Source organism: Leiobunum rupestre, chromosome 4 (genome assembly GCF_980474605.1).
Source record: "Leiobunum rupestre chromosome 4, qqLeiRupe1.1.hap1, whole genome shotgun sequence".
Taxonomy (NCBI): domain Eukaryota; kingdom Metazoa; phylum Arthropoda; class Arachnida; order Opiliones; family Sclerosomatidae; genus Leiobunum; species Leiobunum rupestre.
In genome coordinates, this window is record NC_143387.1 from 19482432 (window position 1) to 19551594 (window position 69163).

The 69163-nt window shown below is 34.7% G+C and overlaps 3 protein-coding genes across 5 annotated transcripts; 2 read left to right on the forward strand and 1 right to left on the reverse strand.

The window, feature by feature from the left end:
• Positions 1 to 4728: 4728 nt before the first annotated feature.
• LOC149946568 (uncharacterized) lies at positions 4729 to 6069 on the forward strand. The gene has a single exon (XM_090170819.1). It carries the CDS (start codon positions 4729 to 4731, stop codon positions 6067 to 6069), a length of 1341 nt encoding a protein of 446 aa, XP_090026945.1.
• Positions 6070 to 12078: 6009 nt separating this feature from the next.
• On the forward strand, positions 12079 to 15852 carry dlt (codanin-1 like protein dlt). The gene has a single exon (XM_090172338.1). It carries the CDS (start codon positions 12165 to 12167, stop codon positions 15729 to 15731), a length of 3567 nt encoding a protein of 1188 aa, XP_090028464.1. The 5' UTR covers positions 12079 to 12164; the 3' UTR covers positions 15732 to 15852.
• Positions 15853 to 24757: 8905 nt separating this feature from the next.
• Positions 24758 to 47794, reverse strand: LOC149946570 (ras-specific guanine nucleotide-releasing factor RalGPS1-like). Of its 3 annotated transcripts, XR_016480287.1 has the most exons (17): positions 47584 to 47793; positions 44482 to 44625; positions 44218 to 44367; positions 43537 to 43587; positions 40877 to 40960; positions 39881 to 40063; positions 39026 to 39299; positions 34768 to 34858; positions 34264 to 34698; positions 33477 to 33506; positions 32952 to 33070; positions 32825 to 32882; positions 30478 to 30760; positions 29412 to 29504; positions 28938 to 29141; positions 26915 to 27006; positions 24758 to 26805 (listed from the first exon to the last, which is right to left on the reverse strand). XR_016480287.1 is itself a non-coding variant. In XM_090171456.1 (16 exons), exons 2-16 carry the CDS (start codon positions 44536 to 44538, stop codon positions 26977 to 26979), a joined length of 2013 nt encoding a protein of 670 aa, XP_090027582.1. In that variant the 5' UTR covers positions 44539 to 44625; positions 47584 to 47794; the 3' UTR covers positions 24758 to 26976. The 3 variants fall into 3 exon arrangements, 2 of the variants coding, with proteins under 2 accessions (XP_090027582.1, XP_090027581.1); XM_090171456.1 differs by having other exon boundaries at positions 24758 to 27006; positions 30478 to 30631; positions 47584 to 47794; XM_090171455.1 differs by having other exon boundaries at positions 24758 to 27006.
• Between the last annotated feature and the right edge of the window lie 21369 nt (positions 47795 to 69163).

The following is a 69163-nucleotide window of genomic DNA, read 5'->3' on the forward strand; positions in this document are numbered from 1 at the left end:
ATAACGCTTAAAAATAAGCGTAATGTGTAAATGTTGTATAATAAAATAAAATTGATTTTCAAAGCATATTTTTCTCATTGAACATATTGAGGTTTTTCCAATAGTCGCTGAGCTATATCTTCGGAACTAAGCGAGATAGCCTATACCTGTACTAGACATTAGTTATTGGGCTTGAGTCACGCTTTCGAATGCACTATTACACAAGTAACTAGGATGAGCGGTAGCAGAGCTATAAGCTTTCAAAGGTTTGTGAAATTTGAATTTTCCCCCTTTTGGGGGGGAAAGCTGTGCGTCCAAACCGTCCACCAATTTTTCCCATACTCCCCAGTATTTTCGAAATTTTGAAATTGGTTAAAATAGAAAAAATAGATATAAATTGATAAAAAAAACATCAAAACTGATCAACTTTTGATCAATTTGAGGTCAAAATCCCATGTTATTTTCAATGCGAAAATTTAAATTTGTTGTTGTCAAAAACATTTTTCGTTGCCATGGCAAAACGGTTGCCCATTGAATATATTCCCTTTAGGATTTTTCAAGTTACATGAAGGTCTACCAATCCCCCGAGTTTGAACAAAATCGGTGGGTTACACTTCGGGATGTTTCCTTGTAAGTGTAGCTAGACGTGCCCGTTGCCGGAACCGAAGAACAGTGAGCTAAGGTGGAGGTATGAACAAATAAAAGTATTATTAAATCATTATATTGGCGTCTTCCCTCAAAAATAAATATAAGACGTGTAATCTCTCTGTAGTTTCAGTATTTGAAAGGAGTTTATTACACATGTATATATTTATGTATATACATACAAACATACACACACGTGTATGTATAAATGTGTATGTTTACATGAATAAGTGTATATACGTATGAACATATATTCACATTAGCCACGTTCACACATACCCTCGTTTTGATTTATCTGCGGTTAATAGAGTTTGGAAATCTGTTTGTTCACACGTTAATTTCCAGTGAGTTTTGAAGAAAATTGGGCATGTGTAGTATAGCCATGTAATTAGGAGTAGGTATGCTCATGCAGTTCTGTCACGTTTTAAAACCATCTAATTAAAGACGAATGCACAAAGAAAATTTTTTTTAATTTAATTATGCCAAAAGCTGGAAGATTATTTTCTTGTAAAATATTAATATTTTATTAGGCGCAAAAAATCCACGATTGTTGATTTTCTTAAAGATTAAAAAACATGATGTCATGAATCGCTGCCAAACTGGTTGAAGAAGTGGTTCAGCCGAAGCGATCTGAAACATTGGGACGCGCAACAGCATCCAAACATTGCGGGAGCGCTCGCATCTTTTCAGAGGGTAGGTGTGAATGCGGCTTTTCCTATTTTCGACACAAAGGTAAGAATCTGTTTGAAGAAGTCATGCGTCTCCAGCCGATGCATACCAACATGCTCAAACCTTTAAGCCGCATAGATGCGTGTATGTTTGTATAGTAATAATAATAATATTAGTAATAATAGTAATAATAATAAAATAAGCTTTATTGGATATTCCTACTATATGTTTATGTGTGTATAAATAGGATTGAAAATCTATTAACGATTTTCAATCATAAACCTTGTCAGGTAGAGTTCAACAAATAATAGCGGTCTCTATCACATTTGCAAAATTTGAAACCAATATTACGTATATTAAGAATCAAATTCCTATTAACGTGTTAATATGAATTTAGTTATTTAACTAAGTAAGTTTGGCGATGGCCATCATTTTGAGTGAAAATTTATATCTATAGCAAAAAGCATAGGTGACGTTGCATGATGTCCTGCTGCCAAGTACCTATAAATGCATTTACATATATTTGACAGAAATGTCAATGAAAAATTATTTAAAAAGACCCTCTTTAAAACTGCTCACTAAGGCTGCTTCCATGCAAATGAAGGGTTTGGTGTTAACATCGGGCTAGTAAACAAAATTTACCTTTAGAACTCTCCTGAGAAAGGAATACAATACAAATCTGAGCTTAGGAGGTACACGCAGTCAAAAATGATAACCCCAAAAAATACACATACGTGGATAATAGGTGTAACCTAATATTTAACCTACAGGATTTCCCTTGTTTTATGTTTACGCAAACAGAAAATCATGATTAATTTAAAATATGAACAGTGTTTGCAAAAACACCAAAATGGGTCTATAGCCACTGAAAGAAGGGTTGGGTCGGTATTTTCTGGAAGTGTTCTTAAAATATTCAGGTGAGCCATGTTACCTTTTTAGTAAGAAATTATACAATCTAAATTTGTTAATTCAAACTAATATTTAAATAAAACGCTCAAATAATTTATCCAAGATAACAGTAGGCAAATATTATTTTGGGCCTTGGCCTTTTACACATGGCGCTGACTTAAGCGACGAAATATTACCAAAATTAAACGAATTTATCACTTAAATATGGTCAATTATTATAAAAATACATGATTTATAATAACATTCCCTTTCTAAGATTAATTAGATTAAATATTACGCTTGAAAATAGGTTATAAAATCCTACAATGCTAAGAAAACGTCGTAGGCCGCTTTAAAATAAAATAGCAGACGACACTTACGACGAACTCTGCAGACAAACAAAATCCATTCGAAATCCTTTACCCCTCCACAGCTTCCACAATACAAAATTGTAATCATGGTTAGGGTCTGATTTTCGGAACATTTCATTTCTCCAAAAGTGACATAAGACCCAAAAGTGTGTCAACTCTACCTTTGCGTCCGTTAAAATATTTACTGAGAGCTAGTCTCCCAATAGACTACATAACCTACTAGTTGGAATAGTACTAGCAACGTTATATTTAGTCTATGGTCTGGAGTGATTTTATCTCTTCGATTTATTCTCCCGTAGACATACGTTCTAAAACGCCTCACTTGGCGGCGCTGAAGTGGAGGAAATTTCAAATTTTGATGACGTGTTTTCAACCCCCTCTCCCAATCCCTCTCCTTACTTCGCGACAAGCTCTCATTAAACATTATACCGTACTGACACACTTTTGGGTCTTATGTCGCTTTTGTTATAACTTGATAAGTTTATTTAATAAAAAACTTTCTTATGACTTTTTAATTTGGCTGTAGCAGACGTTAGATCATAGGCGCTTCCTCGGATGGCCGTGCTCGGGGTAAGGAAATTTATCCATGCTCAGAAAAGCTAGCGCCGTTATGCCACTATTTTTTGAAATTTCAAGGTGGGCGGAATGTTTAATATCACATTAATATTTCCCTACACAGATGTATCTTTAAATTAAAATTGGAAATAGCGCGGGTGTATTTTAATGAAAATTACCATTAACAGTTAGTTGTTTAACCTATTTTGTGCTCTCCGAAAATTCGTTAGAAATAAAGTATTTTACTGTTTTATACTATCGAATCTTGGTTTTTATTTCGCTGTCACGACGAGGGATGTTTAGCAGGTCAAGAGGACTGAACTGTTCCATCAGTTAAAGGGGATTTCCTTCGAGTTCTTTGGTTCCCCCTTTCCATAAAAACTTGTATAGGTTAACGGTAATAGCATAAGTGTATAATATTTTTAAATAAGTGTGACACTTACTATACTTAAGATGCCAAAGTTTTACTGAGAGCTATTCACAAGACAGAATACATTACGGACGTCGTCGCCGTTTTACATCCGTTAGCTAACGCGTCACATGTAGCCTTTGACAGCACCTCGCTAGGGGGAGATTTTCTTACGGTAACAGGAAACTATATAGGTATACACTTGGAATGTCTAAGGAAGATTTTTACGGCCGTGATGAAGCTCGTGGAAGTGGGGAATCTCACGAGAAAAACCTCGCGCCTCGCTACCCCAATTCGACGAAATTCGCCTACTCATTATTAAGCCTACTCATGGTTATTATATTATTAGCTTACCTGATTATCTCTTTTAAAACCCTAAAAAACCTGAAATTAGGTATCACTACACTTCTTTCGCGAAGAACATTATAATTACTTTAAAATATTAAGTACGATAACAAATGGAGGTTTTAAAATCCATCATTTTATAAGCCTATTTGGCGCGGGAAGATCGCCGATTTGTTACCATGACGACGCATTCTTTTCGCGTCAAACCTCGAGCCAATTAATTAGAAATGTCGTGTTACGTCTTACACTTGACGTAGTTAAGCCCCGCCTTTTTCTCGACACCGTCCCAATGGAACCTTAGACATTCTAAGTGTATCTATATTATATTATATTCTTTCTGGCCTCTGTAATCGAAAACCCTGTTAAGCCGGCCGAGTGGTAAAGTCTGCGCGTATGGGTAGTGGCCCCTCTTTTTCCACGCTATTCTGTGGTCGAGAAAACCTATTAGCTCGGTCTCTCGGAGTCTTTATACTCAGTCGGGGCAGCAGTAGGTAAGATTTTCAAAGCTTTTCAACACTCCCGGCCTTTCCACCGTTTTGCGAGGCGTGGCTGTCTCTCGGTCTAATTCTGGCATGGGGAAAAGGGGGTGGGGTGCCTTACTGGGGGGTTTGGGACGAGGGGTACTACGGAAAATCTGTTATCAATTATGGTTTTTATACATAGATTGTTTTTTATCCATACCTATATAACCTGTTTTTATTATATAAACGAAGCACTCGTTTACTCGCAATCACTGAGTTGTGTTCATTATTTATCTCGGCAATGATACGCTATTCCAGAAGCTGCCTTGGCTAGGCGGAAGACTACGATACCACAAGTGGCGACGGGGACAATTTGGTAAATTCAAGGCGCAGCTCTTCCGTGTCCATGGCATCTTTTCTGGGCAGCGTCGGGGAATTCGTTCCTGCTGAAGAAGATTGGGCTACTTATGTGGAGAGGTTGGAGATTTTCATGGCCATTAACCAGATTGACGACACATTGCGCGCTGGAGTTCTGTTAACATCTGTGGGTAAGAAAATATATTCTCTCATCCAAGATTTATGTTCTCCAGCGGTGCCGAAAACGCTGCCATACAAGGATCTGGTTGCCAAATTAACGGCGCACTTCAACCCGGAACCCAATGTAACAGCAGAATGCCACCGATTCAGTAGACGCCATCAGCAGGCTGGAGAGTCTGTCGCTGATTACGTCGCAGCGTTACGACATCTCGCTCGATTCTGCCTGTTTGGAGCGCAAATCAATGACTATCTACGCGATCAATTCATTGCGGGAATCCGCGAGCAGGCCATTTTGAAGAAATTGCTATCAGTCCAGACCTTGATGTTTGCTGGAGCCATATCCATAGCGCAGTCCACGGAGCTCGCTTGCAAGGATGCTGATGAACTCAAGTCTGGCGGGAGTCCTGTTCCTGTGCAACCGGTGAGGACGAAAGGAGTAGTCCGTCTTGACGAGCGTTCCACCACAACTCGAGATCCATGTTTTCGTTGTGGTCGACAAAATCACCGGTCGGACGATTGCTTCGCTAAAAATAAGGAGTGCAGTAATTGTGGCAAGACCGGACACTATGCAAGTGTGCGCCGATCTGCTACCTCTTCACAAGGGTCTAAGCAACCACGATCCAAGCGTGGTCGCAAATCCAAATCAGTCAGGACGGTGGAGACAACTGATGACAACGGGATACCGATGTTTCGTTTCGGACATGACACCGAGCCGCCTATCCTGTTGCGTATCAAGACCAACAACGTCGAAATGGAGATGGAATTGGATACCGGAGCAGGAGTCTCGGTGATGTCATCAAAAGATTTCCACCAGCACTTCAAATGTCAGTTGCAGCCAACCAGTGTGACCTTACGTCCTTACAAATCTAAGGTCAATATACGTCCACTGGGAACCTTAACCACTCGACTAACGTATTTATCGGTTTCCTGCGATCATGAATTTTTCGTGGTCAAGGGAGACGAGCCATCACTGTTGGGACGTACGTTCTTCCGCCAGTTTAATATCAAATTTGAAGACGTACTTACCATGTCCCAAGTGTTCGGTTCCGATAAACTTACGTTACAGCAAGTACTAGACAAGCATTCAGCGCTATTCGCGGACAAATTGGGATGCGTCAAAGGCAAGATCGATAAATTAACCGTACGTCCGGAGGCAAAACCGGTTTTCAAGAAACCGCGACCAATGGCTTTTGAACGAGAACTTAAGTGACTACAGAATGAAGGTACTTTGGTTCCAGTCACAGTATCCGACTGAGCCACACCTATTGCTCCAGTCCTGAAGCCGAATGGTGAAGTCTGGATCTGTGCGGACTACAGCGTAACACTCAACCCAAATCTGATGGTTGAGCAATATCCATTAGCAACGGGTCCTGAATTATTCAGAAATCTCGCTGGGGGACAATGGTTCACTCAGTTGGATCAACGCTATGCAGGGGCGTAGGAACGTTCTGAAAGTTGGAGGGGGCAAAGAGAAACCAAAAGGGGTCTGGAGAATGGTTTTGAATTTTTAATGGGGCGTAACTTCTCCGAATGCACGTGTACATTTTACTACTATGTAAATTGGCGGTAAAAGACTGAAATTTACACAGTTGAGGTTCTATAAGTTTTTTTATGCTTTTAAAATGAGAATTTGAGCCTTTTGAAGATTTCAACTGACCAAAAAGTTGGAGGGCGCAATAACATTAGTTGCCCCTCCCAGCAAAATTCTAGGGAGGGGCATTCCCCCCCCCCCTGGTTCCTACGCCCCTGACGCTATGCTTATGCCCAAATCAAGCTTGATGAGGAGTCGCAACATATGTGCACCATCAGCACGCACCTGGGACTCTTCAGGGTGACTCGCCTGATGTATGGCGTTGCTTCCGCACCAGCGTTTTTCCAGCGAATTATGGAGGAAGTCCTGGCTGGAATTCCAGGGTGTATTTCATTCCTGGATGATACCTTGCTGACGGCTAAAACCGATGATAATCACCTGAAGACACTGGATAACGTCCTGGGCATCATGGAGGATGCCGGGTTCCGATTAGGCAATAATAAATGTTCGTTCTTACTGCCTGAAGTCCAGTACCTGGGCCATAAGATCTCTAAAGATGGTATCCAGCCGACGGATTAGAAGGTGGAAGGTATTGGCAACGCCAAAGAACAAACGCAGCTTCGAGCGTTCCTGGGTGCTCTGAACTTTTATGGCAAGTTTCTACCGAATCTATCCACAGTTCTAGCTCCAGTTCACAGTCTTCTTCGTGACGAAGTTCCTTGGAAGTGGACCTCAAAGTGCCAAGCAGCGTTTGATGAAGCCAAGAAACTTCTCAGTTCCGCACCAGCTCTTGCACATTGCGATCCGAAGTTACCAATTGAGCTGTACTGCGATGCGTCAAGCTACGGTATCGATGGTGTCCTGGTACAACTGACCGAGGGAAACGTGAAACGGCCGATTGATTTGGCTTCCAAAACGTTGTCTACGGCTGAAGCTAAGTACGCCCAGATCGACAAAGAAGCGCTGGCCATAATTTTTGCGGTGAAGAAATTCCATCAGTATCTCTTTGGCCATCATTTCACGCTCTGGACGGATCACCGACCGTTGGTAACTCTCTTCAAACCAAATGCATCATTACCATCGACTCTATCGCTACGGATGCAGCGTTGGGTATTGTTCCTGACTGGGTATCAATATGCCATCGCATTTGTCAAATCGACGGATAATGTCATTGCGGATATGTTGTCTCGTCTGCCTTGCAGCGACAATAAGCAAACTTCCAATGACGTCGATTTCCACCAGGTAAAGATTTTTAATACCCTGCCAGTAACATCCGAAACCATTGCTCAAAGTACCCGACGAGATCCAATACTATCAAGGGTGCTGAAATGGACTAGCGAGGGTTGGCCTGATGTCAATCCAGATTCCAACCTGCGGCCATACTTTGAGAAGAGGACTGAGCTGACGTTGATATCAGATTGCCTACTTTGGGGTGCTCGAGTCATCATTCCTCAAGCCTTACGTGAGTAGTTGCTGGAAGAGTTAAATTCCGGACATCCTGGTATTAGCCGGATGAAAAACCTAGCACGCCAGAACGTCTGGTGGCCAAGTATGGACCAACTAAAGAGCCGGATATACCAGTTCCGGATCTGGAAAGTTCACCAGAGAGTCCGGACCACGATCCAGAACCACGACGATCCACCAGCAGCGGCGGCGATCATAAAATATTTCTATGGGGGCCCGGGCCATTATTTTTTCATCCAAAAATGCATATACTTAAAACTGAAGCAAGAAAATGTACAGCTCTAAATTTCTATATATTTTTAAAAGTGTTCTTTCTAATATCTCATCCGGCATAAAAGTTAAGTCGATATCTTTAGAAAAATATCTGTGTACATGGCTAGATAATTAAGCCCTTCTTGGCCACATACTTAACGAAGCTATTTTAGGTAACATAGGGTACACGACGGGGCGATTTTCTGTTTGGACAAATCTATCGAAATCAATTTTACGGTTATATCATCTTAATGCTACTCGCATCTGCAATCTCAAAATAACTTCTATCAAAAAAACTGAATTCGGACCCAAATAAAGGCAGTGAGATTATAAATTTTACCCTGGTTGCTATTTTTCCTCAATTTAATTTCTGTGGGGGCTCTGCCCTCGTTTGTTTTTCCCTGTGGGGGCTCGAGCCCCAGAGCCCCCACGGGATCGCCGTCACTGTCCACAAGACTCCGGAAACCACCGAACAGACTTCAGTACTAATTAAATTTAATAAATCAAATAGTCTTCCCCGAGTTCTAATTTCGAGGGGAAGTGATGTAATCTGTTTTCAATTTTGGTTTTTATACATAGATTGTTTTTATCCATACCTATATAACATTTTTTTATTAAATAAACGAAGCACTCAGTGCCCCCGCCAGCAGTAGGCACAAGTAGGCACGTGCCTATGTTCAAAAATTTTAGGCCTATTTTAGGGGCCTCTAAAAGTTTAAAAAAATTGCCTCTGGGGCCTCCAAATGTGATTTTTAAATTTTATTTATTTTTAAAAATTGGTCATCTAGCCCCCTAAAAAAAGAACTCCCTTTCAATTCCAATTTCCAAGAGTCCTAAATGGCCCTAACAAAACGTTCCCTTTTGAACCACCTATACTCGAAATCAATATTACTTGAGTACACAAACAAAGGCAGCGAACTCTGTGGTTTCTGCTTTTGGTAGTGTACTCTGTTAACATTGATATAGAGTATATGAATGGGGAAGTCCGTCGTGCAAAGAAAGCAGCAAAAAAACCACCTGTTCGCCTCAGTGATAACTTAGCTCCAGCCAACACAATAAACATAAGCTTAGTTTCTAGGAATTCTACAAAAGGGGGCATAAAGTGAGAAACTGGATTTCTTTAATACGACTTAAACCGTTGCAACGCTTAAACGAAGGGAAATCCCCGCGGAGCTGAAGTCGAAGCGTAAAGCATCCTACCAGTCACTACTTTGAATAGAGAGCGTCCTGGGGATTAGGGTTTTTTCTTTTTTACACTTTGTCCCTTTTGCGAAATCACGTGATATCAGTGACCACTGATCGTTGAGAAAGGACCTAGACCTTCCGAGGTCGGACTTGTCCCAGATAACGCGCGTTTCTTCATTTCGTTTTCTGCTCCTGAACAAACAGGTAGTTCTCAATTTCGATTCTCTCCCAGTCAAATTTTTTCAAAGTCTCTTCCGAGACTAACTTTGCCAAACAGCCTTTTTAAAGGCTATTTAGCTGTTTTAAAGGAAAAGTCCAGGTTTGGTAAAACTTGGGTCTATTTGAAAGATCATGTTTAAATAAACTCAAAAATATCAGTCGTAAAATTGTATCTTTTTTTAATGACGAGAAATTAATTTTTAAACGAGCGAAATTTACCGCCAAGCGATCTGCCATTTTTTGTTTCGGGGTGACGTTTTAGGACTTTAATCACGCGCTGTTCGCGCTATAACAGGCTTTAACAGCGCTCTGTTCCCCGCGCGCTTGCTCCGCGTGCGGTCTGCGGAGGGAAGGCAAAAGAAAATGGCAGCTCGCTTGGCGGTAAATTTCACTCGTTTAAAAATTAATTTCTCGTCATTAAAAAAAGATACAATTTTACGACTGATATTTGGGTTTATTTAAACATGATCTTTCAAATAGACCCAAGTTTTACCCAACCTGGACTTTTCCTTTAAGCTAATTTTTAAACAGCCTTTTTCAAGGCTATTTAGCTATTCTAGCTAAATTATTCAAAAAGCCTTTTTCAAGGCTAATTAGCTATTCTAGAAAAAATATTCAAACAGATTTTTTCAGGGCTTTGATATAGCTGGTATTATTAAAAAGTCTGTTTGAAGACTACATAGCTTTAACTAAGCTTTATTTTCTTAAACCTTTTTAAGGTTATTTCGCTATTAGTATATAATAGTAGCATTTTGAAATATGATTAATTGGCGGTAAAAATCGAGGTTTCAATTCTTCTTGGTATGACAAATATCAAATGATTGAATATTCAGTTGCAAAGGATGCAGTGTATTGTTTTTGTTGCCGTCATTTTTTAGGCAGTAGAAACACTGCATTTCTAAAGGGATTTTCGGATTGGAAAAACTTGGGGAGACAATTCGAAGAACACTTCACTTCCAAGAAATCTTCTCACCAACTAGCCTACAAAATGTACTTAGACTACATGGAATCCAAATCCCGTGGATCAATAGTTTACCAGGTTAACGACCACCATAGACTAGACGTTATTAGAAACAGAGAGGTCCTATCTACACACGTGGAAGTGATTATTTTATGTGCCCAACAAGATTTAGCACTTCAGGGGAACACTTACACATCTGCCGACAATATTGGGAATAGGGGAAACTTTATTGCAATATTAGATATTTAAAAAAAAATGTCATGATTTAAAAGCAAGTTTAGTGAGAAAAATTATTGTTCAAGAGGTCAACTACTATAGGGTAGTTTGGGCGCTTGCCCAACGTGTTTAGCTCCGGGGGTCCGAATTAAAACGTAATAATTAGATTACTTTGAAATTTAAAATTGTCAAAATTATTTTAAGCACTAAACAAGATTCTGTTTTACACATCAATATTAATTTAATAAATTAAAACACAACAATAAAACAGTTCAGCTTGAAATAGCGCGAAACTAGACAATGGCCACTGTAGTCTTCCCCCTTAACAATGGGTAAGACAAGCCTAAATAAGTAGTTGATGAATTTGGGTAAAGAGGTAATCGTAGGGTGGAATTCTTCGATTAAAAGTAAAGTTGGTAATATTTATTTGTAAATAATATACTTAATAATAAAAAATTATTAATTTAATAATAATAAAACTTTTATTAATTTAATAATAATAACATTTTTATTAATTTAATAATGATAAATTTTTTATTAATTTAATAATAATAACATTTTTGTTAATTTAATAATGATAACATTTTTATTAATTTAATAATAATAAAAATTTTATTGATTGAATAATAATAAAATTTTTAAATAATTATATACAATTTGGCTAGTTAAAGAACAACAAAAATTACAAAGGAGTTTTTTATGGGGGCCTCTTAATCACGCAGTGCCTACTTGCGAAAAAATCCTGGCGGGGCTACTGGAAGCACTCGTTTACTTGCAATCACTGAGTCGTGTTCATTATTTATCTTGGCAATGATACGCTATTCCAGAAGCTGCCTTGGCTAGGGCGGAAGACTACGATACCACAGTGCCTCACTGGGGGGTTTGCGACGAGAGAGAAAGGCGAGTTTTTTTTGTTATATTTGCGGGGGGGAAGGGTACCCCGGTAATTCTGGCATGGGGAAAAGGGGCAAAGGGGTGGGGGGCTAACTGGTATGGAGTGCCTCGAAATACACAGCTAGCTGAGGGCCCGCCCGTAGGGTGGGCTTCTCGGCTAGTACCTCTATAGTTGCCTGATGGTAATAGTTAGTGTAGGGAGCTGTTGGCTCGAGTGGCTAGAAGGGCTTTCCACCACCTTACTAAGCATTGTAACCTGGCCACCTGTTTTAAGGCATCTGTTTAAGGTGGTGCCTTGGGTATTAGGCTATTAGCCTAGCTGATTATTATTATTATTATCTGTTTGAATGTGCAAAATTATGAACGAAATGTTAATAAAAAATTAGGCAACCATCCGGAAGCGCGTTTTATTTCCAGTTTGAATTAATAAACTGGTGTCTAAGGCATAAACGGTGACACCTATTTCTTTTTTTAAACAAAACTTTGGCCTTTGGTTTTTCTTTAGGAACTTCGGCTTAGAACTACAATTTCTTCAAATTTTTATAATGATCATACTAGCATTAACATTTAAGAAATTATCATTATGTCGAGTTCCGAAAAGTTCAGTGCTTTAATAAATGCCGATGAGAGAAAAATTAGGGAAATCATTTGCGAAAGTGTAAAACATAAATATGATGTGCAAGGTGATGACGACTTACAAAATATTATTCCTCAAGTGCTTGATTTCTTACGTAATCAAGTAACAGATCTTTTTAATTTTGTTGAACGTTCCCGTTATGTTGAAAATAAAGATCCAAGTCAGGCAGATTATTTAGAAACTTCAAATCTGTATGGAAATGAATGTTACTCAAGAAATGGGCAAATCGCAAATAATTCTGCTGGTAATATACAGTTTAACAATAAAAGTCAGGCGCTTTATCAGCCACTTGACATTCAGAGTTTGGGTAATGTTTCACAGACATCTTCCACCAATCAGTTTTCAAAAAGTGATGGTACAAAGTATCGTGGTAAAAGTGATATCTCTGCAACCAAAATAAATTATTATAGAAAACCACAGAGCTCCCACAGATTAAAAGTTGATGTAAATGAAAATAAATTGCCACCACCACCACCACCACCTCCTGACCTGCAAGATGAAATTGCATTTCCTTCATTAGGCTCCTGTTATGCTGTTGAAGGAAAGAAACGTGTTAAACCAAGCCCAACATCAAAATATGCATCACCTTCTCAATTAGCCTTCCAAGCTTCATCAGGTCTAGACCATTCTACTTGTAGACCTAACAATACCGTGTTTACTTTGGCTCCACTTAATGAGAGTAGCACAAAAGAACTGAGTTTAAAGAAAGAGCGTGAACAGCTTAAAGCATTTCAAGAACAATCAAAACATCACTCTCAAGATTATAGCTCTGTCCCTTCCAAAGTAGAGGGCCAAAATTATAAATCTGTGATAAACGCATCACCCTTTAAAGTACTGACCGAAGATTATATTCTTCCAGATTATCGTAAAGTCACAAAATCTGATAAATTGAATTTTTTAGCAAATTTTTATGCGTCATGCATAAACTCAAATTGTGTTCCTAACTTAGCAACTGAATTTTACTTCATTTGCCAACTTTTAACTCTAAAAATACCTAAAAGTGTGGCTGGAGAACTAGAAAATCAAGATGATAAAGAAAACTCTCTCTTTCTATCCATTCATAACTGTGTTTACTTTGCAATCTTAGCTTTAGAATTATGTCCCATGTTACTGACTTTACCGAAACCTTCAGGATTAAGGATGATTTTAGAAATGCCCTACATTTCTAACTTTTCCTCTCATTTAAAAGATATGATACAAGTTGTCTATGAAGATAAATCTAAAACCAGCATTTCAAACCCATTTAATTGTGAAGAGAATGTGGAAGACAGTGCCTACCAGGAAGAAATTGATAGCAGAGACAATTTCACTTCTGAGAAGGCATTTTCTGCTTACCGTAAACAAAGAGACATGTTTAAAAAGCTGCTCAGAGAATGGGAATGCCATAGTCATCAACCCGATTGGCTTCATGGGTCTAATTTTAAAAATGAAGTTCGCAATATTAGTATAGATAACACTTTTCACATGTCAAGATTATTTTTGAGAGAGCTAGAAGCCCATTGCATGTTGGATGATTTTGATAAAGACATGCAAGAAGAACTAGGACAGTTTGAAGGCGCTAAGCTCAAAAAGTTGCAAAAGCGAATGAAATCGTCACTGAATGTCTTTGATGATCCCAATATTAGCGTTGTTTTTCAAGACACTGAAGGCTTCTTTAGAGATTTTGTTTTATTTAATACTTCCATACCTTTTTATCAAAATTTATTAGATAAGTTTCATTGTAAAGTAACAGAGTTAAGTTTCTTTAATTTTGATTCTGCGGAACCTCTAGATGTCACGAAAAAAGAAAAGTTCTTTCAAAGAGTAAAATCACTCAGGCTTTATGCAAAATTTCTTGGATTCTTGTATTTTCTACCTTATCATACAGCAGAAATGCCGCCAACCAACCTTGCGTATGAACTAAAAACTACTAGAAGTCACCAGAAAAATATTATAGATATAAACAAATTTATTGTAACTTCCTTAAAAGAAAAATCTCTAACACTTATTATACCATGGGTAGTTGAGTACTTATGTAACATGGATAAGTTAGCTCCAACACTACCTGAATTTCAAAAGTTATTTGAGCAACTAATTTTTATTTATCGGCATGTTGTGCCTCTAGTACAAAATAAACATTCTTGTATTTTGTTAAAATTGTGTTTGGGTAGAGTATTTGAAAACTTTTCTAAACAAATGTTTTTCAAAGAACACCAAACTGGGATAGAGCAGTATAAAAAAAGTTTTAATGATGGTAAAAAAGTTGGTTTAGATGATTCATTTTTAGTTGATGATAAACTAGTTTACATGTGTTGCCCAAATATTATAGCATCAGAAAGTTTACTAAGAAATTATTTTTCTGGAAAGATAAACAAACCAAGAAAAATTAAACCATTTGCCATAGAGGATAAAATCCCTAATTATGGCTTTTTAACGGAAGTTAATTACTTGCAACGTCAATTAGAGGCAAATTTTTTCCATGTAAATCCGCCTTCCTTAAAAGATATAGTTGACTTCTCTTCGGAACGAGCAGTTGCCAGAGCCAAAGAAGCTTTTCAGACAAGTTTCTTGCCAAAAATTAAAGATAATGTTCTTGATCAAGTTAATTATAAAAATATGCTTGGAAGTAAAAATGATAATCAAAAAGAAGTTGCATTAGCCATTGGAAAATTTCAATCTGAAATTTGGGCCAAAAGTCCGGAATTTATAAAAGTACTATGTGATGAACTCTGCTTGAAACTTATAACACTTTCAGTTTTGGATTCTTATAGCCCCAATGTTATAGAGATGGCTTGCAAAATCTCTTCTCGAGTTGCAACAAACAGGGTCTTTCATTTTATCCAAACTTATTCATCAAATGAAAGTCTGAGGACTGATCTTAAAGATGCAATAAAAGTACGAGGTAAACTTTTAAATCATAATGATAACATTGCCATTTCAAAGGCTGAACAAGTGTCACCACAAGTAATGGATTATTCAATTATTAAAATGTTAGAAGATTTACGTAGCTTCTCCAGCTCTTTACTAAGGTTTGAAGAACCTCCTTCTTCAGCAGTAGAATTACTTAGTGTCATAGAAAATTGTCATATGACTAATGACTATTTGACCAAGTCTTTAAAATTCACTGTAGCTGATTGGTATATTATACTAATTATTTTTAAACCAGAATTTGTGGACTATGAATTTACCAAAAGATTGTTTATTTTTTTTGAAAAACTTGAAGATAAGCCATGCAATTTGTTAAACCCCATTTGTCCAAGAAATTTTGAATTACTTATGATAGCACCCCAAAAGGTTTTGACTTGGAGAAAGATGACAACGATTGTTATAAAACTACTGAGTAGTGGTTGGTTAAGTCAAAAAGAACTCGAAGGACAGTGTTTATCTATTTTAAAATTAAATTGGCCTGATGAATTATTAAACCATTTAGCTAGCCTCTTACATGCTGTAGTTGATAATATAAAATCTTCAAAATTTAATAATGAGTTTTCTGAAATTATGGAGTGGCTCTCTTTTTTTTGTCGAGAGAGTTAAGAATTTTTGAAATTTTCTATTGTATATACCTTTTACAAATAACAATATTTATGTACTAGTATATGTATAAAATTTATATGTAGTATATTTAATTTTTTAAAAGTGTCAATTTTTAAAACCATTGGTTTTTATTAACTATTATTTAAGCATACCATAACTAGCTAGAATTTTCCAATAGTGCATTTAAAATTAGCTATTCAATGCATAAAGCAAAAACAATGAAAGCCACTGTTGGTCTGCAATGAGAAATTTCAAACATAATATTTGTTTATATTACTTATATTAACTTAAGGAGATACTATCAGAATTTCTTGGTGTATTAGATTTTTGCATGAGGTATATAAATAGATTATGATAATAATAATGGTAATGACGATTTTACTTAGAAAATATTCATTAGCTAATTGAAGTTTTTAAATGAATTGGTAGGCTTCCCTGCATTTTATTGCCTATTATTGACGTCATTTGCGGGTAGATGTTTATATTGGTTGCTACTAGAGCGAGATAAATTGAGATAATGTTTAGATAGAAATCAGAGAGAAAATAGTAGGACCAATATTTTACAAGCCTAATATCTTAAGCCTAACTTTAGGATATTAAAAAATCATTTAAACCCTTATGAAGAAAACTAATATGACATCGAAATCAAAATTCTACCTTTAATAAAATCATATTATTTATAATTGTTTTACGCATAAGGAATTTATTTATCAATAAACAGAAATCAATACCTTTTTCCAAAACAAACGACCATGTAATAAGCTTTCGAAAAATACTGGTGGTTTTCACTGTTTTCCAAATGTACTGTTAAAGTTATTGAGCACTCATGTTTTTATTTTTGGAGGGAGTGCGACACAATCCTCTAAAATATTATAGGAGCCCATGCGGAAAAATCAACACATAATTTTATACACTTAATCACTTATTTTAAGCTAACAAAAACTAGAACGGTAGTAAATATTTTCAATTTCTTTCTCTCCGCCATAATTTATGACGTCAGCAATTGGTATGTGATAAACATATAAATATTTCAAAGTTAATTTTCACAAATAAATACTTGTTTTAACATGTATATTCTAGAATTCTGGACATAAAAATCACAAAATTCGAAATGTGTCCAAGCTGACACTCTTAACTAAAAATGATCTAACCTTTTTGGCAAAACTAAACTTTATTTGAGATTATGTTGGCCAAAATACAGCATATAATCCCAATAAGGGCTTAGTTTTCCCATAAAAAGTTGGGTCATAGAAACAAATGTTTAAATGGTAAATAATCATATTATATTTGGTTACAATAACATTTGATAAAGGAAAAGCCAAACTTGGTTTTTATTTACTTTGTTTCTAATTAAAACATCAAGAAATATGAGGCATTAACTCTCTTGTCCCAAATATTTGAACCAAAAAATTTAATGGTATTAACAAGAAAAATCTGCCTCGAGAGCCCTCCCTTTAGCTTCTACCACAGGCAGTCTTTTTCTTCTATGTCTTTTGGTAATAAGTAAACATCAATTGCTATTTCTACTACTGAAAGCATTTGCATGTATAATTTTTTAATTTCATGTCAATTTTATTTCTAGTGAAACATAGATCATTCTTTTAAAGACCAGCCGCACTAACATCCCTTTTTCTAGGTGTATTATATTATACAGGGTGTTATAATTTGATCCCCCCAGGCATTTTGCTCAAAAACTATATTACCTAGAAATGTGATGTATACTATCGGGGAAGGTCGTTGTTATTTGTAAATTTCAGCAAAATCGTGACATTTTTCACGGTTTTGGAATTTTTATTTTTAACGCTAGGTGGTAGACGAAAACGGTCAATGAACAAGTTGTAGAGCATACTCAAAAACCTTAAATGAAATGGGTTTGGTCGGAATTGGTCCATTTGTCCTTGGATAAATTAATGCAAGATTTGTCACTGAAATGTTAGGTCATGAAAAATAACAAGTGGGTAGTTGGGGGCCATAGCCTTTTCACAACTAATTTAAAAAGAAACCTATCTAAATTGTAATGTTTCTATGACTGCTAAAAATGAACGTTTTTTGCCAAACTAATTTTTTTATTGATAATTAATTTTGAGAGAAAAACAATTTCCGAAAGTGTTACGAAATTTAAAAAAAGTAGGTTGTAAGAAGTCTCCAAAAATGTCTATTTTATGCCAACTGAATTTCCCAAAGCTTTTTTTTGCATTTGCATGTAGGTTTCCTTTTAAGTATTTAAAAATCAGAGTCACCGATATTAAAATTATTATCTCAACGTACTTCAGTAATTAAGTATGCCTCGTTATAGCCGTGAACAGTGGTCCAAGATAGTAGAGTTATACTACAGTGATGGTCATCAAAACGCATGTCTAGTAAGTTTTTTCAAATGTTCTATACTGACAGTTGACCAGATCACCCAACTATTCTCCTTGCTGTTCGTGATTTTGAAGTTGGCAACTTGAATCCCAGATTCCGCGGACGGGGACATTTTGAAATTACTATGGAAGACACAGTCATCGCCTACTTAGTCACCTACCCTCGAGCAAGTATATTATTATTCATGAGTGGGGAGAAGGATGAGAAATAATCTCGCGATCTAAATTTCCCCGCTTATGTGAGGTTTCGATCTCAGAAGATTTAAAACCTACAAACCGTCTCGGGCTTGGACTCGCTATATTTACAAATTGACGGATGGTCTATAGCTCGTAACAATTACAATTCGACATGTGATCTCGGGCTCAGGCTCACTATAGTTACTTCCAAATAAAATGGTGGTCTCGAGCTCTGTCTCACAATGTTTTAAAACTACTTAAGTCTCAAGCTCAAGCTCGATGTTTCAAAATACTCAGACAAGCTCAAGCTTGGGATCACTATATTTTAGCGCTGCTCAACATAATATAATTAAACCCTTTCGACAGCTCTGGACTCTTAGAGTTGCTCAAGTTGCTCAACCCGATTTTTTGTCTCACATTTATTTATCAAATAGCCCAATTTGGGTTTTCAAGTTCCATTCCGGCATCACTGGCACACCTGGAAGACAGTCGGAGGCGGTCATGCAGTCCTGAGCCCGGGAATCCAGACAGTGCTAGTTTCTAACGCTTACTTTGCCAAATAAATTTAGAACGTGGGCTTAGGGCTAAACAATATCGCGAATTGGAAGGAGATCAAGCTCATCCTCAGATACGAAAACAGTATTCAAATCGGTCTCGAGCTCGGGCTCAATCTTAATCGTGAGTTGAGCTCGGGCTCACCTCAGATATGAAAACTACCAAAATCAGTCTAGAGCTCGGGCTCAAATATTATGTCGAGCTCAAGGTTGAGATCTTAGCACGTTAATTTTTAATGGGTTCAAGCTCCACCTCGAGCTCCAAGTAATGTCTATCATGAAATGGGTTCAAGCTCGAAGTAATTTGTATTTTAACAGGGGCTCAAACTTGGGCTCACTAGTTACAATCTGCGTTCCACAATACCTCAGCTCGGGCTCGGTTTTAACGTGAAAACTTATCGGTCTCATCTCAGGCTCATAGTATTTATTTAAAAATACCTAAGCCGGTTGACCTATGGTCATGGGGATAAAAGCAAAAGGTGGGGTTGCTTGCTCTGTTGAAAACCACGCTGAAACTCGCATCAGAGATTTTCACAGAGATGGTCACTTCAAAGTGTGAATTACATATACTCACCAACTGTTCAGGAAACTTATTTGACACTACCTCTTTTCAGCTTACCTGAAGTTTGAACTTTGCTAGTTAAGATTTAAATAAAAACATGACTAAGGACTCGCAACTTCACGAGTGTTTACTAGTCTTTGACAGTGCTAAGTAGATAATCGAGAAATCTTTGCTGCCAGCCTTGTTAGTAATTTCTCATTAAAATTTGAGGCACTTTCAAAAGTAAAAATAAAATTTACTGAGCAGATAAAAAATTGGCTATTAACTCCTAGCTCCAACAAAGAGTTTTACTCTGACAAGTTTCTTGTTACAAAATTTCCCATTACAAGTCATTCTAGGACAAAGCCCATAATGCTTTCAGTCATAGTTATGACTGGTATGCTATTTATACACGCATTGCGAAATTGCGGTGTCATTGGGTATAAACTTTTTAATTTGGCTAGTAAATTGGATACTCGTTTTAGTTGATTGTACATCATAATTATAGCTGATATTTGAACTTTGCAGTTTGATGATATGGACTGCCAGGAAGCCCAACGAAAAATTTTCAGGGCTTATGTAATAACAGTGGAATGAATTCATATTCAAAGGATTTAATTTTGTTTAAGAATATGAGATTATAGTAAGTGCAGGGAGAAGTTGGTTCGCGTGGCATGACGGCATGCTACCACCCTCTTACGCATTGCAACCCGGGCACCTGAACTAATGACATTAAAAGTCGCTAGTAGACTTGGACCTAAGGTTGTGCCTAGCTGATTATACTCTGAAGCCCCCGAAAAATTTTCTCTAGCTCCCTTCAAGTTTTTGAGCACATGCTTAACAACGCTAAGTATATTTCAGGATTACACAATGCCTTCTTTAAAACCAGAGCCACCTTTAACCTGTCTTGCACATAAGGTATTTTTTCAAATAATTACCTGATATGGAAAACATTGTAACTTAGGAACATTTGCAAATTAATTTTGATGAGATCTTACCTACCATATACATTTGGTGTATATTTTTCTAATATTTTAAAATTTCAAATTTGTATTCCTCTAATGATTTAATCACAGGTCTGGCTTTAAATTCAGTTAGAAAAGGGTCATTCCATGACAAAACGACCTAGTTTTTTTTTAATTTTAACACCCGACCCCTTTGGATTTCGCCAAAATTTTGTATACAAGGTTTTTTGGGCCTAGGAAAACGATTTTGACAGTTTCATAACGATCGGTTCAGCCGTTTACGAGATACAGCATACGCGTTTTTTCAAAAGTTCGCCTTGACCCCCTAAATGTTTTCTAGTATATCTTATGACATAATTATCGCAAAATCACATGTAATACCTCATTTTAAAGACAATGCGCACCCTAATATGAATAGTTAATCAGAGTTGTCATTTGACGTAAATGGCATTAAAATCTGGGCCTTTAAATAATTTGACCTTTGACCTTGCCCAGACACCTCAGTCGTAGGTCAACGATTTTAGCATTTTTAAAATTCCCACTATCGAATACATAATAATCACTCAAAATCTCAAAGTAATATTTGTAGTTTTCGAGATATTAATTTTTGAAATTTACCCCACCACACACAAAATGAAATACCAAAACCATTTATTTTTATAGTTTACACACCAATTAATTTTTTATTTACACAAAACAGCTTAAACTTCTTTATACATGGAAAAGGCTTTGGTAATTTTATTTTTATCGTGTTCTTTGATTTGATAGCCTTTCGAATTTGGTAAACCTACAAGAATTTCAATTGCACATAGAACATTTTCACTTGACACCCAACTGCTATCGATCCTTCTGGGCCATGTGTATTTGTCCGAAATACCAGGGGGACGCAAAAAGTTTACAAAGAAGTCTCCAAACTCTTCTGATACTTCCTCAATTAATCCAACGTAAAGTTGGCCTTTGTAGACGCTGGCTACCAAATTTCCCACTTTAAAGTTTTCAGCCTCTTGATTTCGAGTATCTGACAATTCTAAAGTCGAAACCTTAACTGTGGTTAGCGAATCGTCATTAGATAACGGAGAAACCATGATTTCATTTAACGATTTCGGAACGAATTTATGAAACCCTCGAGTTCCTTTTACTGTTATGGCTTTAGAAAACCTTTCTTTTAAAAGTTCCTTTTGTCGCTCAATTTCTTCGTTTTTAACATAGATGAACTTGATATTTTCGAAGTTTGATAGGCAGAAATTAAACATATCTGTTGGAGTCAAAATCTATCCAGTCACTGGTCGCTGAAGACTGACTCTTGCTGTTTTACGCTTCACTGTTCCGCCAATTCCGTCACAAGGTCCCTTGCCATGAGATGTGGCAAAAAAATGCCATTCAGCGTCCAAACCAAAATCTTGTTTGTGGCAACAGAGATTAGAAAAGTTGTATTTGTTTTTATACTGTCCAGCACATCCATCCGTAAAATAAATTAGCTTTCTAACATTAGGAACATGTGTTTTTATATTTGGAATTAGATAAGTTAAAAAACTGTGAACAGTATTGGTTGTATGTGTTCTGGTATCACTGATAATACAAAAATTTAAGTGGTTAAGTTCTCCGTTTTCGACTACCCTGAAGTAGATTACGAAGGGATGCACTGTCGCTTGAGAATTGTCCCAATGGAACCCTTGTGCTTCGTCTTGAATTACGAAGGAATAGTTCTCCGCAAAATCACCGAGAACAATTACGTCACCAGGTTTTAGAGTTTTTTTGAGGTAATTAGATTGCGACTTAGATGTGTAATGATGACGCGTTAGTTCAAGTAGTTTAATGGCCAAAGAGTCGAAAAAGTTTTCAACACTCTCGCTCAAGGTCATGAGCTTTGTGCTGTCAGTTGTCACCCATTGCATGAACTTCATATTTTCAAAATCTTCTAAAAGGTTCGTTAAATATTCATTTTCAAGTAGACCATTTTTCCCAGGACAGTCCTTGCACACCCTCATCATACAATTCCTGTTTTGAGTGTCACACACGGTGAGCGCCATGAAATCGATATCACATTTTAAAGGACAAGGAGACGGTAGAGCTGATATCATTAGCTTGACATTTTGGTGATAGGTGCAGACACACACTGAATGTGTACCTGACGAACCTGCTAATACACACCAAGGTGGTCGTAGATAACAAAATGACGAAAATCCTAACGTCAAATCATGCTCTTCCTTGAATTTGTTATAGAGCTCTCTCAGGTTCAGCAGTACAAGCCTCTTTTGATGATGTTCTTTTTGACCTGTCTCGTGGTTTCTAACTGACACAAACTCCTTTTGTCCAGGTGTCATACGACTGTTATCGTCATTTTCGTAAAATTCAACGACCTTTGATTTAACGTCTTCGGTCAATATTAATCCCTTCGATTGTTTCTCTGGTAGCGAAAGAATTCCTTGACTAGATTTAAGATTCCTGCTTCGTTTGACCATGTATTCTGGTGCTCCAAATTCCTCCATTGTGCGTTGTATTCCAAATGGTGACAAGGTCAGGATCTGAAGCTTTTCGCCGTATGATGTCTTGGAGTTATTGAATTTCTCTCTCAGTTCGTTCAAAATATTCTCATATAATCGATGTTCTTCGAGCTTTCTAAAAACATCGTCCGTAACCATATTATCGTCTGTTTCATCAAGAGAAATTTCCATTGACTCTTCTAATTTGCGTTTCAATGAATTGTTCACAGCGTTTAACTTAGTCCTGCTTAGAATTGTTTTTTGGCGAGATGACAAACCTTCTGTACAAAAGTTAAAAAATATATGTATTTATATATGTATACATATATAAATTCTTTCAAATTGAATATATTTCTTACTTCTTTTAACAGGAGATTCTCCCAAGTTTTTTAGAGTTTCGTTAACTGCCACTAAAGCTATAGCTTTGTCGTCTTGCGTCGCATCTCCCGATGAACAAGGTTGACTAAATGAAAAAGAATCGCTTTCTTGTGATTCTTGTGCAGTGTGAACTTCTGAAACGTCCAACTGTATTTGGAGTTCATCCTTTACTTTTTTTCCAGCAGACATAAAACACTGGATGCACAACTTATTTCCAGCGATAACTTCAATTCCTCGTAACTTTAATTTTTTGAACAAATCCAATGAAATAGTTTTTAGTCCACTCTTTCTTTCAGCGTCGTGAGTCCCAAAAGGATTCATACACTTCTTTTGACTTGTTGAATACCTTTTCATAAAAAGTTCTTCATGGTGACGACATATGTTTCTTATTTTGGACATAGGTATAGCTGTTCGGCTGCTAAGAACTAATTTGTCATCCTCGGACAGATGGTTGTTGATACCAACTGTTTTCGAAAGTGTTTGCAAATGACATTTACTACTGTCTCTCCAAAACGAACAATTTCGATCCATTTCAGGGCTTTGTTCGAGAATATACAGTTAAATAAATTCTATTTCGCTACTCAATTATCGCTGTTAATATATTTAACTACTCAATTATAACTATTATATATTAAAAAGATATTAAAACATTTTTACGTTATTAAAAACGTAATCGATATGACTAAGAGCAATATTGGGTTTTCTTGAGATATCTAGCACATTTCCATTTTAGGGTGCAGTAAGATACGCTACAATAATATTGAACGCCAGACTATACTAAGGACAAGCAATTTAGTGATGTCTTCTGTCTACAGATAACATGCAAAACTAAAAATAATATGTAAATAACTCAACATTACCAAAATAATAATATTTTTAATTTATTTAGTAGGTCAACTAGTTTCGTGTATAAAATAGCATTTTCATTAATTTGAGGGGTAAATTTCAAAAATTAATATCTCGAAAACTACAAATATTACTTTGAGATTTTGAGTGATTATTATGTATTCGATAGTGGGAATTTTAAAAATGCTAAAATCGTTGACCTACGACTGAGGTGTCTGGGCAAGGTCAAAGGTCAAATTATTTAAAGGCCCAGATTTTAATGACATTTACGTCAAATGACAACTCTGATTAAATATTCATATTAGGGTGCGCATTGTCTTTAAAATGAGGTATTACATGTGATTTTGCGATAATTATGTCTTAAGATATAGTAGAAAACATTTAGGGGGTCAAGGCGTACTTTTGAAAAAACGCGTATGCTGTATCTCGTAAACGGCTGAACCGATCGTTATGAAACTGTCAAAATTGTTTTCCTAGGCCCAAAAAACCCTGTATACAAAATTTGGGCAAAATCGAAAGGGGTCGGGTGTTCTGTGGCAGGCGTTTTGTCATGGAATGACCCAAAAGCTGAAAAACAAGTAGGCCTATTTCATTCAAATTTCAATAAATTGTTAAATAAAAAGAGGAGTGGTTAGAGACCAAGGGTACAGTTAAAAATAATACTTTGAATTGCAAATTACAACAATAAATCAAGATAAAATATTTTTTATTTTAGCAGTTTATTGTACTAAACATTTTTAATTCTTTCATATGCAAAAAGAATTTATCTAAATACACAAAGAAACCTGCCTTATTTTATTTTTACATATACAGGTTATCTAAAACAAAATTTTTGGTTCCATGTAGCAAAGTAGAAATACTGAGCTTTTTGGTAAAATTAAACCCCTCCCCACCATGTGCAACTCTTATCTAAGAACATTTTTATACTATATTTACAACACCCACTGCTTTGAAATTCATTCGTTTCATACCTGACAAAATGCCAAAGTTGCTATATCACAGTGTTCTTTTTATTCATCTATAATTGGTGTTTTAGCACAGTTGTTATTAAGACTTGGTATTCATAGAAAAACTTCGTAAAAGTAATACTGAATACATTTGAGAATGAGTTCAATTCCAAAAACTCGTTAATAACGTAGTGTTTTCCATTATTATTCAGAATCATATTGTATCATTTAAATTTTATTTTTAAAATTAACCCAAAAACTTCATCCTCCTACTTTGAAGAAATTAACCAAAGCTGACTTATTTTACTGATAATAAACGTTTAGAGAGTAGAAATGAATGGGGCAGGATTGGGAAATACACTTTGGAGGAAAAAGTACATTGGTGGAGCTGAAAGGCACTTTTTCACATTGCCTCTCTACCTAAGAGTTTAGTTGATATTTTAAAATATTAAATGTTTAAATGACACAATATGATTAATGTAAAATTAATCTGATTCAAATAACATAATGAAAATTAGATTTGCTTTGGGAATATAATATTTGGCTTGAACTTATAAATACTAGGCGAGTTAATACAACAGTACTTGTTGCTTATAATATTAGTTGCTTACAACGTTAGTCTAACTAGAATGCAAATACTTCTGTATACATCGAAACCAATATGCATTAAATGAACATGAACTATAAAACATTCATTTTCAAAATAAGTGGCCTTTTCATTGCTGCTAGCATTCATACAAGTAAACAAATATATTTTTACCGGCAACTTTTAACTGTACCTATATTTAGAATTTATCATTTTCTCTAAATGCTTCTGTTTCTTTTAGTGCTTTCACAAAAATTCTTCTTACAAAAATTAATCTTACTGGTACTTAATTAAGTTTTCACTTTTAACATGCTACTTTCGACTTTAAAATGTGTGCAATTGATACTCAAAAAAGGTAATCAAACTTTGGCATAATTTGGTCAGCAGAGATTTTAAAATAAAACCTTAAGTGCCAGTGCCAAAATATTTTGCGGCAATGCAGTTTAGCATGCAAAATATAACTTTAGGAACAAACTTACGAGGTTTGAATTAAATTCTTCATCAAACATTTTGGGTGAATATAATAAGGTCAATCCTCAGAGAGATTTACTACATTATCTTGTGGGCGTAAACGCTCAAGATTCCCAAAACTATTGGCTCCGTACCATTACTCTTACTGTACCAGTATATTTCTCTTAATTCGTACAAAAATATTTTCAGACCGTTAAGTATTCATTTTGCAACATGTTCAAAATAACACTTCTACGTAATATTTATTGTATTGTAACTAATGCAGCTTTTCAAAGAAAAACTCTAAAACCAATAGTTCTTTAACACTTCCTCAAGCCTGTTAGTAACAAGCATAGTCTTTTTGTAATGAAAAATACAAATATTATTATGTAAATATTGTAGCTCAATCAGTTCAGTTAAGGCATCAATTTATAAAGTGACAAAATTAAAATTAAGAAACACTGAATTAAAATGTCTTAAGTAAAATTTAAAAAGTATTTACGCTTTAGTACCAGCACTGATTAGAAAGAACTATCATGGATTAAGTACCCAATAACAGATTGATTTTAGAATACCTTTCAGAGACAAAATACACATACAAAATTAAAAACTTTAAAATACCGCAAATCACAGATCTTTAATTTAAGTTTCATTAAACTAAAACCAAGCCATTGGATAAAATATCCCAGGAGGAATCCTTAATTTAAAATGGGCTAGAAATCAAGCTGCCTTGAAAGGAGTCACCAGTTTCAGTACCAGTTTTGCGCATAAATTTTTGCCATTTCTATATTTTAATTAAATGCGAAGCACCCATCATTATGTCTTCCTTTTTGCATTTTATGGATTTAATAAAATACAGTAAATTTTATACAAATTCACTGCTCAAGGTTTACCATTGGATCTTCTCTAAAAATGAAAATACTGCTTTGTTAACTTGATGTAAATCGAAACCAACTTATTCAAATGACATCAAATTTTTAGGAATCTGAAAATGAAAAAAATTGACTATACAGACGTTGCATCATTATTGTGAAAATAATATATTTCATCAGCTTGTAATAAACCAAACCAAATTAGAAATTCTATCCAAAATAGTGTTGTTAATTTTCGGGAAAAATAAAATGCGGAAAATTTTCCAGAAAAGTTTCCGTAAAATTTTCCGCAAATCGGAAAAATAAAAATTTGAAACATAAATTACCTTTAAAGGGTTTTTAATGTTTTTAACTTTTTATCGATATAAAATGTCTAATATCAGTAAGAAATTTCATCTATGATATGGTAGAAAATTCATTTATAATATGGTAGGAAATTCAACCATAATATAGTAGAATGTAGAATAATGTAGTACTAAAATGCTTCTATAATATAGTAGAAAAATGCTTCTATAATATAGTAGGAAAAATGATCTATGATATGAAAGAAAATTCATCTATAATATAATAGTAAATTCATCTATAATATAGTAGTAAGTTCATCTATAATATAGTAGTAAATTCATCTATAATATAGTAGTAAATTCATCTATAATATAGTAGTAAATTCATCTAGATAGTAATATAGTAGAAACTTTATTATAAAGTGAAAACCCTTCACTAAAATAAAGAATGCATTCAGGTACCTGATTGCATTTTTGCTAAAATATATTAGAACAAAGAAAATTTTCAGCGAAACAGAACGCATGGGATTATAGAAGCATTTTTCTACTTTATTATGGATGAAGTTCCTATCATATTATAAGATTAATTTCCTATCATATTATAGATGAATTTCCTATCATATTATAGATGAATTTCCTATCATATTATAGATGAATTTCCTATCATATTATAGATGAATTTCCTATCATATTATAGATGAATTTTCTACTATAATAAAAGAGAGCATGTCTCTACTATATTATAGAAGCATTTTTCCTACTATATTATAGAAGCATTTTTCCTACTATATTATAGAAGCATTTTTTTCTACTTTATTATGGATGAATTTCTTATCATATTATAGGTGAATTTTTTTGATGAGTTTTTTCCGGTTTGTAGTACCATATATCATGGATAAATTTTCTACTTTATTATAGTGCTCCTTACTATATTATAGTGCTCCCTACTATATTATATATAACGTTTCTACTATATTATAGTGTTCTCTACTACAATATTGTGTTTTAATTCCGTTTTTTTCCGGTTTGGCGTTCCATACTTATGTGTTGCTTAGGTATAAATTTAAACCTCGTAGTCTAAAATAGTAAAACTTATAGGTTTAAATGAATTTTTTAAACTGCAACACATTGCTCGCAACAGCCTTTTAATCATACATTAAGTCAATTAATGGCTATAATTTCTTCACCCACTTAATATGATGTTTTGATGTTTAGTCATATTTAAATTCCCTTACCAAAATAATAAGTTGTCTATAGGAACTTGGTTTTAAGTTTGTATTTGACAAACACAAACTAATATTTACTAAAACCATAGTTAAAAACAACTTTACACCAACTAGACGACTACTACAAAACCAACTTAAAAAAGTATTTTCCTGCCAACTTAATAACCACTTATTTAACTATAGTTAAAGTGGCCACTTTAACTATAGTTAAATAAGTTGTTATTAATTATTATATTTTGAAAGTTTTTCAACCAACTTTTAATTTAAATAGTAGTATGAAACTATAAAAGACCCCATGCAGGGGTGCATAATCATATGTCAATTGCAGACATATCTTTTTCCAAAAAATATTGATATACTAAGCCCCAATGTTAATTTGTTAATTTATTAACATTTACTAACTTTTCGGTAACTCTGTCTCAAAAATTGACCAGCCTAACTTGATTGAGAATGAAAACTCTTGAGTTCATCAGTTACATGTATTATACAAGATAATCTTTAGATAACCACACCATAAGCAAATGACGAATTTACCTTCTCTTGTCCTGTTCTAGCAGCCTCAGATAGTTTTGCACACCATTCAGTAGCTTTAGCAAAGGTTCCGGCTCTGAACTTATAAACATTTCCTTTCGTAGGATCAGTAAGTTGAAAAACATCCGGTTGGGAAGGATCACCAGAATCAGTTTTTAGAACCATCCAACCAACAATTGAGGTCATTTTGAAAGGGGTTCTTTTGAACTTAAAAAAAGTAAAATACTTAATATTATATTCAGTTTACACGAAGGAAAAAAATCACTACTTTTTTCCATTTATATTTAAAGTATTAAATTAATCTATACCATACATACATGAAGTATGATAAAGGTAAAAAATAAAATTCTAACTTCTCAATGTTTCTATTATGTTAAAATCAACAACCAAAGAAACTTATTTTACCCGTTGATAAAAAATATAACTGCTAGCGGTTCTACCTATCACACGGAGAGTAATTGAAATTTGAAAACTTACATCCGATCTCTCGTGACCTCTTAGGGACTTGGGCTGGTAGTAGACTAGGGTTGTGTCCCAAAGAGCTATCCAATATCTCATCCAAGATGACACCTAAAAAAGCATTTTTAAAATTACAATTAAAAAAATAGTACACCCTTCTCCCACCTATTGAAGAATCAAACAGCTATTTACTAAATAATTTTAAGAACCAAACTTCTAGAAACTTCCAGATATTTCCGTTTGTAAGTCATTCTAAGTCGCTAAATCTGTTCATACGTTTCTATGGTTTCTAATTGCCTTATTCGAATTCCAATTCTCACAATATTTTCAAAACTGACTAATCTAATCCGATTGTGTTTGTGGATGAAAACTACAGGTCTTATAGGGACTATTTCAGAAGTCGTATTTTGTTAGTCACTAAAAACAGGCAAAAATTTGCAACATAGATGGAAAAAACAATTCTGTCAGTGCCATAAATAAATGGCTCCAAAATGAGTTTCGCAGGTGGGCGTCGTAGAACTTAGTTACTCCACTAATTTCTGCCTAGTGGCTAAAAATCAATGAACCACTAGCACTATCCCGCAAAGAAGCAATTAGCTTTTTCATTTTACAAAGAGCCATGTAGCAACCACAGCCAAAAACCAAAATAGCCGTTTTTGTATTAAACAAGGTTTTTCTAACCACTGGTTTGTAATACTTTTAAACAATTTTTTCACTTGTTTTAAGTTTTTTTAATTGTACATATACTATTCTTTATTAACTAATATTTAATTTGAGTTAAAAAAAATATAAGTACCAAATCTAGCGTGTACTAAAGTAGCTAGGAATTTCTTATTTTCTAGACCGTGTGCAAAGACTATACTAAAGCATTACCTTGTGGCGCAAGAGCAACATACTCTAAATGTTATTTTCTAAAATAATGTCCCTCCTCAATGTTTACCTTCCCAACTTTAACTTCGTGAATAACATTCATTACAAAACTGCTTCTATTGACACGCTTATGAAAATGTAACTATTGCAAAACATTAATTGTAAATATGTAGTGGAACAATAACCCTAAATATATATTATTTATTAAAATTACCGCAGGTTTTCTCCCTTCCTTTAAGACAGTTTTTCTTTTAACACAACCTTGATTTGCAAAAGATGCAGTATTTTCTTCATTCAACATAAGAGGGCCAAGTGGAGAACATGATGTAGGTGATGATGGAGAAGGAAGATGCAGCTCCTCCGAGCCACTGAACAGTTCCATGGCATATCGGTAGCATGAATAGCATCCATAAATTCCCCAACGATTCAGTCGGCGAAAGAAGAGGGCATGGTGGTTTGGCACACAATTTAAAAAACCATGAAAGTGAAACAGGCGCCTAGAAACGAAGGTTTGGGCATTCCATTCATACTCATTAGACAACATTGAAATTTCAATAAATAAGATATAAATATCGAAAGAAGTTTAAAATTGTAAAATTGTTATAATTTAAGAAAAAAAGACCAGAACCAGGGTTAATATTTTTAAACGTAAGAAATTATAATGTTGTCCAAAATATTCCATCCATGTGCCAAATAATTCAGTTTTTCCAACAAAATAAAAAGAATAAAGTAACATTTGACCATATTACTTTTAAAACTGCAGCCACAATATTTGATTTTATAATGCCTTAAAGCAAGAAAAGAAAAATCTAACCAAAAGATTCAAGCCAAGTATAAAGTTTTTTATGAAATCAGTATTCCATAACACTTGGAATGTTCATAGAGTAAACCTTTGTTATGTCATTGCATCGCAACTTTATGGGTGAAGCTTATACATAGGTTTTTCAGTTAAGTTGTACAGTATTATAATTTTTTAAATCTTCCAAGACAAAATTAGTCTACTTTTTTAGCCACATTAAAGACAAATCCGTACTATTTTAACAGTTAATCTAAGGTTATAGGTCTTCATTGTCAGTGTTTTACAATATTTAGCCACATCCCAAAACGTTCCGACACAATACATCACAAAAAGACATAGTAGATGTGATCATCCACAGTAGTTATGGATTCCTGATGGAATATATACAGGTTCTTTACGTATTTGATTTCACTAAACCTGCGCTTCATATCTCAAAAATCCAAAGCCTAGATTTTTCACATACATTTTTTAAATTAACACAATGCTGCATAAAAATCAACATAGTTAATAGTTATTTAAAAAAGGTAACCTCAATTTAATAAATCATTAAAATATGAATATATATAGATCACATTATCTTTTAGATGAGTGTTTTAGAGGATAGCTTAGATTAATGATCTACCCTGAAGTTTCAATAATCCAAATATTTTTTAAAACCTGTCAATATTTCCTGGTATTATTGTCTTGATATTGGCCAAAGTACTACAATTTTTTTACCCTAATGAAGCTCAATTTCTTTCAAAAAGTTGGGTCTTCATGTTTTTGTATTGACATTTAAAAAAATTTCTGAACACCTATTTGGCCTTCCTAGTTTTAGTACTTAAATACTAGATTAAAATTAATTAGACCTAAGTACAGTGAATAATTTAGTAATTCTATTTTGAAACATAAAAAGTGAATTGCGAATTAAAATTTTTAAAATATAATTATTTAAAATCAAGTACGTAAAAAATCTGCATGTTTAAAATAAATGTCATAACACTTAAAACGAAATACAACAGAAGCAAAATAAAATTCAGCTGTGCAATATGCCTTTTCTGATTGAAAATAACTTTCTAAGTAGATATTAAAATCGATTTTAAAACAATCTAAAAACCCTTAGAGGACAGAGGTGCTCCCATTAAAACATTGGGTGCAATAAAACATGTGCAATTTTAACTAGTTTTGCTACTACTTCAGTTCCTCAACAATGTGCTTAATGAAAATCCTATATTTTGTGGATAGCATAAATCTCCTATTATCAACTTTCTCAGGGTAAGTCTGATGTCAATAACTCCATAATATAAGACTAACGTTATCACCATTTCTAGCAGCCTATTATAACGTCCTCCTACATAGTGCTGCATAGTAACACTGTCTGTGTGATAAGAAATTCAATGAACCACAATAGTGCCATCTTTGTTCCAAACATCTCTACTCCAAAATTGTATTATCTTACTTGGTACACATACGTGTAAGATAGAGGCAGAATATGTTTTAAGTCTCAAATGAAAAAAAGCTATTTTTAGAAACTTAACTAATTTTGCTAATAATCAATTTTGGGTTTCCATTTAAAAACTCACCAAATTAATAGTTTCAATTTTGGATAAGCTTTGGCTACACCATTAAAATACTTGTGGCAAAGATTATAAAATGGAAACCTCAACTATACTTGGGGACATTATGATAAGCTAATGGTATTGCTTAGAAAGTGTTATTATTTCAATTGGCTAACCAAGGCTAAAAAGTAAAAGCATTAGATAGAAAAACATTGTTATCTCACCAGTGTTTTAAAGGAAGGAAGATTTCATCAGCACCCAGATCGAGTCCATCATTAGTTTCTTTAGTAATTTGAAATTTTAATACGATTTTGATACAGTAATAAGATTATTGCAATGCACTAAACAAACCTCCAGATGATGAAATTGATGATTTTCGATCAATGACAGATGAAGGTCTTGGAGGGGTCAAGTCATCCTCTAAAACACTGTCATCTAAAAGATGACGTCCTCTATATGGAGTTGAACACCTTAAAGAAAAATTAATTTACATTCAGATTTAACAAGTTAATAAATTGAGGTCCGCTATTTTTCTAGAAAGCATTAGACTACGCAAAGAACAAAAGACCAGCCAATTGTGGAGAAAAATAAACGCTATTAATGGGCCTTCAAGGAAAGTGACTTAAGGACACTGACAAAAACAATTAAACTAATGTGGGAGATAGGTAATTATCTCTTTTGGAAATTCAGAAAAACATCAATAGACTATTTCTAACTAAATTAGCTCACAACACATTATATTTTTTTTGGTTAATTTTAAAAATAACTTTATCATAGTTTTAAATTCACTAACTCTACAGCAAAATTTTTAAAAGAATTTGCATGCGAGTGAAAAAAGGTAAGTTTCAATTTATTTTTTAAACTATAGATACTCACTGAGAGGACTGGGGACAAGATGTAAAGATGCTGAAAAGAAATATGAATTTAATTAAATACAAAATTTGTATGAATATTTCTGACTATTTAGCTAGTAATACAATTGTATTATGCTTGTATTATGCATGTTTTAAAAATTAGCATCAATTACTAGCAGCTGTGATTGGGAAATATTTAGTATCTAAAAAGTAGTTGAATATCAACAATTAAAGTTTATTTTTGCTTTTTACGGTGTTTCTTAGGATGCACACCAAAACATATTTTTAAGAATCTTATTGTAGTTTGGGTCAGTTACTATGAATTACACAGAAATTACATTATGGTTGAGTTGGGTTAAGTCATGGGTCAACAAAAGATATTAATCCAGGATTGAACTCTTGTGTCACTTTGTGGAAAATGAGATAAATGCAGAACTAGTAACAGTAAAATTAAAAAACACCTAACTACATCAGATTATATACTAACAATTCACTTGAAGATGGTATTTTAATCTTTTGATGAAAAAGGCTTAGCACTCAAATTGCAATTTGCATCTTCTCAATTGATCAATAAGAAATTCACCTTAATTAATATAAATAAACATTTACAATGTTTCTTTAATTAAATATGTTGTACGAGTTATGCTACGAGAGTCATGTTCTGCCATTATTGGCCCATGGCTAAATTAGAATAGGGATTCGGTAGATTATGTGCATAAGTAGGATATAATAAAGCTTTTATTATTATTATGTCCAATCATGTGGGGAATTTTATCTGTCCTGATTTTTATATAAGTATGTAGAATTACTTTGTTCCTAAGCTTCTCGATTTCCGATGGCCAGGAACAAATTTTGGAACGGCATTATTGAGAGGAAGTGAACTGTTTTGAACATGATAGCAACTCGCTGTTTGAGGTGGCATTGAAGGCAAAGTTGTCGAGGAACCTGGAGCCACACAGGAACTTGTTGACATGGATGAGTTGCTGGATGAACAACTTGTTGACTGCTGAGAGGGAACGGACAAGAGAGCATTGGACGAACTATGGTGATAGCAGTTTTGGAAATGAGAGTTCACTGGATGGTGGTACTGTAGGCTAGTTTTTTTATGCCTCCCACCACCCACAGTATTGTTCCACCCAGAAGTTTGAATTTGATTGAGAATTGACGGATGCATTGTTGAGAGATCATCCCTGGAACGCCCAAGATCAGACTGTGCTGTTGGTGGCTCTAGTTTTAAAGAGAGTCTGAAGAAAAATAACATTTCTATTTGAAACCATTTCAAGCGGGTGCTGATAAAATACTAGTTTATTCACTTATAATTATCCTCTTCCACAAATTTCTGCAATTCTTCAATGTATCTGACAGATCGTAGGTAAGACTGTACGTGTGGCAAAATTTGCAGGTCTGAATTAAAAAAACGAACAAAAATCAAGGTTATGTGGTAGGTTATTCATTACTTTTTACATAATGGCAAAAAAACACTTTTTTAAACAATTTCTATACACTAAGATTATTTGACATAATATCCAATCTACTAAATATTTCTGAATGTCAGTCTGTACTCTGTATAGGCGTCCGCACTGTTCCACCTCGCACACCCAAACTTCGCACCATTGTTCTTATTGGTTAAGGAAGCGAATCGCACCATTTTCAAATGGGTGTACGCCCAAGTCAACCAATCACACCCAAAGTTTGCGCATTTTTGGTCATAGCGCAAAGGGAATAGCACTATGGCTGAGAGATGAGATACAGGTCAAGCTTTAATTAGCTTGAGACGGATGGTCAGAGGCAGGCCAAGGAATTTATCGCTGGGCCTTCTAAGAAAAGTGCAACTCTAAGACTAGTATCGGGGTGGTTACGGGCCTACTTTTAGACATCTGCATCTGATTGTCACGTAGATAGCGTGGGTATTTTTTATTTTGTCCGCAAATGATTATTTTTTTATTAATTTAATGTAATTAACTTCTTTATGTATTTTAAAACTTTGTTTTGGTTATTATTTTTGTCGTGTGTTCGCCGACACCAGGCTGTTTTAAAAAATTGCTAAAGAACAGACTTGTAAATAGCGGCAGTCCACGCATCAAAAACCCCTGAAAAAAATCATGGGACTCCTAAAAAAATGTCTTTAGAAGGGGTAAAGAGTCCACGGGACTCCCTCAAATTATATCGTTAGCTGTGTAAAAAGAGGGAAAATTTTGAGAAATAAATAAAAAGTAGAATTCTTTTTATCTTTGGGGGCTTTGAGGCATCTGTATTAAAAATTTGGAAGACTTGGGCCTACCAGGGAAAAACCTCTTTTAACTTAAACAGGTGTGGCCCGTGTGGGGAATAATTTCCATACTTCGTTTGTCTAAGACTAACGGAGTATGGAAATTATCTGTATTCCATTAGAGGCACAGTAATTGTAACAGTGCCATTGAAGACCAAAATTTTGCTTTATTAAAATGAATAAAAGGTAGAAAAACATTAAGCTCTATGGGTTTGGAATGAAGACTTCCATGGTTAAATTAATTGTGATAATATTTACGAGCATTTTAATTTACCCGATCATGATTATATATGAAAATATGTCAACTTTGATGCTGTAGTTCGATTACTGACTGTCTCTTAAGAATTACAATAAAAATGTTATAGGCTTTGCCTGGTTAGGTGCCATTTATTTTCGAATATAATATGGAGGAATAAAGAGAGATTAAAAGAACATATACATTTCAATGAGGGGGGGAGCGAAGAAAGAGGGAAGAGTCCTGGACTCGTCGAAAAAATAGATCGGTGGAGGGGTCCGGGTCCAGTGGACTCTCTTAAAAATACACTATTTACAAGTCTGCTAAAGAACCGTTTTTCGTGATAGTATAAGTATTGGCCCCATGCTAAAAAAAGCGATGGGCCTTCTATAACGCAAACTAGAGGACAGTACCTAGGCATACCCTTCCAAGTATTGTCGGGCGTGTGAAAATATGCCCGTGTATCGCACGGCCAAGGGCAAAGTGGGGTACGCGACTGGAATAAACTGCAAGTGTCGGCGAACACACGACGAAAATAATAACAAAACTCGTGAAAAGGCCCAAATAAGGGAAAATAATAAAATAAACCAAAAAAATAAAATAAGCGGTTGCGGCCAAAAAAGGCAGCACAGCTAGATAATACCCAAAATTTAGAAAACTTGTAATTTATGTAACCGGAATACCACGTGGAAAGTATTTTTTTTTTACAAACCACCGGAATAGCACGTGGAAATTATTAGGGCTGAAAAACACGTGGTGTCGGCAAACAGACAACGAAAATAATAACAAAAAACCTTATAAAACCAAAAATTTTCAAATTTTATAAATTTAAATAAAAAATTAAATAATCATTTGCGTACAAAATTAAAAAATACCCACGCTATCTACGTGACAAGGTCTATCACACGACAAAATAATAACAACAAAAAACGTGAAAATTTCATAAAAAGTTAAAATGTTTAAATTAAAATAAAAAATTAAATAATCATTTGCGGACAAAATAAAAAATACCCACGCTATCTACGTGACAAGGTCTATCACACGACAAAATAATAACAACAAAAACGTGAAAATTACAAAAAAAGCTATCTACGTAACAAACTGTATCATCTCCGCCTGATATAATTATAAAACAAGATGAGGTTGCTGTAGTTAACTTCACCCAAAATGGCCACAGAAAATTATTTGTTTCAAATAGAATTTCCAAAAAAAAAAACATTTGGAAATTTTCCATTATAGAGTTCCACCAATAGATGGTTCTATTAAATTAAATTTTTAAGAATTTTTTGTTTTAATTCAGGAAATTTGGACACTTTATATCAACAAACAGTACCAATTTATATAATGCCACCACTAATAATTTCTCTATTGCACATGGAATTATTAAAAATATAATATAATTCAGAAAAAAAATTGTTTTAAATTGCAAGAGCAGTTATTTCTGTGCATACTAGAGTTTAGTAGAACCAATGAAAATATAGAACTTAGTACTCTAGATCAGCGGTTCCCAAAAGGTGTTCCGCGGAACCCTAGGGTTCCGTGGAAGGATCACAGGGGTTCCGAGAATTCGCAGCGCGGCCATCTTTGTTTGTGTCAAGAGTCTTTTAAGATAAGTAAAAAAATTAGTTGGGGTTCCACCAGAATTAGGTGGATAATTTAGGGTTCCATAGCAAAATAAATTTGGGAACCGCTGCTCTAGATTAAAATGTAGAGAGCTTTCCTACTGTCAGTTTTGTTACAAAGTGATCACCCACTTCCGGCACCTGACCTCCAAAAAAACGAGATTCATCAGTTGCTGTAGAACATTTTCTACATTTTTTTTACCATAGTAACTATGGAGCTGATTTTTTTGGAGTTCCAGCAGGAAGTGAGTAACGCTATCAATAACGAGCGAGGCAGTTATTTCAAATCTAGGGTACAAAGTCTGTATTGTCTTTGGTAGAACCTACACTATATGATTCAATTACCATAGAGGAAGGATTAGAATACAGAGCAAACAGGCTATTTCTGAAAAAATTGACGTTATTTCTTTCCCATCTACCTTAAATTTACAGGCAATTCAATGTCAGCCACCACTGATCGAACTCAGCATTAATAAGAGTTTATCAACAAGATGCATAAAGGTGATAGCAATGTTACTCAAGAATAGGCGAAACTATAAAGTCCAGGGGGGCTGAAAAGATGGTAATCACGTGAACTGCAGCGCCATATATCCTAAGAAATACAAACTATTATTCGTTTTATATTGCTAATGGCGGTTTAAATTTTGATCAATTCATCTAAATTATCTAATTATTATTATTATATAAAACATCTTGTAATAGAAAGGTGGAAGTTAATTAGCTGTCTGCAGTATCTGGAAGGAATCATTTTTTTCTTTACCGTCGCACGGCCAACTATGAACACGAGTTAAAGAATCGAAGTTGGCTGTGATATGGTTGTCACATGATTTTATTTTCCCATTTTAACAAGTTGGTTAACACTAAATTTACTTTATAGTTTCGCCTATTACCTGAAGGTATTGTGTCAGATATTTATATACCAGTGCACCTGGGATAGTCAGCCCTTCTTATCTTTTATTCATTCAATTACGATTGGGCTGAGCGAGTATGTAGTCTTATACGGCTGTCCCATGGCAAAACCTTTTAACCAACACGAACGTAATTTTGAGATATTTGACTTTTTCAAAACCTAAGTTACAAGATGTTAACGTGGTTTTAATTGTAAATACAAAACCATTTTTTAAGTCTTAAATAGTTAAATATTTATGACTTTTACCTGAAACTTTTACAGTACTTTTGTAATACTGATGCGTAAAAATCTAATTTTTCAAAAATTGGTTGGTTAAAAGGTTTTGCCATGGGGCAGCCGTATAGACAGACAACATTTCAACAGCGTTGTCATTATACTGAGCTCTCCCTCTGGCATACCATTATTTATATTTATATTTTAACTTTAACCTACTCAAAAATGTGAATTAGATGATTTAATTGGGAAAACAAATTGATTTTTTTATATTCAAAAGCAAAATTGGATTTCAATTAAAATAATTTGAAAAAACACATACTGTATGTGGACTTTTGAAGGTTCTTTATGGTATCCAATACATTCTTCATTTGGGTAGCAGTAGAGCTTTTGTCAATCTTCAACGACAAATTCGAAGATGTGGTAGATAAGAGAACTGATCGAATGTAGGTAAGATCTGTCAGATAAAGTCCTAGGTAAGGAATACAAGGTAGTTTCACACAACCCATGTGTTCTCTCAGCCTAGAGAAGTTGTCCTTGTCTGAAAACAACTCAGCAAGTTTTTCCAAGGTTCCACGGTCTTTTTTTGACACTTGCTGTAAGGTTAAAATTGTTGAGAAACTAATAACAATATTTAATTAGTGTTAACTAATTTTTTTTTCAGGAATCAGCCAATGATTTTGGGATGGTACTATGCAAGTTAGCTAGAAAGCAGATCCACAGCGAGATAAATTTAGCATTGAAATCAGCATTTTTAAGGAACCTTAATTTTTTGTACATTTCATACACCCAAATATCAAGTAAGGCAAAACCTTACTTGTTATTTGAAAAAATATATTTAAATCTCTCATTGGTGCCCCAATTATTACTGGTATTTACCAAATTATTAAAGGGGCGTTATACAAAAAAAAACTTGTGATAATACTACATTTTCTATGTTACATCGAGGAAGTGTGGTCTTTGCTATCACAAGGTACGGAAGAGGAGGAGCTATCTGAAATGCAGGCAGAATTTTTCAGATCATTCTGTGACCCTTTAAGCCTACTCATTCTTCTAGTTAATCCCCCACTTAACTAAATCCTAGAATTTTTTAAAATAGCATACTATGTCAAAAGCATATATCTAAAAATAGCTTCCATTAATAATTAAAATGAAAAATAATTACTAAATTACTTACGGTCCAAGTCTTGGCCAACCTGAAAACTGGAACACTTTGGAGAGCAGAAACAATGGCAAATTCAGAGTGTAAATTGTTTAACTCGTGAAGTTTTTTGGCAATCTTAATAAAATGCACTATAATATCTGCTCTACATTTTGGAGTTTGAGCATTCAGTACTTGCTGTACAGTCCAAAAACTAACCTATATAAACAAAAAGTAATTAATATTCCTAATCAAAAAGAGGACGGAAGGAAGGAAATAGGGAAATTTAAAACAAATATGCTTTGATATAATTTTAGGGCATTCAAACTAAACATTTATTAAAGTGTTTTAAGAATGTTAGTTGAAATTTAAAGGAAAGAAGTGCAATCATAAACAATTACAGTTGGTTAATAATTAACAGATCTAGTGTTCAATGATTTGACCATTATAACACTACCATGGTAAGTTTTAAAATCAGTTAACTCAAGGTAACTTCTAGAACACAAACTATTTTTTTTAATACCAGTTTTTGGCCTAAGGATTACTTATCTTTATGGGATTTAGTGTACTCTAAATGCATTTGATAAATATCAAACTTAGATCATCACATTTTGATAATCAATTATTGCTATTGTATTGCGAGTTTGTACTGAATTAAATTAAAATAAAATAATCTTGTAAATATATGATTAAAAATTGGTGGTGGAGTGGTTAGTAGATTGAGGAGCCGCGTTCGATCCCAGCTTATGGTACTGGGTGAAAACTCTGAACAACTCTTGCACTGGTTAAAATGATTCCCCCACCTCTCAAAGTTGTTTAATTACCCCTATCAAGGAAAAATTGTTGAGAATAACGGTAATAGTAAGCGTAGGGAGCTGTTAACTCGCATGGCATTAAGGGCTGGTCAGACCCTCCAATTCAGTTTAGCCCAGTTACCTGAATTAAAGGCATTAAATAGTTGCTTGTTGACTTGTGCCTTAATTGCAGCTTAAGTATTAACCTAGCTGCTTATTATTATTTAAATTAACTTACATAATTAAATCTTTTTGTAAATTCAACAACATTTTGAGCTGAAATGGCTTTGTCTTTTTGATTCCATCTGCAGTTGCTAAGCTCCTGAATAAAAAAAGGTGGTGATTACTAATTTTTCTACAATAAAGAAAGTAAATATTTATAACTAGAGAAAGGCAAAATCAGTGTAAAAAGTTTTATTATAGTCAATGATCAAATATTTATTATCCTTCGAACTCTGCTGCGTGTATGCTTTACACATTTGAACCTTTCACGATCCAAATTGCCAGCTTAACTTAATAGGCTTTTTAAGGAATCATTTTAAACACAACCACTGGTTATGTTTATATTCCACATTTTATTTTGAATCGGAACAATCGAAATATTGTGCTTTTGTGTTCCTAGTTAATTAAATTGCTAACATGGTGAAAAAATTACTTTTTCAAGACAGGCACCATGAAATTCCTTAACTTTTCGAGGTCTTCCCTGTCAAAAATAATTTTCTCTGACCAATTTACTCACTTATTATAGTAAGAATGGTTAATATTAGGTAGCGTTAAGAAGTAACATGATACTATCAGGCTGTGATTGGCAGAGAAAATTTTGTTATCTTGACTAGAATGTTACTATTATTATAAAACTGAAGACCAATGGTAATAGTAATACAATATTCGCTGTGAAATTTCTATATAATTTATCACATTGGAAAAATTACTAATTATGTGAAGTTATTGAAAAAATAATAAAATCCAATGACATCACTCATATTTGTTATCAGTGAGGAATTCGTAAAGGACATCGCACTTCTATGGAATTTGACAATTTTTTTCATTTCAATTGAAACATGTTATTAAGCTGATCGAAGGAGCAAAATTGTCCATTGCCATTTTTCCCTATCTCCTAGTTTGTCCTGTATCAGCGGTCAAAAGTGGACAAAACTTAGTATAGTCTATTTGATAAAAGAAGTCACAGTCCATTGGTTAGCCTTCTACGTTAGCGCGTCGCTAGTCCAGGCACACTATCAATAATTTTCTTGCCAAGATTTGTTGTGCTTCCCAAAAAAAGAGCATTGGATTTGGTTTTGTTCTGATCGCACTAGTGATCGTACGGGGTGACATTTGAGTTGGGGTCAGGGAAAGAAAAGACCCCGAAAAACCGGGTCAGGTCAGGATTTTATGAATTTTTACTTAAAAGTGATTTCTAATTACAAAAGTGACGAGAGCAGTTGCATCGCTTCAGCAGCCGACTATTTAAAAGTAAAAGTAAAATCATACGTGTATAATATTGTTTCATACGTGTATAATATTGTTTCATACGTGTATAATATTGTTTCATAAGTGTGACACTTTCTACATCACATATAAATTTTTACTGACAAAACAGACTGAATTACGGGCTTCATCGCTGTTTTGCATCCACTTGCTCCGGTGTCACACGTAGCATAGGGGGATATTTTCTTCTTGTAATGACGTCACTTCGTTACAAGCTCTCAGTAAAATATTTTCCAAAGTGACAAACTTATGGAACAATATTATAGACTTATGGAAAGACCAAAAACGAAATCACGGCGAACGAGAGGCGAGCCTGGCGGGTGTGATGCTATAGCCACACTCAATATAAGGTCGGGGTAACGTGGCCCAGGAGGCTTAAGGTGTGACTACACAATGCTAAAAGTACCAAGTCCAAGCTTCACTGTAAGCCTAGACTATAATGTATAGGTAATAAGGAACGAACTCACAAATGGTATGATAAACGTGGCGTCCCTTGATGCTGGGCACGAACCAGTAGACATGTCGGCGATACGCAGCAAGAGCTTCTACACGGGATGACTTCAGAACCAGGAATGACCGATCTACCTCGGCAAAGCAGCCGACAGTAGATTAGCTGTAACAGGGCTGCCAGCCCACCTCGGACTACCTCAAAGGGTGCCTGACATGGCTACAATGCGACCTTTGTACCCTCGAATGAGAGAAGTTGCCGAGAGAATAGGCCCCGTGCTTCTCTGTTTCAGTTGTAGGCTTAGCGATCGCTCAGGCATTTATTAATTTTTTTTTGGATTTGGAAGGTTAGGTGTAAAAATCTTGGCAAGAAAACTCTATTGATAGCGAGCCCAGACTACCGACGCGCGAATGTAGAACGCTAAACGATGGGCCGTGACTTCTTTTAACAAAAAGACAGTTTATACTAAGTTTTTTATCCACTTTTGACCCCTGTGAGAGTTGGGGTGGTTGGGTTAGACCCAAACTAGCACTTCGACCCGAGGTCCATTGTGCAACCCCAGCCTTTTAAACATGGAAAAGCCCAGTCTCTGAAACGAAGTGCAAGATTTGCTTCGCCGGAATGTTGGAAAGATCGCTTGTTTCCAGCCTATGCATACCAAGCCGCATAAGAATCACAGACACAAAGGACATGAGAGGAAGTTTCCTCCTCTGCAAGGCATGCCCTGCACATCGGACTCTCACTGATACCAATAGTTTGATGCTGGACAAACTATAGGAGCTAGGGAAAAATGGCAATCAAGCTTAACAACATGTTTCAATTTGAAAAAAATCTGTGAAAAGCGAATCCCATAGAAAAAGTGCGATGTCTTTTAAATTTTTTTCGCTCATTTTTCTTATTTCCTTAATAAAAATGTAGGTACCAAATACTAAAATTAGTTACATGAATCCTAGCTACTATACCTCTGGTTTAATTTTCTTAAAAACTGTAATATCCATAAGCGTTAACTGGCTCTGAAAGTAAATAAATTAATGTTGACTAATGAAAGATTAGCTATAAAACACACCACAGATAGGCAGTGAAGGAAATTCCAAGAGAAAAGGTACTTCAAACTCGGCCAATTAACCACCCCATGGTCAAGTCAACCATTCCCATGTACGTAATAACAGGAAGTTCAAAAACTAATGGTTATTGTCATTATGCATGGTTTTCCCAAAACTTGTCTTAACTTAATTAACTTGTTAGTTAATTAAGTATGGCTCAAATAATTATGATCAATAGATTTAATGGAAAATTTAATTAGGTCTACAAACACTTGAATCATCAACTAAGCTTTCATCTCAACAGAAAATTCAATTTCTGTTGATTGGCATTAAGAGTACCAAGAAATTCAAAGAAAAATTGAAATAGCATTAGCCTTTGGCACAAGTCCTGCATACTTCATTACGAAAGTTCATCCGCTCTTTAATCACAAAACTTAAACTTGTATGGCAACTCCGTGTGAAAGAATTTAAAAAAATTGCAGTCCCACGTTTTAAGGTACTTGAATTTATTTCTTGCCAACACTTAATTTTTCAGTTGGAATGAGCGAGGAAGTGGATGGTTTTACTTTTTGCCCAATAATTACAAAAAAGTGCACTTACAGCAAAATCTTCAGGGTTAACCATAAGAACGTCAAACACGACTGCATCATATGCTTTATTACCTCCCCCACCACCACCTAGACCACAAGGCAAATCTGTATCATTGAGGCTGTCAGCTGGCAAAGCTCTTGTTTGCAAATTTGAAATTCCCTTAGATAAACGGAAATGAAATTAAAGATAATTGTTTAATAAATCCTTTGGGTAACTATGAGTTTTACAAGTCTTCTTAGTTGTGTAGGAATATAATGGGAAATTCAAACACACCTGGCTAAGCCGGGCTATATCTGCTCGAGCTACTTCAGTCATCTCACGATATTTCATTTTACTTCCGTATCTGAAAAGATGCTATTCAACACCATATCAGATGACAAAGAGTAAACCAGACACATCTTTCAAATTTCATAATAGCTGAAACAAAAATATATTATTTTAAATGTTAGCAGCAAGTTAAAGCCAAAAGGTACTGTTAAAAAATGTTTAATAATTAGTTTTCATAAGTAAATGGAATCCCAAAATTCTAAACAATTAAATAATATTAGCATTAAATAGGGGAAGTGTGCATCTATGAATTTTTACAAAACCTTCAGTAATTTATCAAACCCAGACGTAAATATTTCAGTGTTGAATTGATATAACAGTTTTTAAGAACTGGTTAAATATTATATTTCTTCATTAATTTACATATTTAGATAATTAAAAAGACCCAAGTTCAGTATATAAATTCAACAATAAAACCTCAGTTGATTCCTGGCTAATATAATTTAGTTATCTCAGTCTAAGCAATCTATTTCTAATTATAGTTTATTATTGAAATATTCACTAAGGAATCTGGAAAGTGAATAACAAGTCAATTTGCACTAGCCAACACTACAAATGACCATGCCCCCTATTTACTGTTAAAAATATTTATAGAGCAAAAAAATACTAAATACAATGTGTGATATCATTCACAATACGAAGAAATTGAAGAAAAGCCTTAGATGACAAAATTATAAAGAAACTTGACCTAAGATAAAATTTAAAGCACAACATAAATCATGATCATTGCAGCAGGTATAAATGTAACATATCTTATAAAATTGTATCAGCGACATCAAGAGAATGCCGGGATACGAGGTAGAGTGGGGAATGAACGAGGCATACTAGCATGCACAGACACAATTTTTATCTATGAGATACAATTCCTACCTGCACCACAACTTACATTGCCCTTTAACCACACAAGATATTGAAATTAAAGCTTCCATGGAATGATAAATTTATACATTATTTGATATAAAATGCTTTCACATTTTCACAAAATAGTTTAAATTTTCATTGATCAATTATCAAAGATTAAAACAGACTATATGAATATTTAATCCATAACAAGCAATGCAGAATTGCTATTGATTTTTCCATAGATATTTGAATTATGTTTTTATTTCAAGAAATTATTTATTTCATTTTAGGGGAATGACTATGTTGAGATGATTTTTAGCGCTGCTCTCAATCCCCTAATGCTCGAAGAGTAAGCTCCTTCTTCCTGAAAAAATGAAATCAGGCCAGTATCTCATTGGTTATCTAAAACTGACGTCTTCTGGCGAGATTAAAGCAAACGTTGGTGATGTATTTCCTTAAGCTCATCTCGCAAATTTGACAATGATGGCCGCAAATTGTCTCAACAAGTCATTATCCCAGAGTAAAGAAATAAATCCTTGGTTCTTCATAATATATTTATCATAACAGAATTTAAATAATTTTATTAGAAATAAAAGTTATTTAATTATTTTTTTAAACAGAAAAAGGAATCCCTATGGTATCAAAGTCAATACTATTATATTTATTATAACTATTTAACAAATCGAACACTATAATATTCCAGAACTGTTCTGTTCATTGTTATGCTATATTCAAAATATATAGAGATCAATGAAAATTAGTACTCTTTTGTGAAATGTTAAGGAATTTATATACACTAATACAAATAAAGAATTATACTTTTGGGAGGTTTCATTTAAATGAGTCTTAACTTTCCCTTACCAAAAAATAAGTTGGCTAAAAACCACTTACGACAACTTGTATTTCAACTTGGTTTTCAGTTTGTATTTGGGACAAATGCCTACTAAAAAATAACTTAAATCGTCTTTATTAATCAACTTATTTCCAACTAAACCAGAATCAACATTTACATTTAACTACTTAAAACCAACTTAAAAATAATATGTAACTTCCTGACTACTAAAAACCAACTAATTACAAACTTAGCAAAAGAAGTATTTTCCTACCAACTGAATAACAACTTATTACCCCTTCAACTAGTAACTTGAAATATGCTGACAACTTGAGCTTACTTAATACCAAGTTAATATCAACTAATTGTGTATATACAAACTAAATACAAACTGAAATCCAACTTATTTTTTGGTAAGGGTTTTAATGGGTCGTCTTATAACATTGAACCTTAACACCATTCATGGACCAATTAAAGGATTTATCTAAGACAGGACTTCACCCAAAAATAACTTTCACCAATTAAAATCACTATTCTATTCTATATATATCAGTTAAAATTAAATTTATATAAAACAGATATTGCGGATGATTTCAATCAACTCGCTTATTTGAAAGTTTTCATTGGTCTAAGCTATCGATAGATTCTCTACATTCAACCAGAAAAAGGTCAGCAGGCTTACCCCTATCTCAACAATTTCTGACATGGGGACTGGTTTTTCTAGTGGGATGAAAGCGTTTATTTACACAAACTTAAGACAGCCAGGTTCTGTATGAAATTTTTCAATAGCCATGCACCACTATTCTCAAAAAGGGATTATTTTCTCAATGATACTTAACAAAACTTATCAATGTTATCATTGAAAATCTTTAAGACAAGTGTTATTGCAAACATACTTCTTGGTGAAATTTTCACTTCCCTATAAAAAATTTTGTTAATCAGAACCGAGGGGCTAACCACTCTTTAGAAAGTCTGTACACCGGATTACGCTTAGATTAGCACTGCCAAAGGCAGGGGCTTCAAAGATTACGCGTAGTCCCATTAGTACAGTCAAAGGTACGGCTCTGTATACCGATTACACGGAGTGATCAGCCCCTCGATCAGAACTCAATGTATACATTTCATTTTAAGTATAAAATCTCAATCTGTAAAAAAGTTTCCAAAACAAATTGATGGAGGCGTTTTAAGAGACATCCTGTATGCACCATGACTCACAAAACAATGCAACTGTCATTCATGTGACAAATATGTTGAAAATACAGAATGATCGAAGAGTACTTTAAACCAAGGAACTTCTTAACATTAAAATTTCACAAACATATTTAACATTCCAAACAAAGCTTTTAGATATAGGATTAAGTAATTATTTTTACTTAGTGGATTATGATCTGTTACTTGACTCAGTAGTATTGATGATTAAAAGTGATATTACATAATTAAGTTCAACTTAATCAACACCTAGTACACTCCCGCACAGGTGTTACAATAGTCATTATAAAATAATGGCCTTTCTTGATATAATATTCGAGTTTCACGATTCTGCACTGATAGAAGAGAAGTCTTGATATGAAACAAAGACGACCCAAGGCTTAATACCTAAAGACAGCTGCTGCAGCAGATTAATATTCTGCTAAATATTTCTTAGTTGCCAGAATTAAATTTTAAAGTAATTTTTTTAAAGGTTTATGGTGTCAGCTAAAAGCCTTAGACACCAAACAAATTTGAAGAAATTAAAATACTTACAAATAACTCGTACAATAGGTCTTCGAGCAAACATAATGACGCGAAACTTGGACCAATCTAAAGGTTCAAATAGTTCGCTAAACTGACAGTTTTTTTAACATTGAGTTTCATGGCCATCAAAAGATAATACAATGGATAATGCTTACTTCAGAACTGGTGACCAGTCTCATATGGATCAGCTACTCTTACCAAGACGCAACAAAAATACGCGCAAATAGAAAAGGAGTTGTTAGCAGTTATATACGGACTTGAACATTTCAATTACTATACGTATGGAAAACCCGTTCTAGTACAGTCTGACCACAAGCCATTGTTGGGACTAAGCAAAAGCTGAATGAAAAAAATCACACCTTGATTACAGCGATTATTATTACGTTTGAATCGATATGACGTAACATTAGAATATGTGCCAGGAAAAATTCAAGTTATCGCTGACGCTTTGTCTCGTGCACAGCTACCAAATGTGATATTCAGTGACGTTGATGAAAAACAAGTTGGCAAGCCAAAATATACCTCTCCTCGGAAGAATTGTCCCTAGTGGTCTTAATTTCTCGAGATGACCCTTAAAGATATCTCCGCAATTCAGAGTTATTTACTAAAAACGTAATCCCGGTTCAATCCCGCCCGGTATAAAATTTTCATTTTAATTAAAATAATTGAGACGAAACAGCCGAGTTTGATTTATTCAGAATAATATAAATTAAGTAGTTACAACAGCGAGTTAGACGTACTAAAACAATGCACAATTGAATTTAACCCTTTTTACAGAACAAGTTTACCATTTAAATATAATACGAAGCAAATTTTAATGAAAGAAATATCTACAGAGCTAGGGTATTTGTATTTTTCTCGCTTACGACATACTTGCCGCATCTTTAACGCTCATTTTATTTCAACACTCGCCCTTGATGAAGATACCGTAGAATAGCTATATTCGACATCTGGTATTGGATGACTCGTAGACTTCCTGTTGACGTTGTGACACATGCCGCATGAAAAAGACCAATACCGTCCAATTTCCAAAATCATATAATGACTTGCACAACCAGCAGGATTCGAAAAAACCCGGGTTTTTTCCAAAAAGCCCAACCCAGTGGGTTTTTTAGTGGGTTTTTCGTGGGTTTTTTATTCGGGTGGGTTTTTTATTTTAGTATACTATTTCCATATTTGTATTACATGATATGTCAAAAAAAAACCCAAATCAAGAGAAATTAGGAATGTCTTATGTTGAGCCCATAGAAATCTCATAGTCATAGGTAACTAGAATGCTGCCGATCAGGCTGAGAAATAAGTAATTTTTTTTTACTGGATCTGTGGCCAGTAGAACCTAGGTAGTTTAATTAAAAAACTGGCCACTGGCCGCTTACCATTTTTAACCTTCAAAATCAGGCTTTCATTTCAGGGATTAATATAGTATTTTTTATTGAACTAAATTCTTGAAGGGAAAAAACTTTGAATTAATTAAGTGGTCACCAGGACCACTAACACCCCAAGCATTTAATTTTTAAACTGGCCCAGCTAATTTTTAAACTGGCGATTGGCCTGTGATAGTGCCTTATTTCTCACACTGCTGCCGATTACGGCCGAGCTTGTCGCCAGTTCGTTTTGAACCTTCAGCCAATGAGAGGCCGTAGAGTGGTTCCGACAAGGAGGATAATAATCCTCCTTGGTTCCGCTACTCTCGCGGGAGCTAGGAGACGTCATTCTCTCTGGTGACATTAAATTCTTGGCAGAACCACTCTTTAGCTCTGATTAGCTGAGATCGGGCTATCATCTGCCACAGCGTTTGGTCCATTTGCCAGTTACACGGCAGCATCCTGCTAAAAAAGATTGTAGGGACTAGATATCGTCTGCTAGGTAGACTGCTTCACTTTTTTGTGTCAGATAAAGCCATTGAATTGGGAATAATACTGCTAGAATTAAAATTACGATTTCGGTTGTCATGGTTATGCGGGATCTGTTCTGATAAGGCTGTACGAAATTCATCTTTATAATTAGGTGGTAGCGCCATCTATATTTTGTAAAATTACATGGCTAAAAATAAAAAATTATTAGCTAACTCATCGTAACTTGAGTTAAAAAGGATCGTGTTAACACAATAAAATTATTTTTAAACAACTTCAAAGGTTTGTTTGTTACGATAAATTATACAATTCAATTTCGCATCAGATTCGCGACGGTAGAACGATAAAGTTGAATAAGTCTCCTTATTGAACGAAATTGGTCAACTATTACTATTACCCTTGAAAACTAATACGCTAAACACACAATTTAGATAAAAAAAAACTGAAACAAGTTGGCAAGCCAAAATATACCTCTCCTCGGAAGAATTGTCCCTAGTGGTATTAATTTCTCGAGACGACCCTTAAAGATATTTCAGCATTTCATTTAAAATAATTGAGACGAAACGACCAATTTTAATTTATTCAGAATATCATTAGTTAATGGCGTTTTTCTTTGGGTTGCTCCGAAACCGCTCTCAACTCCCTTTCGGATCAAAAAAAATTGACGTGTGACGTCATCGATCCTTAAGAGAGCGGACGAGAGTACTTTTCCAATGATAGACGTCACTTTTTTCGAATCAGTATTTTTGGCGCGCTTTTCCCAATGATAAACAATTGTTTCTCAAACTTTCTTGTATAGAATTAAGACGCGTTTTATTAGGCCTAGAACGCTGTAAAAATGAGTCAAAAGGTGATTTTCGGCAGAAATACCACTACGGCCACCATGTCCTTTATTGTTTGGAAATCGAAAATTCTCCCTAAACCATAATTTTTTCTTATTAGTCTACAGTCTACATTTACATTACAATAGTAGAGGTAGTAATAAATTTATGTACTTCTTCATTTGAAAATCTATGCAATACATTTTTAATAAATCCCTCAATTTTCGGATGTTCTGCTGTATCCTTAAAAATATGTTCAAAAAAATCTTCCTCCTCTGAACTTGATGATGAAGATTCTAATAACAAAATAATTCGTAAATCTTCTTCCCTGACCGCCGCCATTTTCCATAAAACTTGCTCCGAATCCGTTGATCCGTCTATGGAACGTTCTAGATTTAACTTTCATCAATAACCCAACAATATATATCCCTTCTACGTGTCTAAGACTAGATTTGTCTTAGTTCATCGTGATTGAAAAATAAACCAAAACACACTTACACTTAAGTAAATATCATAAATTATACTGAGTAATTTTAACTAAATTCAAACTATAAACTATAAACTCTGTCTTAATTAACAGCTGAGAGCTGTTCGCTACTAATTACTTCCAATCTACTTAATTACCCTCACAGGTTGAATTGATAATTTCAAGGGTATAATTAGGTTATTCCAATTCAAAAAATAATAACAATCAATTTTATCTTACAGCTGACTTGAGTTAGTTCACAATTACTTTAACACTTTCAGTCTTAAACACGCACTGTTCATACACTGAAGTCAATTCACTCACGTTCCAAACGCGAAACACAATTTATCTCTTTTCTTGACCGAAGACCAAACATACTAATTAAAACCACAAAGTTACCTCATAACTTTTGACCGACACCAGGACCCCGTCCTGTAGTAGTTCGTCTGACAGCCAAGAACTAAGAAAGACTAAATCTTCTATATTGACGGCAACGGCCTTATATACTGTTATTTTGTGTTTTTTTTTACCCGTCGAGATTTGACTAAAGTTCGAAAAATTTAAGAGATTATATTTTTTACCCGGTTTGATTGATAGTTCTCCACACGGTGGCGCTATATTATTACTTTGATATAGTTTCCGTGGGAGTTTTAAATAATTATCCTTTTTCTAAGCGATATTAAAAGGTAACAATGAACTGCTTTTTGTGTTTTAACGAAATTTTGTTAACAATTTAACAAAAATTTAAAACAAAACAAAAAACCGTACCAAAGAATAAACAAACAAAGTTCAATAAACAATATATACAGATATTGTATTAAAAACCCGCCTTATCATAATTGTTCCTTTACTTTAATACTTTCCCTAAGGAAGTCAATGGCTCGGCGGTGAACTATCCGCATTGTTTCAATGCGACCCGAGTTCAATTCCTGATCACGATAAAATTTTACATTAAAATACTAAAATATTTAATTAAATATAAGATTAATATAATCTATAAATATTTAATTAAATATAAGATTAATATAATTTATAAATATTAAATTAAATAAGATTAATATAATTTATAAATATTTAATTAAATATAAGATTAATAGACTATATGTAAAAAATGGCTGGCCAGAAAATAAATCGGAAACTGGGCCATTGTCAAGGTCATATTGGCACTGCCGAAATGAACTTCATATGTCAGTTGAAGTAATTCGGTGTAGAGAGCAAAGACTGGTTGTACCTAAAAATTCAAAGAGGAGTAGTAGCCACTAAAGCTAAAGTGAGATAATATTTCTATTGGCCACAGATGAATAGTCAAATTGAAGAATTTATCAGCAAATGTCGTATTTGTAAAGCAAATCAAAAGGGAAATCTACACGAACTGTTGCTGGACAGAAAATTACCCACACAACCTTGGGATTAAATAGCATGTGAGTTTTGTGACTTCTTCGAGCTTAAAGAGAAGACTTACCTTTTCATAGTAGATTACGGCTCTATCGGTTATCACACTACATTCTATTTCCGCGCTCCAATGGTCAGGTCGAACACTGAATACAACCGTAACTAAAGCAGCCGAAGAGGTTAAATATTTACAGATGATAATATTAGACTACCGTATCACACCATCAAATGGCCTCCCGTCACCAGCAGAACTGTTAATGGGCCGACTTTTAAGATCACTATTTCCAACGCACCCATCACGATTGAAACCCAATTTCGAAACCGAACAAGCTCACACGGCACTTCTGGCACGTCAAGAAAAACAAATGAAATATGTAAATCAAAGGACGAAGAAACTCCCGGAGATCAAAGAAAACGCGCGAGTAAGGAATTATGAGTAAAAATGGAAACGAGGCGTAATTGTGGGAGTACGACCGCAACCACGATAAAGGGCGGATTTACACCAGATAACGTTTCTATCTATGTCCGGATAATACAGTGCCATCAGAACAACCGAAAGAACCATTATCCGAAAACCGAAACAGAACTGTGGAAGATTTCTATGTGGGGGAATTTGAGCCTCAACACAGTGGCGGCGCCAGGAATTTTCGCGAGGGTAGGCAACCCAAATAAATGGGCCCCCGACCAGGGACCCCCTTTTCTCAACGAAATGCTTCAATAAAATAAAGTAGTGATGTACATGACGAACAAAAAAGTTCTAACAACAGTAAAACGAGTCCAAATATAACAGAACTGGTTTTATTTACTAGGAGATACCTCAAAAATTTCTAAATACATTATCGACAATTGTTTCATTGTTATTTATAAATAATTTTATCTCTTGGGACAATTTTGAGACCCTTTCTAGATAAATTTGAGGCCTCTTATAGGGTGATTTTGGGGCCCCTCAAAATTTTAAGGTAGGCAGTGGTCTACCTGGCCTACCCCTTAGCGCCGCCACTACCTCAACAACCACTTCCGAACAAAAATTCCTTTCAATCTCAAACTAATTCATATTCTGACGATGAGTCATCATCAACCGAAACATTGTCCAACAATTCTCAATATCAATGCATGTCAGATTCTGAAGTCCTTGAAACTGAACAATCGCCGTCGCCCGAAAGTCACAATAGTACAAACGAGCCACTAGTGCCGGATGACGGAAAAATAACAAGAAGTGATAGACTAATCAAGGATCCTATATGGTAGAAGGATAGGTAGCCCTCCGGCCCATAGATATAAGAAATGTATATAAAGGTCTAGATAAATTTCGGGGCGTCTAAGCCTAACATAAAATAAGGAGCGAGCTCTCTTAGCATTTTAGTACTAAGTGCTTGACCTTTCCGCAGGCCGCAGTCTTTAGACACCATCTGTTGGTGACTTTTAGTATCATTTTTAAGCAGGAGACAATAGCTCTCGCGACGATAGCACGAGCTTTCTTACCGATAGATAGCGTCTTATAAGGATAGCCCGCAGAAATTACGCGTTTCTGCTAGCTGTCACCTCCGTATTCAAATATTTTATCTAGGACTTTATATGCGTTTCCTATGTCTATGCTCCGGCCAGCTCGTGTTTTCAAAACGCCGGCAGCGCCGTCGATATAAAGAGAGTGTCTAAACGTGGGACCTCTTGTTTCTATTCCCTCAAGGAAAAAAATTGGGGGTGCTTCCTCCATTTTTTGTCCTTGACGGAATCTAAAGACGGATTCTCCATAGCGCATGACCCACCGACGGCGCTGCCATTTTTCGTCCTTCGCCTCATATCCTTCTAACATATAGGATCCTTGGACTAATAAAGAAGCCGAAACACTTAAAAGATTTTGTATAATTAGAACATTTTTCTTTAAAAAAATGGCTTGGTATGTATTTAAAGCATTAGTGAAATCGAATATGTATAGATGGCGAAAGTGTCTCCATTAGCTATTTGTATTAGGCAGTATTAAGAGCTGGGCTGAGGATAAAGAGAAGCTTTGAGAGTGGCTTCAGGAAGGCAGCAGTCAGTTCTTTCTTTATATTATTATAAGCCGTAAGTTAACTAATATTAACAGGTACCATATCACAATTTCCCACCATGATTAGCTAGAACGCGGGGGATCTCTCCTTGGAATGTTCTACTTTTTTAGATTCCACGTAATTCCAGTTTTAGTCCTTTCCACTTTATTCCAGTTTCTGCTTTTTCCACGTTATTCCAGTTTCTTCACCTTCAACGTTATTCCAGTTTCTTCACCTTCAACGTTATTCCAGTTGTTAAATTTTCCAAGTTATTAAAGTTCCACGTTATTACGGTTCCACGTTATCCCACTGGCCAGATCTTTTCCTCGTTATTCCATTCCATGTTATTCAGGCTACCACAGAAACGATGCCCCAGAAATCTACGTAGCCAGCTTGTTCGGAGTGGCGTAATGAGGTTTTTTGAACCGTAAAAATAGCGTTTACTTTGGCAAAATAATGAAAAATTATTGGATCGAAACATAAAATTGATTATTATAAATATTCCTTCGCCTCTGAAGATAGTTATTTTTTAATTTGAACCCTAAACAAGTAATCATTCGAATTTATCTCCCACACACTATTTTGGAAGTTAAAGGCGATATTATAAAGTAACGTGGCCCTATAGTTTTAATGGGAAGGCTACCTTCGCGATTAGCCCTCACACCAAAGAGCCTACGAATTCATTCTCACTGGCGTAGCTAGTGGGGGCGGTCCACCCTAGGTAGCACATTTTGGGGCGGAATTTTTCATTTGAGTTATCCTGCAAAATTATCTGAGGATATATAATAATCAGCTAGGCTAATAACCAAAAAGTCATCTAGCAATTTTTAAGGCGTTAAACGGGCTGCCAGGTTGCAATCCGTAGAAGGGTGGTGAGAAGCCCTTCACGCCACCCGAGCCAACAGCTCCCTACACTGACTGTAACCGTTAATCTTGAGCAATTAGTTTTTATGCAAGGGAGAACTGAAGAATTCGGTGGAAAACACCTTTAACCAGTGGGGAGAGAAATAGCAAACTCTACGCAGAAGGAGTGGTTCCGAGTTTACACCCAGTGCCACAAGCTGGGATAGAACCCAGCTCCTCTTGTTGCGAGGTGAAAGTGCTAACCACTCCGCCGCCCCACTTATACTGAAATCCGATGTGTATTGAGAGGGGAGGCACATTTAGAGAAATGCCCCGGGTGGAAAAGGCTCTAGCTACGCCACTGTCATCCGTAGCATTTAACTGAACTATTTCGTCTTCCCACAACGAAGTGACGAGCTCCTTCTTTTGGAACGTCCGATTACGCAAACAGTTACTTATGGTAATACCAAAAACCTCAGTTATTAATCTAATCACAGAACAATAAAAAAGCATCAATGTTGAAGATGGCGCTACAGGACATTAGAGGGCTTTTAACAAACAATCCTAACGTATTTGTGTGTTCTTGGCCCACGTATAGTGTAGCCGATATTCCTCATAACTCTTCAACAATTGGGTCTAGAAAGGTCGGTGATATGTCAATCGAAAGCATACGGTAGCCCGTTATAAATTTTTGAAATCGGAGAACAATAAGTTAATCATATTCCCAATTGAGTAATTTTTGGCGATTTTTGCCTTAAAAGTTACATATATTTTAAAATTAAGAGCGACTTGGTTGAATATTATATTTTTAATTAGTACTGATCATTTCTGAACTAATATTAAATTCCAATTCTGGTCAATTCGCGGGACCCCACAACCCGCGTACGCACTATTGTCATGTATAATTTCGTACCAATTGTTACAGGCGCCATCTAACTTAAAAACCAGGTAATACGAAAAGTTTGGTTTTGTGTAAAAATTAATTTTTTTTATAAATATTTTATAAATAAGCCCGTGAACTTTGGATTTGGTTGAGGGTCCTGATCCCGAAAATATTCAAAACTGTTTCTCTTTTGAGAATCCCAAAATTTTCTTTTTGATTTCTCGTGGGTCACCATTCGTTCATTCCGGAATCTTTGGAATGCGACCTCTCCTTACTGATCGCGGTTATTTATGTTATGCGCAATTTTATGGGATGGTACCGAATATGTCATTATATTGCAGAGATCTTTAGCTAAATACGGATTACCCCTGTTTTGTTAATGTCTTAGCCAACTGCGCTTTCAACTTCAAAATGTTTGAACTTTTCTTTCCAAGAAGTTCGTGGTGCAAAGTTGAGTTGCTTTTTGAACGGATTCCGCTGTAGTCTTTGAAGTCTTCTACAATTGCGCTTAAAAGTGGAGAAATAAGGAAATATTTTTCAAGTGCTTTTTCATTTCCAGTGATTCCAACAAAACCACCTTTTACTTTCATTTTCCTATGTTCTTGTTCGATTGCATGATCAGGATCAATCGAAGTGAACGGAATATTATGCTTTGTGAGAGCGAAATTCCCTTGTGCCAGAAAATTCCACGTTTCGACATCGGTAGTTTTGAGTTCTAACATATCCGCGATGTATAGGGGGACCCATCTACCATAGTTTTGCTGATCATGCGCGTGAAAATACTTGCACATCTCTTCGGAAGATGCCAAATGAAGATTCCAATTTCTTGAGCGGGTACCAGAAATGAAATTTAAGAGATTCAGAACTTGCTTCATGTAATTTTGCAAGAAATTCCGCATCCCATCACCGTCAGCCATTTCTTTAGATATGCGGTGAAAAATTCCGTAGGAAGCTAAAAGTGATTGAGCTTTTATTACTTTGAAATCATTCTCGGATATGGCCAGCCGAAGGTCTCTGAGAGTAGAATCGATCTTGTCTTTATCTTCCAAGGAAAAGAACGTGAGATAGTGTGATTAGTAGTGGCTGATCCAGGGGCGTAGGAACCGGGAGGGGCAGGGGGGTCAATTCCCCTCCCTAGAATTATGTTGGGAGGGGCAACTAATGTTATTGCCCCCTCCAACATTTTGGTCAGTTGAAATTTTCAAAAGGCTCAAATTATCATTTTAAAAGCATATACAGTTTATAGAACCTCAACTGTGTTTAAATTTCAGTGTTTTCCCGCCAATATACAAAGTAGTAAACAGTACACATGCATTCGGAGAAGCTACACCCCATTAAAAATTCAAAACCATTCTCCAGACCACTTTTCGTTTCTCTTTGCCCCCTCCAACTTCTAGAACGTTCCTACGCCCCTGGGCTGATCCATATATACCAGAGGTCTCCCATGCCAAATCTATACCACTGGCATCGATATATTTTCCTAAACATTTCTGAGCAGCGATTATTTGGTGTAGTGATCCAAGACGAATGCAGTAATTTTTTTTGTAGTTTGGTAATTTTACTGCTCGACCATCCAAGTCTCCATCCAGGGTTATAATAGTCCTTACTCCTTCACCAACTGTTGGGCAAGTAATTTTTTGAGCTTGAGTTAGAATAGTGAGAAAAATTGGCCATTCGGTTGGAGCAACAATTCCTATATCCCAACGTGGGCCTGGTTTTTCAAGAAGTGAGTTGAATCCTCAGTCCTGACCATGTTAGTACCTCGGTTTTTTTCAAAGGCTTCGGATTTAAGTTTTCACTTCTTACTTCCGCAATTTGCAAGAAATTCTTGGTCAAATTTTTTCCGGAATTTTCTTCGTCACTTCCCTTTTCCAATTCTATTCCAAATACAACTGAATCTTCGGTAGATATGTTGATCGTTTCTTTAGCTGGCTGTTGGACTAATTGGTTTTTTAACGCTGAAAACTCTAAAAGTAACAATAAAATAGTTAACTCTTCATTTGTTCGGCAGTGTGTTATCATATTGATGTCTTTAACTACTGTGAAAGCAATGTTTGGTTTTGGTGGTTCTTGAAAATCAGGGATTAGTACATTTAAAGAGGTAGAAACTGATCTCTGTGATTGAGATAACGACTGAAAAATTTCATTTTTCTCGAGTATGAATGGTTTGTCGGACTTCCTCTGAGCCACCATTAAGTCAGCGCCATGAAATGATCCCGCGTCACTTCCAAGATCTATGTTATCGGCTGCGAATATCGGTCTCACTCCCTTTTTTTAAGAACGTGGGAAAGTAAAACACCATTTCAGTTTTTTGGGCCTGTTTAACGACTGAATCGGCTAATGAAGCTGTCATACGTTGAAAATCGTCGTATGATATTCCAAGAGCTTCTACGTCTACTTTTGAACGGTTAGTTTTCTATGACATAAGATATGTTCCAACGCTTAGAGGAGTTAGTCTTTTACCGTAGAATCCGCGTTCAGCGTGAGACGTGGGCTGGTATCGAACTTGGTTGCCAGTCCTGAAGTTTGAGCATATGTATTGGGTTTTATTTTTCGCCACAATAGAAATTTCCGATTCCCTCGTTTGTGTGAGAGTGTCCCTGATTCCGAAAAGAATCCATCTTATGAGCTGTTGAAGCATTGGTGGAGCTTCAAAATTTTCGAAGGAACTGTTAAATGTCCAGACATTTAGGGTAGCTAATTCTTGTCTTACGTATTTTGATGTTTTTAGGAAGTGAGCCAAAATATCTTGATTGTTAATTTGAACGTGGAATTCAGAAATTACGCGCGCGGTGGTTTCTGTACTTGTTACCACATCTACATTAGGACCCTTTTTGTTACTGAATATTATTCGGCCTTCTAATTTTTTTTTGCAAAACGGATTTGACGTGCTTTCTAAAACTTTGTTTTACGTCACAGGGTATGTTTTTTCCAAAAGAAGATTTCTGTAAGATTCCTCGATCTCCTTCATATCCATGGTACGACCTTTTGAGCCATCACTCGGTGAAACTTGCTCTAAAACAATAGCGCTTATTTCCAAATTGGAAATAAGGTGTCCGTAGATTTCGGAGTTTTTATTATAAGATATACCTTCGTCCGAGTTTATTTTTTTAGTGTCCTGTCTTAAAGGAAAAGTCCAGGTTGGGTAAAACTTGGGTTATAGCGCGAACAGCGCGTGATTGAAGTCCTAAAACGTCACCGCGAAACAAAATGGCTGATCGCTTAGCTGGTATATTTGGCTCGTTTAAAAATTAATTTCTCGTCATTAAAAAAAGATACAATTTTGCGACTGATATTTTTGAGTATATTTAAACATGATCTTTCAAATAGACCCAAGACTTTTCCTTTAAGCAATTTTTGTGATACTTCATGTTTTAGCAAATGCATCGCGATCGTTCATAAGAAACGCAAATAATACACTTTTTCCCGCCTAATTTCTTCTATATATTGCAGTTAACTTTTCACTTTTACATTAATTAATAGGTATAAAATTTCCGTTTTGAACTTGCCTTAAAACCATCTAGACCTACTTTCAAACGCAACGTGACCATCGGACTAAAAACAAGTGAGGGACAGCTCTGGACAGAAGAAAAAAATTGCCATTTCAACCAGTTACGGGCTTCTAGGAAATAGTCGAAATACCCACTTCTCGAGAAACCGTCGAATGGGCCCCCAAACAAAAGAGCCAGAAAAAAAAACAGGGTTTGGAAATTCCGAGTGCGTCATGGAATGTTTCAAATGAAGTTGTAGGGGTTTTTACGGTTTTTGGAAATAAACAAAGTAGAGTAATAATATAAAATAATAAAAATTAAAAATTATTTTTTTAATAACTTATCGGTGGAATTATGTTTAAATATATCTATATAAGGTGCATCGGTAAATTTTAAAGACTATAGAGACGAAATTCCGCAATGGCGCCCCATTACAAATATGCTTTCTGCATTTTCACTAGGTGGCGCTTAGTGCATTAATAAGTGTTATATATCGTTTTATAGGAATTAGTCCAAGGAATATTTCGATTAATCGACCAAAACAGCGTATCGCTATAGCCGTTAGGGATCCAGACTCCAAAAAACAAAAATAGGCAAAATGGCGGCCATTTTTAGACATGTTGTTGTGGTTTGACAATTGGACAACAAGCAAAATCAGATTCTCCGTATTTGCATCTATTTTTTAAGACCATGAAATCGCTTTCGGCCAAACATACGAGGTAACAACTAAATTTTGACAATTGCGCCCTGACTACAACCTTTTATTTTTCTAAGCTACTTATTATTAAACTTCATCAGCACAAACCGAGCGAGTTTATAAATTTAAATGAAGCTACATTAGGCTAACTAAAATTCCGTCACAAAAATTCAAGGTTTAAAAAAAAACGTTTTTTTTTTTAAAAATACCCAGCCCAGTGTGATTTTTCGGGTTTTATTGGGTATTTATGGGTTTTATTGGGTTTTTTATTTCAAAAATATTAAATATATTATGTTTATTAAATATATTATGTTTATTAAATTATTATTGTTTATTAAATATATTATGTTTATTAAATTATTATTGTTTATTAAATATATTATGTTTATTAAATTATTATTGTTTATTAAATATATTATGTTTATTAAATTATTATTGTTTATTAAATTATTATTGTTTATTAAATTATTATTGTTTATTAAATTATTATTGTTTATTAAATTATTATTGTTTATTAAATTATTATTGTTTATTAAATTATTATTGTTTATTAAATTATTATTGTTTATTAAATTATTATTGTTTATTAAATTATTATTGTTTATTAAATTATTATTGTTTATTAAATTATTATTGTTTATTAAATTATTATTGTTTATTAAATTATTATTGTTTATTAAATTATTATTGTTTATTAAATTATTATTGTTTATTAAATTATTATTGTTTATTAAATTATTATTGTTTATTAAATTATTATTGTTTATTAAATTATTATTGTTTATTAAATTATTATTGTTTATTAAATTATTATTGTTTATTAAATTATTATTGTTTATTAAATTATTATTGTTTATTAAATTATTATTGTTTATTAAATTATTATTGTTTATTAAATTATTATTGTTTATTAAATTATTATTGTTTATTAAATTATTATTGTTTATTAAATATATTATGTTTATTAAATATATTATGTTTATTAAATATATTATGTTTATTAAATATATTGTGTTTATTAAATATATGGTTTCTTGAAAATATATTATTATTTCAAGAAACAATTTAATTTTACAATTTTACATGTGAAAAGGCAATGAAACTTGTGAAAGTCTATAGATATTTCCGCGCTGAACCAAAACACTGTTAATAGGCTAATAGTCTAATAGAGTAGTAGCACTCTGTAGCTTTGGCCATGGCCGCCATTTTGGTCGCAAAATTTTTATCTATAGAAAAGAGCATGGGTGACGTACTAGGACGTCTTTTTAAGTTCTTAACAAGTTGTAAGAATATTTTTAAATTTCTAAAATAATAAACATCTAAAAATTTTCCACTCGAGTTTTTTAAAATTCAAAACTTTGAATGTGGGTTTTTTAAGTGGGTTTTTTTAAGTGGGTAATACCCCAAAAAAACCCATGGGTTTTTTTAATTCGAACCCTGCAAAAATTCCTTCTCAATTTAGACGTTTTTCCATTGGCTTAAATACATATGTTAGTAGCCAATAGTATGACTCCCAAAATTACTACGATGAATAAAAAGGTTAAAATCTAACGTAGTCCACCTTTCTACTGGTTCTTGGTTTAACAAACCGTTAGTGAAGATTTTTGAATAAAATAAAGGTACAGTGGCATACTTATGAGTAATTATGTTAAATATGCTGCTAGCCTTCCAAAGTGCTTCCTTAATTTTCGAAGCTCTCACCAGGTGACACTATTCTTGATTCCCACCCCAATGTATACCGTCCCTTCCAGCTTTTACTACGCCAGTCAGTAACATTGATCTCAAAAACGGAACCATTTACATTATAGATAATTTGCGGCGCTTTCGACTGGGGACTACCTTTTTATTATTTTCCCCGTTACGATCCCCCCTCCCAATATCACCTTTAGTAGGATCTTTCAGTAGGATGAAAAAATAATATTTCTTACCAGGGGAAACCCAGCTGATTACATTGTAGCACGGCCAACTTTGATCACGCGCTGTTCGCGCTACTACGGCCAACACATTCGTCGAAATTCCGCGAGCAAGGATTTTCCCCCTATAAACTGTACTATAATGTGTAGGAGTTCAGCGCCACGCTCGGTGGTTATATTGTCCCCAATGTAAAAACTATACTAAAAATAATAATCCGCTAGGGGCGCTGACGTCATACACATCTTTTGCTCATAGGTTAACACAGGAACGTCAACGAATGAGATGGCCGCTGTAGCGCGAGAGATGCGCGAGAAATCAAAGTTGGCCGTGATTGTAGAAGCGACATAGAGACCACGCGAGACCACGTGACGATTGTAGATTCTAAGCCTTGCCATTTTAGCCCGTGTACTTTTCCTAATTTTGATCCTTTAAAGCTTTTAACTCATAAAACATAAAAACTAATTAAGCTTACCTTTAATATTTGCGTTCTCTTAAATACTAAGGAAATGAATGGTAAATCACAAAGCCCTAAAAGTGATCTCCCACGCTACAACTATTTTTTAAAACTAATAGAATTAACAGTAGGATAGTAGATACTGTATGGAAAACAACTTTTCATCAACAGGGCTACCAGAACATTTTTACGAGCTTCAATTTCAGACGCCGCAAAAGGTCTATATTACTTTTGCCGTTACCCAGCCGAGAAAGAGAAAAAATTTCGAATCTCGGATATCGTTCTAGCTTGGATTAATAATAGTGTTACACTATTATTAATCCAAGGTTCTAAGTTATCTCTCTCTTTTGCTCTTTGACAGATGTTGAAGGTCATCTCCCCCGCGTCATTTCTTCTGGAGGGTGAGGTTTACAAAATTCACTGGAGCCGATTCTTTCGTTAAACGTTTATAAATGTTTATCCTTGGTCACGCAATTTAAGAACAATTTATCACGCCCCGGTCCTAAGCTTCGCCACGGCTCCTTGCACAAGCTCATTATCATCACGACAAAGACCAGCAATAGTGTATTTATCTCGACGGACCTTGAACAAGGCCAAGTGCCCCCATTAGGCCTAATCCGAAGTTTACCAAAAATATATTGCCGTTCTAAAAATAGTCGTCATTAAAAATGTAAGATAGAGAACTAACCAAGACATAATTTAAATGTTATGGTATTATTGAAATCTCCGTTGTTATTAGTAAAACCATAAGTCTTAAATATTATTCTATTAGTTTGTCACGTTGGCGAATATTTTACTGAGAGCTAGTAACAGAGTGACGTCATCACAAGAAGAAAATCTCTCCCTAGCGAGGCACTATCAAAGGCTACGTATGACGCGTTAGCAAGCGGACGCAAAATTGCGACGAAGCCCGTAATGCAGTCTGTCTTGTGAATAGTTCTCAGTAAAACTTTTGCATGTGAAGAATAGGAAGTATATCACGCTTCTGTAAAATATTATACACTTATGGTTTAACATTTAAAAAGCAGTATAATGAAGGAGATTCCAATGGTGCAAAAATTATTCCCCGCAAAGCATTATTTAAAAAGTTAATTAAAAATTGCCCCACACCCCGTTCTTTATCATCATCATGGGTGCATATATAAACCCCATTAACTATATTAAGTATTATTTGCCGAAAAATAATGTTTCCCATTAAAAAAAACGAAAAAACTAGCAAAATTTATAAAAAACGGAATGATGATGAATTCCCTGGTTCCCCGTCGTCGGAAAACTGTGGCTTGTTGGGGTCGTATAGCCGTGCAGCTGCTTCCAAAAATCCGAAAAATAAATTCTTTTTTACCACTCCCAACAAATAAAGAACGGCTGATTTTCGACAGGGCAAAAACGGCGTGACGGCGGAGTGAATTCTACGCCCCGAACATCTTTAAAATTATTATATCTTTATAATTAACTATTTTCGGCTGATAATTTTTGCACCATTAAGTTCCCCTTAATAAGAACTTTGGGAAGGTGGAACAAAAAAGTGGAAATATGTGGCGGGGCTATTGTTCCAAATAGCCGCTTATTTAAATGTATCATACAAGTTTTAAACGTAAGCTTGTTTAAATGTGTCTTACAAGTTTTAAACGTAAGCTTATTTAAATGTATCATACAAGTTTTAAACGTAAGCTTATTTAAATGTGTCTTACAAGTTTTAAACGTAAGCTTATTTAAATGTATCATACAAGTTTTAAACGTAACCTTATTTAAATGTGTCTTACAAGTTTTAAACGTAAGCTTATTTAAATGTATCATACAAGTTTTAAAAGTAAGCTTATTTAAATGTGTTTTACACATTTAACATAAAAATTTTAAAATTTATTATTATTATTATGTATTATTTATTTATTGCAACAAAAAATAAAATAATAATAATAATAACCTCAAAGTAATATTTGTAGTTTTTGAGATATTAATTTTTGAAATTCACCCCACCAAGTTAAATACCAAAACCATTTATTCTTATAGCTTACACACGAATCAATTTTTAGCTCGAATTTTAGGTTACACGAAACAGCGGGCACTTCTTTATACTTTGAAAAGGCTTTGGTAATTTTATTTTTATTGTCTTTTTATAATTGATAATCTTTCGAATTTGGTAAACCTACAAAAATTTCAATTGCACAAAGAACATTTTAATTCGATCCTTCTGGCCCATGTGTATTTGTCAGAAATACCTGGCGGCGCAAAAGGTTTATAATACTGCACCGCACGACTCCGGCTCAAAGTAATATTTCTAGTTTTCGAGATATTAATTATTGAAATTTACCCCACCAATTAACGAAAATTCTATTTTTTAAACTTGAAACTAGTTGACCTACTAAATAAATTAATATTATTATGATTCTAGTAATTTTTTAAAAACTCGTCTGTTAATTTTCGAATATCAGGAGCTGGCTGCGATTACATTTCATACTATATATTTTTTGTGTGAAACGTCTGTTCGATTTCAACTCATTCCATTGCAGTCTTGCAGACTCCATTTCACGTAAATGTCCGACCACTCAAATGTTTGAACGGATACACGGTCTTTATTTAAAAACCGCTAATTGCGCCATCTACTCTGAAATATAACTATCTAAAAAGCAACTTGAAAAAATAAAACAAAAAAGACATTTATAATGAGGTGTTAAATTAAAGTATGTGTATCACAACAAATGTAAGGATATGTCACGTTATACCAAGAACCCATAGACGTACTAAAACACGCAATTATAGCTTTAGGCCGTCGTGGAGTCTCCTAATCTATATTTCAAAATATGCTCCGCCTTTTTCTTTGTTTCCTTTCGTAACTTCTTCCGCGCCATCTACTTTGCCAGAATATTAAAAGTTCTGGCAAAAATAAAAGGTCGCTAATTCAGGAACAAAGCATGAGCCTTCTTACAGAACTAACTTCGTAATCAGTTTTAATAGCAATACAGGTAACAATAGTGGTAGAAGCTAGGCTAGAGCTTCGCCTCCTAAAAATTATAGATTAGGAGTCGATTTAGGAAAATCCCCATTCCTTTGTTCTTAGTATGTCTATGGGTTCTTCATTATACTGATTCAATTGATTTAGAATAATTTCACAATGCAACATTTTTCGATTTCAAAGAGTAACTCCGTATCTTAATTAGTTAGTTTATTCTATATAAACGAAATTGCCAGTCTCATTTAGAAACCAATATCTTTTAAAAAATGCGTTGGAACCGAATTGGGCAAAACCGGAGACGTGCGGCACACTATTATAAAAATTTTGCCCCCCCCCCCCTGGTATTTCTGATAAATACACATGGGCCAGAAGGATCGATAGCTGTTGGGTATCAATTTAAAATGTTCTTTGTGCAATTGAAATTCTTGTAGGTTTAACAAATTCCAAAGGTTATCAATTAAAAAGAGACAATAAAACTAAAATTACAAAGCCTTTTCAAAGTTTAAAGAAGCGCCAGCGGTTTCGTGTAACCTAAAAATCGAGCTAAAAATTTATTCGTGTACACTATAAGAATAAATGGTTTTGGTATTTAATTTTGTGTGTGGTGGGGTGAATTTCAAAACTTAATATCTCGAAAACTACAAATATTACTTTGGGATTTTGAGTGATTATTATGTATTCGATAGCGCAGATTTTGAAAATGCTAAAATCGTTGATCTACAATTGAGGTGTCTGGGCGGGGTCAAAGGTTAAATTATTTAAAGGTCCAGATTTTAATGAAATTTACGGCATGTAACAATCCTGATTAAATATTCATATTAAAGTACGCATTCTCTTCAAAATGAGATATTATATGTGATTTTGCGCTAAATACTTAATAAGATATAGGAGAACACATTTAGGGGGTCAAGGTGTACTTTTGAAAAAACGTGTATGCTGTATCTCGTAAACGGCTCTACCGATCTTTATGTAACTTTCAAAATCGTTTTCTTATGCCCAAAAAACCCTATATGCAAATTTTGGTCGAAATCGAAAGGGGTCGGGTGTTAAAATAAAAAAAAACTAGGCGTTTTGTCATGGAATGACCCAGAGGAAACCGAAGAGCTCGAGGGAAATCCCCTTATAATATTGAAATTTTTTCAATGGAAATTTTGCACAGAGTCATACTTATGAATAATTAGGTTGCATATGGTATTATGTTACTTATAGTTAATCGATTTTAATTAACCTAAAACAGACCAACTATGTAGGTCTGCCCGCATAACTTTTTTTTTCAAAATATACCTCATCGTTATGGCCATAAGTAACAAAATATTTTTAAGTATGACACTGAACATCATTAGTGCGATTTCTCTGCGAGTTTCGTCTGGTGGCAATAAATAAGAGTCAAAACGCCTTTAGCTCTCAAATTCTAAAATAAATACCTATAAAACAATCGATTACAATAGTATTTTTTTTCTTATTAGATAATAGGTGTTTCCATAAAATAAAAAAATTGAAGTATAAAATGTTTTTATCTGCGTCACGAGCTTAATATTTTTAGTACATTGGAACGAGCTTTTCGCACGTGGACTTCAAATTCTTAACTTAAATGTTACGTCATATATGAAAGTTTAATACTGGAACATAAGGACTTTATCGCAATTAGCACTTGTTTTTCTCATTCATAAATAACAAGAACGCGTGTATTTATACTTCGGGATAAGTTACATGGTGAGACGATTATATGAAATTTCCTGGAAAATAAAACTGCCTTTTATTTGAAACAGGAATCCATAACTCTACTTGGAATGCTTATCTTGGCTGATTTTTGTCTCGATGTGGCTGTCGGTTTTTTTGACGTCACTATGTTAACTTAACAAACAACAACGTGAATGGGGAGCGCTCGCAAAGGGGATTTTTTATCTCGTAGGCGGGGTCAAAGCCGTCAGAGTGATCTTACCATACGTTATACGGCAGGATAAGCATTCCAAGTATGGATTCCTTTTTGAAATGCGATAAAGAAAGAACTACATTTTTGTTAAAGCTGCAAAGAGACTGATATCAACGGAAAATCTGATAGCCCTGTTAAAAAATATTAAAAACCATCGGCGGCGTGCCGAGAAAAAATCGGTGTTGTCGGGGGCGCAAAAAACGGTCGGCGGCGTCGGGGTTTAATTCCAGTAAAGACCCCTCGGAATTCTCTTACTTTCGTGGAAATTCGTGTTATTGTTTCCAATGATTCTTTCCCAACATATTTAAAGGGGAACGGCCAAGGTTTTCCAAATATCGCCTTATTTGCATATCAAAAGTTCAACAAGACGTTCAATATACTTACACGTACCTCATTTTGTCTTGAAAAAATAGTTTTTAGCCTAAAAAGATGAAACGCAAAATAACGCCAAGTATTTGGGTTTGAATTTTCGCCGCCATCTTAAGGTGTATCGCCAGCGCCAGCAGCACCTTAGTGAGCGATTTGCGCACTATCCTAACTTTTAAAATCGCGCGATTTAGGCTTAGGTCTCGTATAACTGGAACGCGTCGCGCGTGCAAAACAAATCTTTCGCGTCTTCAGCAGCGCGTGCTTTTATGTTGTTGTTTTTTTTCGTCTCACCGATTTCTCAATAGGTGTCGCGGCGGACGCGCGCTTTTCAAATTAACCACTTAATATTTTTTGATGCGGTTTTCGGCATAAATTTTAGTTTTTAACGGGCTCTAGGGCTATCTAACTGGTTAAAGCTTGACAGTTCCCCTTTAAGACTTTTTTAAAATTAATCTCTATATCGAATATAAGCAATTAGTTCTTTACACTATCTGAATTCATTTTTATTAGTTTAGTTCCTATTTTTCTCTACTGCTGTACCTGATATAATAATGCTATATCATCGATATTTTCACCAAAAACCATATTTTCCCCAGGTAATTCGTGACGGAAACGAGTCTAGGTGGCGTAACGGCTTCTCCAAGTTGGCCTTTGATCTAGCGTCTGCTACAGAAAAATTAAAAAGTCATAAGAACGTTTTTCCTTGAATAAACTGTCAAAATATAAGCAAAAGATGCAAAACTTATATAAAAATGCAAGTATCATTATTTATAAAGTCAAATTTCCGAATAACGAGGAGGAAAATTTAATAGCGTCTGCTTTAGCCGCTACCTATCTAGGTTTCAATGGCGAACCAAAGGGGGCGTAGCGATAGTTTTCGGTAGCGAATAGACTTAGAAAATCACCACAATAAGGACTTTCACCCGCCATATTTATATTTTTTCGAAATTTAATTTCATATGTAACCTAATAAACATAAGTATGACATTTTGTTTTTCGAGTGCCATTTTTTATTGAGTGTCTGGTTCGCCAAAAACCGCATAAATCATAACGTGTTTAAGGATTGAAGAGCACTCCGCTAGTCGTTACTAGTCTTTGGAAGGGCCAGGCAACGATCACG

Excerpts from the sequence above, each read along its gene's own strand:
- dlt (XM_090172338.1), top strand. The coding sequence starts at position 12,165 with ATGTCGAGTTCCGAAAAGTTCAGTGCTTTAATAAATGCCGATGAGAGA.
- LOC149946568 (XM_090170819.1), top strand. The coding sequence starts at position 4,729 with ATGGCATCTTTTCTGGGCAGCGTCGGGGAATTCGTTCCTGCTGAAGAA.
- LOC149946570 (XM_090171455.1), bottom strand. The coding sequence starts at position 44,538 with ATGAAATATCGTGAGATGACTGAAGTAGCTCGAGCAGATATAGCCCGG. Across the intron at positions 44,368-44,481 it reads ATATAGCCCGGCTTAGCCAG|GGAATTTCAAATTTGCAAAC; the intron begins GTGTGTTTGAAT and ends CGTTTATCTAAG. Across the intron at positions 34,859-39,025 it reads CCTTCAAAAGTCCACATACA|ACCTGCAAATTTTGCCACAC; the intron begins GTATGTGTTTTT and ends TTTTTAATTCAG.